The sequence below is a fragment of the Montipora capricornis genome, chromosome 4 (assembly GCF_036669925.1).
Source record: "Montipora capricornis isolate CH-2021 chromosome 4, ASM3666992v2, whole genome shotgun sequence".
In the NCBI taxonomy this organism is placed as follows: Eukaryota; Metazoa; Cnidaria; class Anthozoa; order Scleractinia; family Acroporidae; genus Montipora; species Montipora capricornis.
This window is the reverse complement of record NC_090886.1, coordinates 52,328,987-52,397,962: the sequence shown is the minus strand read 5'-3', so window position 1 is coordinate 52,397,962 and position 68,976 is coordinate 52,328,987. Positions and strand designations below refer to the sequence as shown.

The window sequence follows — 68,976 nt, the reverse complement described above, 5'->3', positions numbered from 1 at the left end:
GGCGTGCTCGGCGTACCTCTCAGAGGAGGGGGGGGGGGGGGGGGGGGGGAGCTAGGGGGTACAATTTGGGAACTTGTATATCCCTGACGAGTTTTTAAGCTTATTGCTGAGTGAATCCATGTTGCTTTATATGTAAACAACTTTTCACTGTTTCAAAAATTGCCAAGCGTCATGCAGTTATTTCGTATTTTGGAATATGTATCAGAGTGGCGGTGAAAATAATTACTTTGGGCCGTCACCGCGAACAAAACGAGATCCGGGGGCATCGTAGGAGTGTTTTCGACCTTTTCCCACGGCTAGCTAACCAGGGGACCTTAATGACTATTATATTCTACCAGTTTGATACGGATAATATGCCGATATGCCCGTTTCTATATAAATCCCGGCAGTCGTTTCAGTTTTTCCAAAACGAGTTACGATTTTGTTTAAGCCCGAGCAAAGTTACTGACCGAATTCCTCTACTCACTTTATGAAATCTGATGTGACGTGAACCCCTAACTATTAAATCTTTGGCTCTGCCCACAGTGAGGCCATGGCAAGTTGAGCGCTACGCAAGGAACAGGATGTTTCTGCCGGAACATGAAAAGCCAGAGGCTATCAGAGAGTTCGTGGAACGAAACAGTAAGTGAAAAAGTTTTGAACTCCTTCATCAAAAGAGAAGAAAAAAGCCAAAACAATTGAATTCGCCGTTAGGTACAAACTCCTTCTGTATACGTTCCGTATATTACTCGGTATATATAAAAGAAAATGGCTCTTTTAGGCAGTTCAACCGTTTGTCAAACACCGTTTATCCTAAACGTCAACCATTTCAAAACAGCTGTAAGCCGTTTTCCCTTTTTAAAGCTTAACTTATGATTAAATAATTACTTACTTATTTATTTGCAGTACAATTGTGTCGCACGGGTGAGCCAGGGTTTCTCGGCAACAGTATCGCATGCATCGCTGCATGTTTACACACTGATTATGGACAATGATATCCTAGCTTCAATTATTGAGAGACGAGTGTCATTCCTTTTCTTTTTTGAAGAACTTTCCTACTCTCTTACAGTAGCTCCGGCTACTCGTATTTGCTTTATTCGAAACTCTTAGCGAGTTTAATTCTATTGTCTTTGTTTCTTTGTGCAGTCCCCGCGACCGAGATTGACCGCAACGTCTGTTTTGGCTCCAAAGATGATCCGGACGGATCCTTTGAAATCAAGCAAGCAGGAAAACTCTTAATTTTGAGGGTGGATTATGTACCAACACTCTCGGATGGGGAGACCAAAGATCTCAAGCTTGCTGACGAAAACGGGCCGGTGACTACCGAGGACACCACTTCAGATAATATTCACTTTGATTTTCGATTCTTTGAGGCTCCTTTGGAAGTGTCTGTTGGTGATAAATTCACCCTCTCGGAAGAGTCGGGGTCTGGTGAGGAATTCTGCGTTTCTGTGTGGGGTTACTACGCCCCTGCTTGAAGGCCAGAGAAAAGTAGATCAGCCAGTCGATCACAAAATTCCTCACGATTAAGTGTGGGTTTTTTGGTTTCAAAAATCTGTCAGCTTTTTTAGCTACAGTAGATTTTAAAGGGCTAGTCCTTTTCGCTGTTTAGTAATTTTTATGAAGATGCATAGATTTCTTTTGACTTGAATCTTAAGGTAGAGAACGCAAAAAGTTTACTTATGTATGGGTCAAGTAAAAAAGTGAATAAAGTCGTTGGTTCATTGACAACTTGAAAGTTTTGTATTTTACTTGTATTTTGGCTCTGATCTCAGGAGGATCACATAACCTTCCTCAGTGCACTCTAAAAAACCGCGCACCGGTGGCTCAGTTGGTTGAGCACCGGGTTGTCACGCGGAAGGTCGTGTTCAACTCCGGCCGGACCAACGCTCAGGGTCTTTAAATAACTGAGGAGAAAGTGCTGCCTTTGTAATTACATCTGAAAATGGTTAGACTCTCTAGTCTTCTCGAATAAGGACGATAAACCGTAGGCCCCGTCTCACAACCCTTCGATGTTCATAATCCTGTGGGACGTAAAAGAACCCACACACTTGTCGCAAAGAGTAGGGCATGTAGTTCCCGGTGTTGTGGTCTGTCTTCTGTGCTATATCATGGTTGGAAGGGTAAAAGGGCGCACCTAATTTGGAGCCTCGCTCTGTTGTGCGACCCCCACCACAGCCTGTTTCTCTGTTGTGGTGAAAGTGATTAAATAAATAAACCTAGATTGCTGGCAATCACGGAAGAACATTAGTCGCAGGGGAGTGGGTTGCTCTCAGCCATGCTAATTGCCGTGTTCGCAAACAGCTTGGCCCTGGAGGCCTGAGGGTTTTGGCCCATTAAGACCCAGATGCACCATTGCCTATGTTTCTCTTGCCTTTGGTTAATGATCTTCTTCACTGTTATCTGCAGGTTAATATTATGAATAATCAAGAGCACTTTCATTGCAATAAAAGAACATCAGTTACTGAGGTAAAACAGTTTGTCATTTTGGTGATCACCGAGGTGGAATAGGGGGTCCTTATTTTCCAATAATGATCATTTGTTCTACTTCAGTGACCTTAATATTCGTGACGCATGCGCCAATTCTGATCTTGTAACGCCCTCATTTTTCCTGATTTTGCAGCTTTACTCGTTTATATCTCTGCTTCCGGACAGTGAATGTTTTTCATTTTTTGCATGTTAGTTTAGATTGATTTAAAACTTTTGTCTTTCAAACTTAAAAAAATATCTGTAGTTGAAAAAAGAAAAAAAATAGAGACATTTCAAAAAAACTGATTTTTCCGAAAAACTGGCCTACAGATTTTGTTGAATTTTAAATATTTTAGAGATTATCTCTAACATTATCTGGTAACGCTGAATGGGAAGATTTCACCGTCCCGTTTCTTCAAAAAAGACAATATATGTTGATTCTAAGGCTCAAAGAAATGCCTAATATATTTGCCATGGTAACGTTATTTTGGAGGAAAATATAATGTGAGAAATCTGCGATGGGTACTTAATACTCTGGCCAAATTTCGTTTTGATTACCCTAACTGTATCTAAGGACAAAATGTGTTTATTAGATTGAAAAATGGAGAAACTATTTCGAGCCTCCTTTAAGTAGTAATTTGTTAAATAATGATTAACGCAGAAAATTTATAGAAATAAACATTACGGAAAAGATCATGATAGTGAAAAGCCTGCTTGTATGCAATGGGTAGCAGATAAGTAAGCAGAATGATTATTACATTTCCTTATTTAAACGTTTCTCTGTTTTGTATTTTTTTTAACGTATCAGTGAAAGAAAGAGATTGCTCACTTCCATATTCCTAGTCCTAGCTTTTTGGAAGACTATCAGCTGAGTATTTGAAGGTGTGTGTTAGTTCGTGCGTCTGACATTTTATGGGGTGTTTGCTCAGTGGTCCCTAATCCTGTTCTGCTGTATCGTGTTTTTTCTTTTTAGATAGGAAGATTTGGTCCATATTATCTAAATCCATCGAGTTGTCGAAACATGCATCGTCAAATTGTCGAAAAAATTTTAAAATGTTAACTGAGTATTTAAGCAGAACATTAGCCTGCTTTTGAACCGAACAGCACGACCGAATGTAGACACTCTTCCTAGCAGGAAGTTCACTTCTCTACCTAAAGTGGAAACGCTTTCTGATTCGTCCAGCTCGTCGATTTCCTCCTCCTCCGCACTGCTACATGTCGCATACCCGTCTTCCTCAGAACGATGAATATCTCCCTGCAACATCTAAAACTTTCTCCAGGCACAATTTCTCTCTGGTAAAAAAAGAAAATGGGCAAAGTTCCTGCTCTAGCCTTTGTCGTTTCCTGTCTAACGGTTCTCTGGCGAACTGCGGCTCGAAAGGTGTGTGTCCATCCCTTCATGAGCGGGGAATCTTAAGGGGTAATCACTGCAGGTGGAAGTTGTGGCGCTAGTGGAATGTCAAAGAGTGACGCCGCACGGTCAGGAACGGGATACCACGACTTCGGGTTGGTAAAATAACAACAACAAACCACTTTAAGACCACTTGGCGCTCGTAGAAAGGTCGAAAGGCTAGAAAAACTAGAAAGGACTGGGACTGAGGACACTGAGGTCAAGAATACAGACGCAAATGTCATTTATGTCAGAGGCCAACTGAACACAAAAGATCACAGTAGGACTCAAAGACCTCGTACGGTCTGTTCCTAACGTGGGGTAAGCGATAATGGATACATTTGACAAGTCCTTACAGGGTACAAGGCCGTTGCTATTCATTATTTGAAACCGCAGAAAAGGTTCATTTCCGCCAGCTTGCGCTTTTTGCGCTGGGCAACTTAGGAGACTTAGGATGAGGTCACGTTGGAATCATGTGAAATCCCGAAACCCGCTCTGTTTTCCTTGCCAATCTCGCATCCCAACCCTATAAAAACACGAAATCCCACTCCCACTCGCAACTGAAATTCCCGCTTCTCGCCCAGGTTTTCAGTTCAAATCCCGAATATCACCGCGAAAAATAGCCAAATCCCGCATCTCGCCAAACCTATTGCGGACCCTCAACATCTACCAAGCTGCAATGAGACTCTGTTGATAGTTAACGAGGTGACAAAAGGGCTAAAAAGATGGTAAATCACAAAACGTTAGCGGCTTATACGTTTCTTTGACAATGAAAGGTTCTGCATGCCCTGGCGGTCATTATTTTTAAGAAAACCTCCGTGGTCGGGTCTAAGCTTCTTTCAAAAAATACCACAATACTCTTTGCGGCAAGATTTCCGCACAGGATCCTACTTTGTTATGCATACGCTCCTTTGTTTCAAGAAGACAATAGCGATAACAATAGCCGTCCTTTCGGAATGTGGCGCTTCGTTCTTTCTTCTCTGGGGTTTTAAAAAAAAAAGGTCGAATTTCTGACGGAAAGACGGAAAAGCGAACACTTTATTCCTGCAGTTTTAGCGCTTTCCCTGCAATTTTAGCCATTTTTCAATTTTAAAATAAGCGAAAGAAGCGGTGGTCTTTTTAATAGGGTTCAGATTCAAATACATAGCAAACACACCAAATAGACTGAAGCCTGTCTGTTATCAAAAATTTAATGGCTACCTGCTCTTTTTTTCTCGAAGTTGTTCTTTCTCTCTGTTTGCGAATACGCTGAAGCACTGCAGAGTGTGTTTTTTTCCCTTCTATATAAGGCACGGCAATTTCAGGATCACGAACGGTGCATTTAGTGGGCCTTTGCGTTTTATCGCACTTTTCAGACACTTTGTAGAGATCGGCAACATGTCCAATGATGTTTCCAAGTGTATCATTGGTAGAGATCCATGGATGTTCCTGTACGAGGCATACTGCGTTTCACCACCTACCATGTCTTTTCAATGACTGGCTGTTGGTCTCGTTTGTCTGGGTCGACGAAATTTAAAGCGATGTCGTTGTTTCAAGAGTAGTAGAACAGGGATCTCTGAACTGTAACTTAAGCCGCGGCTACACGAGCGATTTTTTCAAACTTTGTCGCGTCGCCAACGCGACATGAAAATCGCACGTGTAGCCACCCTTGAACTGACGACGCGACGGGTGAAAAAATCGCAAGAAAAAGTCGCCAGAGTTGAAACTTTCGCGACAAAATCGCAGAGATAGTTGCCCCTGTAGCCACCCTGCAACATTTTGCCCGCGCTTGCGACGCGACTAAAGACTATTTAGCCAATGAAATTAAAGTAGGAATCTCTGTTTATAGTGCCCAGGTCTCTTGAAGTATGTGATTCGCGCGGATGTCAATTTGTCGTCAAAATTTGTCACAAGTGTAGCCACCCTGGCGCGCAGGCGACGCGACAAAATCCGAAAAAAAACGCATCACCGGCGCGAGACAAAAATCGCTCGTGTAGCCGCGGCTTTACGCTTCTAGGGGCTTGGCACGGCACGTGTTTATAATTACTTATCGTTGTTATGTAAATAGTCAACCAGAATTTCAAAATACATTTCATTTGCAAGAGGTAAATTAACAATTTGACGCGTTAGCTCAATGGTCTAGAACAGGAACAAATAATCCAGAGGTTTACAGTGGACCGGAGTTCGGCGCAAGCTGTAAATGACATTTATATAGTACCCCAAGTTATTCTCGCATTTTGATTGGTTTTTGCCTATGATTTATTAGAGGAAAGACGCACGATTGACGTCACCGTCAGCTTTTATGCGAAAAAAGACTAATTCTTTAGAGCGGTTTTCAATTGAGTGTCGAAAGTAATTAGCGAATTGCTTTGGTTTTGCATCTACTTCACTCAGTGATTGGTTCAAAGTTCTCGCGTCGCTTTTTCAACCAATCAGAAGTGAAACTAAAACCAATCGTGGCTCGCGCGTACACATTTTCTCGCCTTTTGTGCCGGCTACGTGTAATTACTTCGAGTTTTGATTGGTTTACTCGATAGTCTCCGTCCTTTTTAATTGACCAAAGCAATTACTTTGGTTTTACGGCACTCATTTGAAAATCGCTCTATTATATAACACAAATAGACTCCATGTTGCCGTGCGTTTGTTCAGTAAAGCCTGGTTTTCATTATCGACGCAAGCATAAGCACAAGAAGCATACGCAACTCGGTAACTTGTTGTTCATTAGAGACTTTTGTTCGAATAATAGACACTAATTAACAACAAGTAAATGCGCCTGCGTGTGCTGCTTGTGCTTGTGTCGCTAGTGAAAACCAGGCCTAATAGATCACAGAAGACGTCAAAATGTTGTAAGAATATCAGTGACACACTCGGCTATAGCCTCGTGTGCCACGTTTGGGAATCAGAGGCCAAGAACCGGTCCCACCGGCACAGAATCTGTCATGAAGGCTTCAAACACTTCAAGAATAGCAGGACAGCGTAACTGGAGGCGAGGCGAAAAGCGCGACATGCCACAGCCCAACATCGGCCGACTCCACCATCATCACAGTCAGACATGCACGTGTACTTTCGCAGTTATCAATAGAGCTTTAGTAGATTTGACCAATGCTGTCGTACGATATAATCCAATAAATGGGAAAAAAGCTCTCGTATATCTCAGTCCCCGCTACAGCCAAACCATTGACTGACGTACTTATTGAGTCACGCCGTCTATCATCATCATATCTTTCTTTACCCTCACGGCGGATTTTAGAATAGCCGCGTGGTGTGGCTAAATATCTCCGAGCATTTACCCTCCCAACCACGACACACCACAGAAGAAAGACCACAACACCGGGAGCTCCATGCCCTACTCTTTGCGAATAGTGTGTGGGTTCTTTTACGTTCCGCAGGATTATGAACATCGAAGGGTTGTCAGACGGAGCCTACGGTTTATCATCCTCATCCGAGAAGACTAGAAACTCTAACCATTTGCCGATGTCATTACAAAGGCAGCATTTTCCCTTCAACGTCTACTAAGCCTTTGCTACCTATTTCGTAAGGGTAAAGGTTAGCGTTACTTTTGGCTTTGGGTAAATGCAGCTCTTTATTCTTAGAGCGGTTTTCAATTGAGTGTCAAAAATAATTAGCAAATTACTTTGGTTTTGCATTACTTCCCTCAGTGATTGGTTAAAAAAATCTCGCGCCACTTTTTCAACCAATCAGAAGTGAAACCAAAACCAATCGTGGCTCGCGAGTGCACATTTTCCCGCGCTTTGTGTCGGCTAAGTGTAATTACTTCGAGTTTTGATTGGTTTACTGGATTGTCTCCGTCCTTTTTGATTGGCCAAAGTAATTAATTTGGTTTTGGCTTTACGAAACTCATTTCAGAACCGCTCTACTTAAGGAACAGCATTTGGAGGGCACTTTGTGACATTGTTTGTGCTGTGGGTCTGGCCGGAGTTTTTGATCTGTCGACCTCCCGCTCAGCAGTTCGATGTTTTACAAACTCTTGAACTGAACCAACTGGTTGGCGGTATTCAGTTACTGATCGGGCGGTAAAATTTCAGCATTATCTCAGGGTTAATCCCCTGGGCAAATACACTCGTTACTCTTTCCGTCTGGGTAAGGAAATACAATTTTTTACACTTGGTGTCTTTTGGATAGTTAGAGTGGTTTTTCTTTTTGATAGATGGTCTTTTTACAAAAGTTATGATTGTGATGTTACATACACTCAGAAAGCCAGTTTTTCAAGTGCTTAATATGAGTCTTTAGATTTTGAAACGGCTGCTGAGGATGAGGGTCACTTTTTGTAACGAAAACAATGTTAGTGTGTGAGAGGAATTTTTGTGTGTTTACATAGCTTCATTTAAACACGAGGGGAGTTGGGAGAATTCGAAACAGCTATGCAAATCCGAGACGCAGGAAAATGCTAGTTTTTTTTAACTTTTTGATTGAAACAGATTTTCTTGATACACGCTCAAATTTCCTACCAGCCAATCAAAACGCGGGTATGACAACACATAACCAATCAAAATTTGTGTGATGTCATAGCCGTGTTATACACAGCTATTGACCAATGAAAGTGTGCACACTATCCTAATTATTTTATAATTGTGCATAACTATGAACATAAAAGCAAGCTGCAAGATGATAATCACTATGGAAATCATAACGTTTTGAAAAAGTTTAGCTCTCTGAGCTTAAGGCAAAACCTCAAACACAAATCTCCAATTATTATTAGAAAACATTTTTTTTACATACAAAGCACATGATAACCTGAAGAAAGAAAAAAAAGCATCACAAACAAAACTGACACAGTAAAATCATGGGGGAAAAAAATTGGTTAAAGATTTAACCACTAGTTCTACTGCAACATGCATTGTGCCAACATTTTCATAATTTCGAGTACAAGGCAAGAGCAAGATGCTCAATTTTGCTATGCACTGTCATAAATTTGGTTCCAATGTCTAATTCATAGAAAGAAGTGGTCATATCCTGAAAGCTTTAAAGGACAAACAATCAAAGAAACCTGCAAAGGATAAAAAAAGGAAAAAATATTACAATATAAATACTAATATAAAATTTATGTTACCGGTATATCTAGGCATGATACCTACTGGACTACGACAAATGACATTTACCTGTAACAGAAAAACCTATCTTAATGGGACAGTTTTTCAGTGAATTGATTAAGGATGGTGACTACTATGGTTATTGCGCATATCTTCTGCGCATCTTGAGATACTCGGGTTCCCTATGGGTGGTGCTTATCAATACAGGGATATTTTCGCACGGTTTAAAACTATGCTCAGAAAGTACAGTGTAGAACTTAGCAAGTGCTCTTGGTACCCAAAAAGAAAATTGGGTGTAACCACACATTTTTAAACAAATATTGTTGATTAATTATCTTTGAAAAATAATGCATGGTTACCCCCCCCTCCCAACCCGATTTTCTTTTTGGATTTCAATAACACTTGTTAAGATCTGCTTTTCCCAAAAACTCAGTAAATGTATACGCAATTGTAGGCACCACATAAATACCTTTGAATTACCAGTAATAGGCACTGTCGTTAAGAAATTCTTCCATTTTCCTTCCACATAATTATTTAGTTTTTTCCATTTGCTGCCTCTTTTCAAAGGCAGTATATAAACCAATGAAAATGATGGTAACATAATATTATTGGTCTTGGCAAGCTGAAGGGGGTTGAGTTAACATTTAAAAAAGGAATTGGACAGCAATGGAGATTTGTGTTGACAAAAGCATCTATATCATCTCTTTTGCTGTCCCAGGCTTAAGCCCTTGACCCCTAGGAGTGAACCTTAACAGATTTTAGTCTGTCTAATGCAAGACAATTTTACTTGTCAAATGGGGGTTAAGGATCAGGCCACAGCAAACATAAAAACCAAAGAGACTGACTGTTTTGAAACACTTATTTTCCTGAACATTGAAGAGCAATTGAAGAAAACACACCATTTCGTTTCGTTCCCAAGATGAAAGGTCGTAAGTTTCCACACAATGAGCAATGAGCCTGGACACTAGAACCTGTGTTATAAATTACAAATACCCTGGGGTTGAAATTTAAAAAAAAAATCAGGTCGCAATTTTGCGACAAGATATTTGAAAATTTAGTTGCAAGTTATAGTCGCAAATTAAATTGTATCATTTGAAGTCATAGGGAAAATAGGAGCCCGCAATACATACGTGTAAAAAACCGCTGAAAATGGTTAAAGATCGAGGGAATGGATCGCGGTCCAACCATATTACAATTTTGCTCCAAATATCCAATTAATTGAAGCACAACTCATGATGAGAAACAAAACAGTTTTTTAGCGCTTTGTTTATTTTAGCAAAAGTTGAGGCAAACTGCCAGCTGCTAACCGTTTTATTTAAATGGTGAAAGCTGGTCGCAAATTGGTGACTCCTCCATATATTTTACTCACAAAGGGAAATAATTCAGTCCCAAATGTGACTATACTGATCGCAATTTCGAGTCCTAATTTTCCATAAGCATGTAAATACATTGGACAGGCCTAATTATTAGCTTTGTAAATCGCTTCCATTTCTGCATAATCCGTTGTAATTTACCGGTACGCATAATCAACGCATGTTTACCCATAATGTAACCACAAATTTCTGCATAATCTTTATTTTTTTTGCTGACCTAATCAGAAGCCAAGTCACTCTCAGGGGTCAATGGGTTAACCCTTTCCCCACTTTTGTCCAGAAATGTGCCTAATTAGGTGAACACCCAATTTTGACATCCAACAGAAGAATTCCTTTAAGTCTAGGCCTTTGCTAGGTATTTCCAACAATAATGTTAGGGTAAAGGTTAGTGTTATTTTTAGCTTAGCCTAAATGCAGCTGTTTACCCTCACTTGAGGAGAAGCATTTGGGGACACTTTGCGTCGTGAATTGTCTGTATTCCGATCCAGACACAAGTGATGTTGAAGTTGGAGAGAAGAGTAAGGAGACACTTTGCGACACTTATGGAAAGCCGCATGCAACTAATTAGGGGGATTTCTGGAGATATCATCTGTGGGGTCTGGTTCAGGGTTAAATTATTGAAACACCCTCTCCACCCCCAAATATTTCATCATATTACCTTTTCAAAGATGCTGGTATACGCTAAATGATTTTCTTTATCTCTTCAATAAGTTCATCATTTACTGGAAACTTCAATTTCCTTGGTGGACCTTTCTTTATTCCAGTCCATACCAACGACTCTACACATATCAAGATTAAAAAAATATTATAATTTTTAAAAATCACTTTGCAATCAAATGATAACTTGGCAGATATGTTATCCAAAGTGATTCACAGATCATGAGGTGTTTTTTGGTTAAAACGTAGCAAAGAGGAAATAGCAAATTTCAGCCTACGAACCTTCTCCGTTTTCTTTGATGACGGTCAATTCAAAACTCTTTGAACGCGGCTTTGTGTCATTGATGAGAACTTTAGCATCAGAGAATGCTTTCATCAGCTCTGTGGAGAGCTGATTAGCATTCCGTTTATACACCTGTCAGGATTTACTGTGGAGACACATAAAACAACTGCGTCAGTGAACAAAAAATTAAATTAATTAATTAATTAATTAAAAAGCCAACTAATTAACTAGAGAGGTATGCGACCCACCGACCCGGCCCTCCGAATAGGACAACCTCGCATTCCCAAATCGTATCCAACACAACCATTGGGCTTACTCATTTGGGACAAAATTACGTAATTTGAAAAATGACAGCTGAAAACGCTTTGATTTGTAGCTTGCGCATGCACTGAGGCACATTACGATCAAAACAGATGATTATACTGATACCAATGCTCAATCTTGAAGGTCAACTTGCTATCGGGATCTTTCCGCTTCTTAGCTGCGCTTTTTTCGACGGTGTCTCCTTCTTTCACCTCTGCCGCTTCGTCTCCTCCTGCCTCAGATGGGATTTCCTCCTTTCGCTTACGTCCACGAGGCATTTTTGCAATCAAACACCTTCTCAAAAGCCCGTGTCACAGACAACTGCACGCTTACATTCCTGACGGCAAATTGGCGCCAAAAATGTTGCAACAATCGTTCTCATTGGCTACTGTTCTCGTGGTCCTCTCATATTTGGCCAATGAAAATACGTCATCTATTTATAAAACAGCTGATGCCGCTGTTCACGCTGTTCGCAGTTATCAGTGTTTCAAAATGGTGGACGAAATCGTTGGAAAGCGAGTTCTCTGCGATGGTTTTAGAGGGGAAATAAAATTTGTGGGACTTGTTTCACCCACGACAGGTTAGAAAGAGCTTAGATGTCTTGATACATTCACGTTGCCGTTTCAAAATAGTAGAAGACTGTGGTTCTTTTTAGGAGAATGGTATGGCATTGAATGGGAAGACAATTCAAGAGGCAAGCATGATGGAACACATGAGGGAATCAAGTACTTTGAGTGCAAGTATGTGACATCAGACGATGTGATTAGGACGATTTCTGATTGTTGGAATGTTTTTGTGGCTCAACTGCTTATCGTTTGCAAGCTTTCACATTGAAATACCTCCTTAATTATTTAAAAAAATGACACTGGTGACACTTAAAAAATACAACCAATTAAAATGGACTTGCATTTGTGGTCTTCTTTACAGGACGTGAACAATCGATGAAACCGATGATCGGAAAATCAATCGATCAATCGATGACAATCGATGCCAATTAATCGATTGATATCGATAATCGATGAACAATCGATGCACAGGTTTTTTGTGATTATCGATTTCATCGATTATCAATTTTTATCGATTATCGATGCCAATCGATCAGTTAATTGAAATCGATTGTAACTGCATACAAACAATCCGGTTAACGAATTCAAATCTCCAACATTTGTGCGTACTGCGAGTGCGTATACGTACATGCTGGAACGTGTGGGATACCGAAATTGTTTTTAATGCCAATCGATGACAATTGATGAGTTGCGATCACTTTTGTGTGAGTATCGATTGGTCATCAATTGGCCGATGCCAATCGATGCCAATTAACTAACAAGGCATCGATTGTCATCGATTGATCGATTGATTTTCCGATCATCGGTTTCATCGATTGTTCACGTCCTGTCTTTATAACGCCATCAACAAAATCTCCATAAAGACAGAAAATAAAGGAAATATTACGTAATTGAACGTCACATACTAAATGATTTCGTCAGAGAATGATAATGATAAAGAAACAACGTGTTGTCAATTGCAAAGAGGCCTGAAATCTAAGCTTAAATGGGTTTTCCCATTAATTTAAACACTCGTAATTTAATTACAAACACAATTCAAGCTCGTATCAGGCCCTTTCACATCTCCTTAAGTTGTTTTCTTAACTTTGATGATAAGTCTTTAAAAAAAAGTCACTGCAAATTATTTTGGAATTTTGGAGAGTTTGTTTGAAGGGAATGAGAGAACCACCAATGCTTTGGTCAGATGGTTGAGAATCTGACTTCTGTGTGGTAGGGTGTGGGTTTGAACCCTGGTCAGACCAACACACAGGGTCTTAAAAACTGAGGAGAAAGTGCTGCCTACGTAATAACATCCACAAAATAGTTTAACTTTCAAGTCCCCTTGGTTAATGACTAAAAACCCCAGGCCCCATTTCACAACCCTTGCTTTTAACACTGTTGGACGTTGAAGAACCAACACATTGTTCGTGAAGAGTTGGGGATATAATTCCTGGTGTTGTAGTCTGCTTGAAGGGCTTCTGAGTGAATGAGACCAAGAGTCTGACTATTTGCCTGGTACTGTAAATAATAATACTTGTAGCAATTTCAGATTAATGCTCATCCACTTTTGTTTTCTTGTAACCATATCGTTTCAAGAGTGAACCATATGACAAGCGACGTTACTCACAAACAAATAACTTTGGATGAGTATCCTAGAATCTAGCCATCCTACTGTATATTTTACTTACATTTTCAAATATTGTGTGCAATCCTGGTGTGACCATAATTTCCATTGAACTATGAGAGAATTGGAAATTTTGTTTCTCCCTAAAAGAGAAAAATCCATTACTCAGACATATGATTTATAAAGCCTTTAATTTAGTTGGTGTGGTTGTAGACACCCAACAAGTGGATCCTTTGTGAGGCCAAAGAAAGTGGATTTTGGAATTGGCATAATTGAAGCTCTTAAGCAGCGTTATGGCCAAGGAAGTGATGGTATCAATCAAGAGAACATGTTTGTTGTAGGTCGAAAAAAACAAAGGACGGTCGTTGAGATGGTTGGGGCAGATTCCGTCCAGGAAAAGCAGAGGTAAAGTGCGACTCTTGAAAAATATTACTTTGTGGGAAGATCAGTTTCTACATTTATGGCTATTTAGTGATAACTTGTTAATTGATTGGATCCCTTTTGGGAACTTATTTATTGAATAAACCCCTTCTGGCGGCTTCTACATCGGCTGATAATATCAGTGGCCAAGAGATTGACAGAAAAATAAATGTGTCATGCAAAAACTGCTTGTAAAAAGCCAGTGTTGACTTGATGGCAAATGCAACCTGCTTTTTAAGGTCACTATTACTGGCCACTACAAAATGAGTTTGTTTTTGTCCTATTTAAAATAGCGGACTCTTGTGATGTCTGTTTTCTGCTGGCAATTGTTTTTTTTTCTATGGAAATATGTGCTGTAATCGGAGGACAAATGTTGACACAGATGGGGGAGTTATTGTGAGATGTTAGTTCTGTGATTTTACACCACATGTTGTAGAGTAACCAGTAACATCACACAAAAATTAATGGGTGGATTATTAACTACTTAATAACCGAGAGTGAGGTCATTACAGACACATTGCCATGAGAGGCTTTTTTATTGCACAAATTATCACAGAGCTTGGTTGCATCCACTGTTTATTAATAAATCATTTACATGTGCCTATAAAGGCACCTGTGTCTTTTATAGTGTGTCTTCCTGTTTAAGAATAATTAGGATATTAATTTTTTGTTAACTTGTGCATGGGGCTTTGCACAGTTTCCTTTGCACAGTTTCCTTTACTATGTAATTGAGTTGTGATTCCATTTTTCTCACAGTAACTACCAAAAACTGCAAGAAGTTAGTTTAAGTGGCATGCCAGTGAATGGACCCGATAGACATCTCAACTTGAGCTTGTTTGCTCCATGTATCCAAATCCAGCAACTTTTGTAAATTCTGTGTATGTTGCAGTTCAAAATTATTACTGCAATCCGTCTTCATTTGGTTTTCTTGACAAACATCTTCAGACATTTCAGAGCTTGAACTTTCCAACACTCTTCTTTCATCTTGGGAAGATGTGGCATCAATCACAAAAGACATGCAACACCTCCACAAACTAAACTTGTCGTAAGTACAACAATATTTTTATGATGGTCTGTGTTTTCTCTAAAATTCTGTGAAAAGATGTTTACAGTGTAAATAGTGTAAACAGTGTAAACGGTGTGTGTATATGTACCTAGAGATTGCTAAGGCTATTAAATAACCACATTGCATGGCCTTTTCTGTAGGGAGAATATGCTGAAGTTGCCGAGTGCTCCAGAGACTCTGCTGCCCTCTTTTTCACAAGTCAAAGTCATATTTTTGAACAGAATGGAACTTCATTGGGAAGAGGTATAGGTGACTTGGTTATTAATGCCATTGAAATGACAGAAATGAATTTGATAACTTATCCTACAGGAATAAAATAGGAAAATAATCAACATAAAGGGGAATTTTAAAGTGCCCCTGTGACCAAAAAATCAATTCATATTTTTCTTTGGATTTCAAAACTATGTTAACAAAACACTAAGTGACCCACGTTTTAAGCCTTGATTTCAAAAAGACACCTCTTTATTTTAACTGTAATTTTCCTATTTAATGGTCCGCCATTACTAACATTATGTTCTTGAGAGAGCTGGATCGAGGAGAAAATGAGATCAAAGGCTCACTAGTTTAAGAATGCAATACGTGTGTACGCCGTAGAACTAATATGCAGCACAGGGGTTTTGGGCTTTCAGACTTTTAACTCACGCTTTGCATATATAGTAAGCTGCGTTTACACGCTGAAATTTTAAGCTAGTGAGCCTCTGACGTCACTTTTTCCTGGATCCAACCGTCTGAGGTCCAATCGGTCAGTTTTGAACGTGAGTAATGGCGGACCGTGAAATCCAAAACTTACACTCAAAGTAAACGGCCTTTGGATAAAAATCAAAGCTCAAAATTTTGCCAGTTGGTTGTTAAGCAAACACACTTTCAAAACCTGAAGGAAAAAAGTAAGTGGTTTTTTTGATCACAGTGGCATTTTAAGCATTTACTCATCTCGGCAGTACCTCGGGCTGACAGGGCTTAACTTTTAAGATGACCGCACACACATGGCTAGTTAGCTTGATATGCAACTAGATGTGGTCGATGTGGTCTACCTGTTGCATTCCAAGTGAAAATAGATAGAAGTGTGCTCCTTAAGTTGATTTGTTTCTTAATCATCTTGAATAGGTGGAGACTATTGTTGGCATGATGCCATCGCTCAAAGAGCTTCATGTCTGCCATAATTGCCTAAGAAATTTGAGGTAACAAAAAGTTGTTTTTTTTTTATAAATTGCACAGCATTGAAAGCTTCATAATGTGTCAACTGTGTTTCAGTATCAATGATGTTATGTGTATGGTGGCAACCCATTTCTTCTTTCAAGTGCTTGATAGCATTGTAGATTTAATTAAATGGTTAAAATGGTATAGTTAACTGCAGGATTTCGATGAACCTGTAGCATTTGCAAAATTTAATGTGGCACTCATGCAACAGAACCAAATTAAGAAAGAAACAAACAAAGAAAGAAAGGAAAGGAACTTTATTTATTTAAATCAAATAAGGTCGGAAATTACTGTATATATATTGTGTAACTTAGGAGCTGTGCAACTTACTGTACAAATAAATTAATATTATCATAAATTTCTGTGCTCTTTAGACTCAAAAAGGGTCAAGTTTCTGAACTGCATCGACTCCAGAATTTAAGGCTTCTCAACCTAGAAGGAAACCAGATTTCAGAGTGGGAGGCTGTTTTGAAATTAGGCCACTTGCCAAGGTGAGATAATTTTGGCCGTTGCTGGGTATGTTACACTATGAAATGGTTCGTGCAACTTGTCCCACCGCAGTGTCGCTAAAACCATTGCGAGACAAGTTTCACGATGTAACAGCGCCTTAAGTTTTGGATTTCACTGTCTCCCATTGCTCACGTTCAACCTCAGAGGATTGGGTCTAGGGAAAATTAATGTCATGTACTCACCAGTTTAAATTTTCAGCGTGCAAATGCAGATTATTATGTAACTATGCAAAGCACGAATTTAAAAGTTTGAAAGCCCGCAACTCCCGTGCTGCGTTTAATTCGGCCATTTTATCCTTAAAGTAGTGAGTCTGACGTAATTTTCCCCTAGATCCAACTCTCTCAAGATTTTTAAGTTACAAGTAGTCATGGCGGACTATTAAATAGAAACATTCTAGTTAAAATCAACAGGTTTCCTTTGAAATGCAGGCTTAAAACTTGGGTCACTTAGTGTTTTTAGTTAACACAGTTTTGAAATCCAAAGAAAAAGAAAAATTTATTTTTGGTCATAGTAGCACTGTAAAAATTGCGTATTTCCGCTGCTTGTGTAATTATAATTATAGTGTTCATCAAGGAATTTACTTGTTCCAGTTCATCGTTTTAGATAAAATGAAAGTTTTGTTGATGTTACAGACTCGATCAACTCATTTTGAATGACAATGGAATAACTAAAATTGAATTAGGAAACAAAGTACAAGGTAAGTTTATTGTCATTTGTCAGGACTTATTTGTTTTGGATAACAGGAAAAGGAAAGGAAAGGAACTTTATTTCAGTGTCTAATCTTCTAGAGTTGGAGCACTAACTGGGGACACTGTAAACTGAAATCAACAAGTTAACGCAAATCACATGAAATGTTGGTTTTTTAATAGAGGGGAAACCTCTCGGTGCAGAGTAGAGAACCAACAAACTCAACCAACATATGACGCCGAGTCTGCAAATCGAACCCGAGCCACATTGGTAGTGCTCTCAACACTGCGCTATCCCTGCACCCAAAGGAAGCAGTGCGCCCCAGTTGTTTAGGGCGCTTGCCTCGAGATCCAGATATCTCGATCTCTATGGAGAAATATTTCAAACTGCAGCACTAGTTAAAAGGAAAGAAAATACCGATCTTTCATTGCTAAATAGAATAGAATACATACTTAATTGACCGCTCCCCATAGGGGCTTTGAAACGCAACGAAACGAGGGAACAGAACAACAGCAGCTGTTAAGAATCCCAAGTGTCCAGAGGCAAACCAGTGGCTATTTACAAGTGCAGCTGGGAAGTTGAACCAGGGACTACCAGGAACAAATTCAAGGAGTGGTCAGAGCGGATCTTGAACCCGGGATCTCCCGATCTCAAGGCAAGCGCCCTAACGACTGGGCCACACTGCCTCTTGAACAATGTCCTTGCAAAGAAATGTTGAGTTTTGACAATGTTAGTCCTAGCCGTATCGCCACGTCAACCTAGTTTAATGGCCTAGCTTCTGCGAGGCATCTTTATCTTAGTGGTAAAACAATCTGCGTCTGAAGGTCGTAGGTCCAACTAATGTCACGATTTCCTTTGAGTATCGTGGAGTTGTTGTGGGAAAACTATATCTGTTCTACTTTTTGGCACGTGTCCCTTCTGGTGGTAGATGATTTAATGCTATTGCAAGGAAAAATCGGGGTCCCAAGTAGGGTTCGAAGCCAAGACCTCATTAATATACCAGATGCAGACTCTTGATTTTTCAATTGTCCTTTCACCACTTGTTAGGCAACTTTTTGTGTTTGTTTATCTCCAGATGAACAAGGTAGCCAGTCTCTCTTTCCGGCTTTACAATCTCTCTACCTTAGCAAAAACAAAATCAATGAGGTGAGAACGTTTTCTTTTCATTGTTGTTTGCGTCCTTAAAATTGATTATCCTCTCATTTGCATATCTTGTCATCTTTGTCCTTTGAATTTTAGGTTCAAAGTGTGAATGAATTAAATCACCTGCCCTTACTTACAGAACTGCGGTTCGTCGGGAACCCTGTTTTCCAAGGTGAGGTTGCACACTCCTCTATCCTTTGTTTTCTTCGCCTTTGTTGCCTTGGAGACATCAAATTCCAACTAACCCGCATCCAGTTCAGTTCAGTTCAGTTGGTCGTAGCCCTGTGAGAGCCCTTGACAGGCCCTTTCGATTGCCCTACCTTTTGCACATACCTCTTCTTCTACGCGGCGTTGCCATAACTAAGCTGTCGCCTCGTCTCTTCTGGTGGTCATATTTTCTGAGCTTTCTCCTTTTCGCTCCATCTAGCATTCCTTGTGCAGAGGTTTCACCTTCTTTCCTCCGAGTCCAAATTATGTTGACAGCCTTTGCAAACGTGTCTCATCAGGACTAGAAAGAAATGTCTCAAAATGGGACAAGCACCTGCAGGGCGTGCAGAACTATTGCTTTTGCCAATTAAACCTATTGTTATGTGGCGTTCTCGTAGCCGTCTTTGTAGTCGAGAACGAGCAAGAAATCGAGCGGGGTCTCTACAAAGACTGGGGCTAAATATAAATGCGAATTAACTTCGAGAAAACTTCTCTTGTTTTGTTTACCAGAGGAAACTTCATTTGCCAGTCGTCAGGAACTGTTGGCTCGACTGCCTTCCTTAACTTCACTCAATGGAAGTTCGGTGAGCGAACGGAATAACATGCACTTTGTGAAATCTCTCGTTTTTGACATTTCTTCTCAAAAGAAACAGACTGACAAAGATAAGATTTGCGTATTTGAATCTTTTCCTAACAGAATGCATACTATACTTTGTCATGCTGTTTTGTCAATTTCCCTTTTGTCTAATAGTGCTTTTCCTTGCTTGACAATGGAGACAGCTACACTTTCCTTGTTTTAAAGGCAATTGAATGTTGTAGGGTGTGGGTTTGTTAGCAAAAAAAGACATCTATTTATGTTGCTCAGTGTTCTAATGCCTGTGTTGTTGCTGAAAATCAACCAGGTATGTTTCAGAAGCAAACTTTGTGTCAGGGGAAGTAAGCAAATTTTTGACGTGATTCAAAAACTTGTCTAAGCGGTTAAAATGCAAAATTTACAAATGCAACAGTGTTCTGTCTTGTTTAGAGAGTCCACAACATGACCGCTACGTCAACTTCAACCAACAGGGAGCTTACGCAAGGAGGACGACCACGCCAACGAAAAAAGTCGTTGGGAATGGAAAGTGTGTACCGACCTCGCAGGAATAAAATTGGCAAGAACGGTGTGGTTGTTTGGGAAGAAAATTTAAAATGTTTCGTCATGTTCTCACGTCCTCTACACAACCACAAATTTGGTCAATTCGCGTCGTTGTCAGGTCGAGAACGGCAAAGAAATGTACCAAAATGTAAAACGCACAAGCAGGGCGTGCAGAGCCTTTGTTTTTTGTCCGTTGATGGCCCACAGACGGATTTTTCGCTCGTTGCTAAGGAAGTGAAATGTTACATCCGGTGACTGACGTCATCATATCGTGAGCTGACACGCAAAAGTAAAAATGCAAGCAAAAATCACTGCACGAACTGTTGTTTGCATCGAAGGTTTTTCCTCGCCCTTCCTCGCGCTTCAGATCAACTGCCCATGCGTAAAGGAAATGACTTCCGGTTTGAGAAAAAGCTGAATTTCCGGCGGTCTTTAAATTGAATTATGTTTTTTTTTTCATATGGCACGTTTCACCCCCAAATACAGAATATAGCTAATCATTGATTTTTTCAAATCATGTTTTTTGAAAATTTTATGGGTATTTCAGTATGGTTTATCTCTTTAACCTTTTCACTCCTGTGGGGTTCCCCATTGACGAGTCAAATCGTCTGGCGTTAGACAGATTAAAATCTAGAAGTCTCAGTGGCCCTTACAGGAGTGAAAGGGTTTAAAAGAACATTTTTCAAAATAGAAAGAAAACCATGCTTGGCTGGATGCGAAAACGAATACAAATTATCAAACCACTGATTAAATACCCAAATTATGTAGCATTTAGACAAATTTAGAGTTTTTTAAATTGGTCACGTGACCATGGGCGTGGCAAGATGACGTCATATTTAGGGTCATTGGTTTACAAAAGTCGGAAACTGACCAAAATAATGCCACATTCTCTCAACGATGAAATGATATATGAAATGGATTATATATGAACTGCGGATATGAAATCAAGTGATACTATGATCCTCGCAGTTATGAACGCAATTTTTGCAATTGCGTAAAGAAGCCTGAAAAACTCATTACATCCTTAGCAACGCACCCCTAAAAACACGTCAGTAGGTCCTCTCGTAGCCGACGTCGTCTTCCTTGCGTAAGGTGCCTATCAAACCAAATTAGAAAAACGCAGACAGAAAAAAGCAAATTTGGTTTCCTATTAAACTTGAAGTGCCTACTTGAGTCTACGTCAGCGGAGTTTTTCCTTGATTCCGTTTGGTATACGGTTTTGCCGAAATTACTGAATACCTTGTCGCCTTTGTAACACCTTATGCTTTTATCGTTTTAGGTAAATTCAAAAGAAAGGGAGACAGCTGAGAGGGCTTATCTGAAGAAATATGCACAGTCTTGGGTTCATGCCGGTGGCAATATTACTGAAGGACAAGTTAGCACACTGAAGCCGGCATTTGTAGAATTACATCCAACATATCAGGAACTTGTGAAAGGTGTTTAATATTGTGTTAACTTTAAATTGGGATCCGGAAAGGCTTGCTTACGCATGCACTTTGAACCGCTGTTAAGGTTTCAATTAAAAATAGTACCAGGAAATGAAAAGAAAAGGAAAGGAACTTTATTGAAGTGTCTAGTTGTTCAAGCGCTAGTGGACTAATTGGGGACACTGTAAACTGAAATTAAGAATTACGCAAATCAAGTCAAATGTTGGTTTTTTGAGCAGAGGGGAAACCGGAGTACCCGGAGAAAACCTCTCGGTGCAGAGTAGAGAACCAACAAACTTAACCCACATGCGACGCCGACTCTGAGAATCGAACCCGGGCCACCTCGGTAAGATAGAGGCGAGTGCTCTCACCACTGCACCACCCCTGCACCCCCAGGAACTATTTCAATGAATCATCGGCGAAAAGTACCCGATATTTCGAACTTGCTCGAAAACTTGATGCAATTTTGCTGTCATTTTTGTAAGTGGCAACCGAATCGCGGTGTTTCGCGTCTACAAGTTGGCACTTATGCAGTAAAAAAAAAATCAAGCTGAAGTCGCAACTGGTCTACTGCAATATTCCTTATTCCAACGTTACTGCGACAAAAGACGCTTGTGCGAACGTGCTTCGAGGGTCGTTGTCAACCAGTGTTTAGAGCCGGGTAGCATTTGCATAAGGATGCGAATCATCGTTATTGCACGATGTACCACGAAATCAGTTGAATTAATCAATATAAAACAACCATGCTAGGGAGTGTTTTTATTACTCTAAGTATTTTACTTCTTTAGTCTTTTTATATGTACTTATGGTTTCAACGTGTTGAATTAATCAATATAGAATTTTATGAACAATCAATTGGATTGGGCTGTTTGTGGCAGGATGATCGCAAATCCCGGTTTAATTGTGATCAAATCCTTGGTTTTAAGTCTAATCCTAAGCGGATTGGAAATCGGTCCCGTTCGAACGGAATGTGTGGGACTTCGTTTCAAGGTGTTGGGAGATCATGCACTTTGATCGGTGGTGTACTGAATTGTTCCTTTCCATTTGACCAAATTGTTATCACGGCCATCTTGAGCTCACGCGATTTTAATTGGCGCGATTTTTTTGCGACCGCGTAGTGGCTTGACTCGGGTTTGTGCAAGCCGGTGGAAAGGACTGTTCCACCGGGAGCTTTTTTGTTGGGTGGAAAGTGTACCCTGCTTAGAACAGCTTGGTTCTGATTTGTCTTCGGTGGTCGCAAGTTGCGTTACGTTTTGAAAAGAACCAACTGGTTAAATCCTTCCAGTTGGATTTTTTCCACTTTCGCATTTGTTTAAATTTCTTTGTTGCACCAGGTTGGAATGCAAAATTAGAGCTCATGAGAACGATGACGTCTTCCAGAATATCTTGATCATATGCCTATGTTTTACCCGACCTGGCATTCCTGAAGTAGGGGCACGACTGGCACAGTTGGGAGAGCACTCGCCTTCCCTTTTCCGTTCCACCCGGGATCGATTCCCGGATTCGACGCCATATGTAGGTTGAGTTTGTTGGTTCTCTACTCTGTTCCGAAAGGGTTTTCCTCGGGTACTCCGGTTTCCATCCTCTCAAAAACCAACAATTCCCTTGATTTGTTCTGATTTTAGTTGATTTTTAGGGTGCTTACCACTTAGCCAAATAATCCGGATGGAATGATCGTTGCATAAAGGTAAGCGATTTTCCGAATTTAATGACCAACCGGATGAGAATGGCGCTCACCATTTACTACACAGCATTCCATCCCGCATTTTACTCGATCTTGTGAGAAGGGCCTGGAAACGGAAGGATTCTCACAAATGGTAAGAGCATTTCGCGAATTCCGTTCCGAACGGAAAAAGAGGACTACCTCTGGAGGTTGTCCACAATTTCCGAAAATATTTTCCGGAAAATTGCCTTTCCATTTGAGCTCAAACCGAAATTTCCGGATTTTTTGGCTAAATAGTAAGCACCCTTACTCTCCGCAATTAGTATAGAGCTCTCCTGCTCGGCTAAACAACCTTGAGACTTAAGTTATTACTATTATTAGTGCCAACATTTAGTTTCATTAAACGAGTGGATTAAGGTTAACTAAACTAACCACCGTAAGAACGATTTGAGAGCTTCCTGAAGCAATGAGCGTTTTGCTGGGGCATGAACAGTCAATTCTGTTTACGGTTAACTACGTTTGCAAATCGTTGTAGTCAGTGCAAAACCTTGCCATTTCGGCTTTGATTCGAATTAAGAGGATTTTGTCATGAAGTCATGCTGTTTAAAACCTGTTCTTTTTTTTTAGTTCACGGAGTTCCCCCTGAAGCTGAAAGCAGTCAAAAAAACCCCAAAACGTTGAAAGATTCGTTAATTGGTATCCTTTAGCACGTGATGGCATAGTAGTACTTTGCTAATGTATTTAGACATCTCTTTATCGCTGTGTAAAAACAGCTGGTGTCACTTTTAACGAAAGAAACGCATCCCTTCAGCTTTTGTTCGTTTGTATTTTTGTTATTGTGTTGCTTTTCTTAACGACGATCTACCTTCAGCTGTGACCATCACGTGTCCAGACGATCCAGACAAGAAAACGGTGACAAAAAAGCTACCAGGTAAAAGAAAGGATTTGACTCGTTTCCATCCCCTCCCCTCCTCCCCCATTGAATCGGCTGTAGGTCTTAGCTGCGTCGTCTTGATTGGTTAATCGATTGTCTGAGTCTGTTGTGATTGGCTGGGGAAAACAGTTTGGTATTGGCTCCTTGACACTTCGGTCTTTCTTTTATTGCTCTTCCGGAATAGCAAACACTGAATATTAGGTTTACCTGTTCTTTTTTTACCACTTCCGTTTTTGGTATACAGCGGTTTTCAGTTGAGTATCGTAAAACAAATGCCAAAGTAATTACTTCGACCAATCACAGCAGGTTCTAACAGCGCAATGAACCAATCAGATTTTCATACCGATTCCATGTAACTTGCTCAAAGCGCGGGAAAAATCGCGCCTGCAAGTCGCGATTGGTTTTGGCTTTCCTTCTCATTGGGTGATAAACTGGCGCGAGATGTTTAAACCAATCACTAAGCGTAGCAATTGCAATCGCGTTATTACTTCCTACAGTCATTTGAAAACTGCCCTAACGGAAATAGCAACCAACAAAATACACTTCACTCGGAATACACAGAATTCGCGATCTTTTGGGAATTCTTTTTGCGCGAAAACCGTACGCGGCCGGCTGCAAAGCCGTATCCAGACTACTCCGAGCATTGCTTCTTTAGTCGCCTTCCCAAACAATCATCCAATTGGATGTGCGCGTTGTTTTTGGAAAATATTATTTCACTTATTCTGTTGACTGTAAACCTCAGTAGTTATAAGCAGGAAAGATCTGAAGATTGTGCCTTTGATCTCACTCAGGAACCATGACAATAGCAAAGTTAAAAGGACTTCTTTACCGGCAGTTCAAGGTTGATAGCTTGAACCAAAAGTTATCGTGCGTGGACAGCAAGGTAACTGCCTTCAATTGTTGTTGCCTTCACATTTAAGGACGTGTCGTCGGTTTAACATTAATATTGCTGCTGAATTTTGCTTTGTGTGATTATTTTTAACTTTTTAGGGAAAACTAGCATATATTGATGCAATCAAACCACCAAGTTCCTTTCTATTGTATGATCAAAGTTGGGTTTACAATGAGTACGTCAAAATTGCATCACAGTCTTAGAGAGCATTCATTTCTAAAATCACCCCGCACCGGTGGCTCACTGAGTTGGTTGAGCACCGGGCTGCCATGTGGGAGTCCGTGAGATCGACTCCGGCGAAACCAACACTCGGGGTCTTTAAAGAACCGAGGAGAAAGTGCTGCCTTTGTAATGTCATCTGCAATTGGTGAGACTCTCTAGTCTTCTCGGATAAGGACGATAAACGCAAGGCCCCGTCTTGAAACCCTTCAACTGATGATGTTTGTAACTCTGTGGGACGCAAAAGAACCCACACACTATTCGCAAAGAGTAGGGCATGGAATTCCCGATGTTGTGGTCTGTCTTCTGCGGTGTATCACGGATGGGAGGGTAGTTGCTCGGAGATACTAGCTACCCCAAGCTGCGCTAAAATCCGAGGGTAAATAAAGATGTGATGATGATAAAATGGCGATTGGTGATCTCAGACGCTGCCCGTTAGAACGAAAAACAAATTCAATGTGAATCTTTTTTTTTTCTTTCAGCTTGGTCGTGAAGTTGAGTTGGACGATGACTTACGACAACTTACATTTTACTCTGTTCGAACGGGTGACACCATTTACCTTCGATGGTGAGTCAAAATTCGAATCGACAGACTTCTTTTCCAAGCTTCCATTGTAGTTTGCCCATCAACCAAACTCTGAAGTGTACGGGAAACAGAACAGGGCGTATTTTTAGTTGCGAGTTAGCAAGCGTGAAAAGGAAATTTGCCACCGGACATTGGGAAAAATGGTTCGTTTCGGAAAGGAGAAGCGGTAATCGTTATCAGAAATGGAAGAGAGACTGGGATACAAATCACGCTTTCGCAAGCGCCTATGCAATTCAAGGAAGAAATAACTTCGTCGAAGAGGGTTCTCACAGAACCAAGGAACTACAAAGCTTTGCCTTCCAGTTTCAAAGTGACTCTTCTTCATTCCCCACGCGATAATAATTGTACATGCCATTTAAGGCGCTGTCACATTGTGAAATGTTTCGTGCAACTTGTCTCGCAATGTTTTGGCGCTAGCCCTCACCCTAAACAGAACCCTAACCCGAACCCTAACTCATATGACCAGCGAGACAACTCCCAGTAACCGCAACCTTTTGAGTTCTTAGATCTACTGAGAGTAATTTCAGAGCTAAAAAATGTCATCGACCGTTTCAAATGGCAACGACCGTTCTGAGAAATGGCAACGACCGTTTACGAAAGGGAAATAAGCGTCTCCGTCTACCACTTTCGATAATATGCAAAGCAAGTAACTGCGGGGCTAGACGTGAGATTTTTGGAATTACTTAGAGATAAAAATGGCCTTTCACTGACCAAGGTTATCTTGCTTGAGCCAAGCACTAATTGCCAGTTTTAATTTTTTAAGAAACTATTTCAGTTTCCAAGAAATTTACATCTTGCTATTTTACGTTGACTTTCGAAATGAATATCTTCGGGTTTGGTGAGTGTTCTTGCGTCGAAATTTTCTCTAAAGGATTAAACGGGACAGTGAGAGTGAGTTTGGTCAGCTTATAATCTTGCCATAAGTGTTGGGTGTCTTGGTTCGACACATTCGCGGTCTTCACATACTAATTTTCCATCGCAGTCACAATCGACATCAGAAGTACAGTGGATCTTGTAATTCCGGAAGCACTGCAAAAGCAACGAAGAATAGTTAGGCGGCAACTCAACTGGTATTACATCAGTGGCAAGAGGAACTTGATGTAAGGAGTAAAGGGAGGATAAAGTCCTCCAGGAACGAAGGACCGAGTGGCAAGATCTGAGCTAATCCAAGTTTCTGTAGGGTGAAAGGACTGATGTTTCCACCAACCCCTGGACGGGATATTAGTGCAACATAAGGTTACCGTTTTCCCAACCACTCATCCCCAATCCACAGTATTTTGCCAGCACTCACTCACTCACTCACACACTCACTCACTCACTCACTCACTCACTCACTCACTCACTCACTCAAGAAAAGACCCTTGTTGAGCTGTTTCCAGTTTAAGATGACAACAGCCGCATACTGCCTGTAAGTTTTATGAATTATTTAATGTATTAAGTAAAATATTGATCGGAATTCTCGGGAAATTGTTTGATTATTGGAAGATACTCCTCCTTGTAAGTCCTCCGAAACCGTTTTTAAGGATAGTTGTTTCCACGAAAGAAAGCGTATTTAATAGGAAACATTTTGTGCAGTGATCTCAATGCACCCTCTTCCCTCCTCCCTCCCCCCTCTTCCTAGATCTGTTCCTGGAAAAGGCCATGAAAGATATATACGTTGTGGAGCTTACCGGTTTTGTCCTCAGAAGGTCGTCCCAAAATGACCGCACTTTACACACTTGCTTGTAATTGCAGATGACCTCTTTGTTCTCGCATAGGCAGTCAATGTCTTCTTCACAACGCGTACCTTCGGAACACTGCAAACAAAACACGAACGTCTGGTATCGCTGAAGTCTTGATTTGTTAGGCATACTAAGACCGCGTTCACGCAAAGCTGAATCACTGACGTCGTTTGGAAGATGTTTGAGAGATGAAAAATGTGCATACCTAATGACTGAGCCTGCAAACTGGATCGAGACAGGCTTACTTACTTTCTTTCGTCTATAACCCGCTTTCTTTCATTCATCAGTCTTTTCACGGGGACACATGATCCCAACAAATTGACCTACTCCTATAAACTGCGTGGCTTCATTGCTCAGTCGGTAGATTATTGCACCGGTATCGCTAAGGGTCATGCGTTCCAATCCCGTTCAAGTCTATAAAGTGTGAATTGGTTAAATTGTCCAGTTATGTGCGAGGCTCAATTCTATCAGTTGTTAATAATCAACATCGAAACTATCTAGCGAGGTAACTCCCACCTTGGTCAGAGTTTTCTCTGTCCTTGTGTGGGCCCTTTTCCATTAAGGCGCTGTTACACTGTGAAATGTTTCGTTCAACTTGTCTCGCAATGCTTTGGCGACACTGTGGTGGGACAAGTTGCACGAAACATTTGACAGTGTAACATACCCTGCAACGGCCAAAATCGTTGCGAGACAAGTTGCACGAAAAGTAGAGTCTAATTCTACTTTCGGCAACGGCTCTTGCAACTTGTCTCGCAACGATTTTGGCCGTTGCAGGGTATGTTACACTGTGAAATGTCACAGTGTCGCCAAAACATTGCGAGACAAGTTGCACGAAACATTTCACAGTATAACAGCGCCTTTAACAGGGCTTACATGGCTCATATGGGATAGAAAACTAGCACTTCACATTACACTCTAATCAGTTAAGTCTGTTCAAATATAAGTGCTACACGGCCAACGTTTGCGAAAACGTAATCCTTCCTTGTACTTGTACATGTTAATTGCCGTGACTTCAACATCTTCAGTCCCCACGGCCTGCTCCCGTCTGACCTTGTAGCTCAGTCGTTAGAACAGCGGTGATCCAACCCGAAGGTCGTGGGTTCAATTCCCACCCTGATAAGACTTTTTCTCTGTCCGTGTGTGGGCCCATTTTCATAAGAAGGGCTAACGCTCACATGGTTCATATGGGGTAGAAAACTAGCTCTTCACATAACACTCTAATCAGTTATCTCGCGAGGTAGTTTCGGTAAACAACTTTAAGATGGCGGACAGAGGCGTTTCCTCGGTGGCTGGGGAAAACTCAAAATTTGGGCTTTGTAGAGACAAAAACAACTCACATCCCCATAACCTTGAAAAGAAAGAAAAACACTTAGGAAGGCAAAGCCATAAAACCTCAAGAAAGGGGCTACAAGCGAAGAGGCGAGCAGTGCAAGACCATAAAAATCGCCTGCTCAAATGTTAACATACACCTCATTTCAAAATGGCCGCCATTTTAGTATTCTTTTGTTTCCAAGCAAATTGGCCCTTATGACCTCGCTTTCAAACGTAAATTTAACCTTGAACGAGGCCATAAGGGCCAATTTGCATGGCAACAAAAGAATACTAAACTGGCGGCCATTTTGGAATTAGGTGTATGACCTCTGGTATGAACAACTTCGGTTGTAAACAAGATAGCGGAAAACTTATTTCTTCAAGAAGTGTTTACATTAGACTTGTGTAAGTGTGAACGCAATCTTCGTTTGGTGGAACAGTTGAAACAAGAGAAAAACAGCGCAATAAACCATGCCATGGGAATTCGAAGCAATTCAGTTGACTGGCTCAAAGCGAATCGCGGTTGGTCTTGCGTTTTGTGTCTAATTAGTTAGAAAAAAACACTGCGGAAGGGAGGTATAGCTTTTTAAATCATTTCCTTGCAAGTACGGCCCGGTGAATTGGCTAACAACGGCACGCGTAATATCTGAGAGATGTAAGCCACGTTGCCTTGTTTGAATATGACATCTTGTCAAATATTTCGCACTTTAACTCGACTTGAAGAAGAGGTACTAGTGAATGACAAATGGCTCGCTCCTTTTTTGCGGGACTTACGCTTTCTAGTTGTGTTCTTCTGTGATCTGAATTCTTGCCAACCGCTGTCGCTACGATAATTGCAAGTATAAGCATTATTTTCATCGTCATGGCGGGATTGTAAGTGTCTGAAAAGTAAGGAAGATACGTTGTGAGGAAGACAAGTACAACATATTTGCGCTCAACATGGCACAAGTTTACCAATTTCGATGCAGCCTCCGGTCTTACGAGAAGTTCAGTAATCGACTTGTCCCTCTGTCCCCTTGACTTGTGGTTGTTTTTTTGCATAACGTGCGTAAAACAGCACTTTCTTTTTGAATGGGAAAAAAAATTCGGTTCCGGTGGGACAGCAAATCGAACAGTCTATCCCACTTTTTTTTCAAAATTATACCTTTAGGCGATGTCTTTTTTGTAGTTTTCACCGAAATAACCGTTTTGTCGCTGAACCACTCGTTTCAAGACACCTTCGCCTGCAGTATGTTATGACCTAGTATAGCCCAAGGATTGGTGGGGATGTCGTTGATATGTGCGTAACAAGCAAAGAATTAAAGATTACAAGATAAATCAACCTGTTAGAGACTGTACATATGTTAGACAGGTGTATAAACCTTTTTCATAAAAGCGGCCAAATAAAATCTTATCCTTTTGTTTTAATGCCGAGCCTTTCTAGCCTCGCTTCGACGAGCATATTTCAAAATAATATTTGTTTCAAAATGAGGGCAGTGGTCGCCATTTATGAAAGTGGTCTATTTCAACTGCGGAACGAAAGATCTTCCCTGATTTTCAACCTCAAAATGTTTCAGTCCGCATTTCAAATGTCTTTTCTTTATATAATCCTCATATGAATCTCCATCCTCTACGGGTTTGTTACGAACTCTTAAAAATGGCCAGCACCCATTTGGCTTCATAGCTCAATCTGTAAAACACTGAACCGGCATCGCAGTGATCAAGGGATCGAATCCCGTTGAAGAATTTCTCAGGCTTTTCTTTCGCTTGTGCCAAATGCGCGTTCTCAACAGCGAAGATCTTCAAGCCAACCTCAAACTGTAAATGAGCTAGTTGCTTGGCAAGTCGCCGTCGCATCACAGTTTTACCCATCAACAGTTACATTACAAAGTGAAAAGCGATAATACGTGCGTTTGGTGATTCCTGCTAAAAGTTTTGGCAGCTCCGTAGAGCAATGCATTCTGGTCGCAGCGCATTGCGTCCTGATCAAATCTCGGTGGATTGTGGCGCAGAGACAGAAAATTTTTGCATACCGTACTTATTCGGCTACAAGCCGAGCTCGGCCGTAAGCCGAGACATCAAACTTCTTACGCAAAAAGTCAACTTGATTGACACGAATTGTAAATACATAATACTCAGCTATAAGCCGAGACCCATTTTAGGTCTTGATGTGTAGTATCGACTATGGAATTTTCGTAATTTACATTGACTGAAAAATTATACTCAAAGCAATCAAATGAACACGAAAGATAAGAAACAAACAAGCGACGTGATCGTGAGGTGACGAATGTTAATAAACAATTACTGACCTCACTGGAAACGTGTCTTTGTACAAGTGAAACGTTTTATAAAAAGTTATTCGACTGGAAACCTTACAACCTCGCTGTTAAACTTGTGATAGTCGCCGAGGCAGAAGCTGTAGAAAATAACTCCGAGATCGCCGGAGAATACGGCATCAGTGAGTTGATGGTTCCGTCGCTGGAGGAAAGATAAGGCAAATCTGTTTAACGGGGAGGTTATCGGGGAGCGTATTCCGAGCTCGATCAACGACCTTTGGCGTGGTTTTCAGAGCAAAGAATTCAAGGTAAGATTTTCCCTTTAATGCGTACGATTTTTTTGCTTGGAAAATGTCGCTACAAGAAGAAATCCACTTGCGTTTTTGTCTCAAGTTTGCTCTGGTGTCATGTCACAAGCTAGTTTACACGATCTGTGTCGACAAATGTTGCAATCTTGTTCCCAGACTCCTCGTTCCTTCGACGGGCAAAACAGGCTTGGGGCGATATTCCTGAGGAGCTGGTGAGGCGTTCGTGCAAGACTTGTGATACCTTTATAACGCACGCGACGGGACAGAAGACGATGCAGTCCTCGACGAGAATATTCCAGAACAAAAAAAAAACAGTGAAGACGAGGAAATGGACGACGAATTCGAGACAGACAACGAGGAAGAAGACGAGCAATAAGATCGATCCCGATCACACAACAACACGAACGGTTCCTTTACGAGCCACCAAGTAATAAAAGTCCATATTACACCAACAACAACTTCTCTTCATTTTACAAGTAATTTAGTTCGGCTTGTAAGTGAATACACGTTCATTTGTTACTGTTTTAATTTGCCGAGAAAATTCTTTTTATCCAAAATACTCGGCTATAAGCCGAGACCCCTTCTACGGCTTCAAATTTGCCCAAATTGAGTGAGGATTTGTGTAAAAATCGCTCGGCTTATAGCTGAATAAGTACGGTATATCATGAAATTCTGATTACGTTGCTGTTCGCTAGCGTAGCTCGCTTTGCAGCAGGAAGGGTCGTGTGAGACAAAGCAGTTTGGCTTACGGTCGTTGAGCATTTTCAGAGGAAAGTAAAAAGGAATTCCTTTTCCTCAGTGTTTTTCAAGATCCCGAGTGTTGATCCGGAGTGGCTTCAAACCTGCGACCTTCCTCACTCCCCTGTAAGCTGTCTGGCTGTTTTGTGCTTCGCTATCAACGACGAGTTACAGAAGTGCGTCATTTAAGTTTCGAAGACCGCATAAGTAATTCATGCCTTTTAAATATTTCTATGCCAGATACATAGTGAAACAAAACACCCGGGGGAAACCGTCTCTAGACTTTTTCGTCATTTTAAAAAGCGATTTTGAAGGTTTATCCATTGTAAATAGTTCTTTTTTGAAGATTTAATGTCACAGGTATAAAGTTGCGGTCGAAGTAGAAAATGATGAATGAATGATGTGATTCATAATTTACTTTAAAGTGCTACTATGATCAAAAAAATCAATTTTTATTTTTATTTGGATTTCAAAACTATGTTAACTAAACAGTAAGTGACCCAAGTTTTTAAGCCTTGATTTAAAAAAGATACCTGTTTATTTTAATGTGAATTTTCCTCTTTAATGGTCCGCCATAACTAACTTTAAGGACGGTGCCTACTAATGAAAGATATTTTTGCACCGGTTTGTAATTATGCAGGAAAAGTAGATCTTAACAAGTGTTATTGAAATCCAAAAAGAAAATTGCGGGTAACCAAGCATTTTTGAAAGATAATTAATGAATATTTGTAAAAAGCAATGTATGACGTTCTTTTCAAATTGAAGCTTCATTATCTCTAAAAAATTCATTGTTATCACCTATTTTCTTTTTGGATACAAAGAGTAATTTATAAGATCTACTTTCTCCGGATAGTTTTAAACCGCGAAAAAATATCCCTGTGTTAGTTAGCATCAACAATAGGAAATCCGATTATCTCGAGATGCGAAGAACGTATGCGCAATAACAATAGTAGGCACCGTCCTTAAAATCTTGAGAGAGCTGGATCGAGGGGAAAGTGACGTTAAAGACTCGGTAGTTTAAGAATGCAATGCGTGTGTACGCGGCTGAATTAAATGCTACACGGGAGTTTCGGGCTTTCAGACTTTTAAACTCGTGTTTGCATATATAGTAAGCTGCGTTTACAAGCTGGAATTTTAAGCTACTGAGTCAATGACGTCACTTTTCCCCAGATCCAACCCTCTAAAATCCTATCGGTCAGTTTTGAACGTGAGTAATGGCGGACCGTGAAATCCAAAACTTACACTCGAAGTACAAAGTTAATAGCCTTTGGATAAAAATCAAAGCTCAAAATTTTGCCAGTCAATTGTTGAGCAATCACACTTTCAAAATCTGAAGGAAAAAAGAAGTGATTTTTTGATCATAGTAGCACTTTTTAAAGCCTTTCGTGAAAACAAGTTGAATTCGCCAGAAAAATTGCTTAAGTTCCAAGAAATACTGAAAGATAAATAATTCGGACTTAAACCACGTGAAAACCAATATCCTTTCTAATGAAATGAAGGCTTAGCGTCATCCAAGTCGTTAAACCCGAACTAATGTTCCAGAAATTTTCATAAATTAAGCGAGTTATCTTCTCTCTAGATTTTTCCACCCTCGCGGTGAAAGCTAAAGAAAAATTATGTGGAAATAAAAATTCCTCATTTCACGGAGTCTTTTTCGTACCTGTGACAAGCTTTTCTTATCAAAGTTATTTATGCCGGAGGACTGCTTCTCGTCAGTGATTTTAGCCTCCTCGGCCTTTAGCTGCGCTGTTTGGAAAGTAACAGCCTAAAGGCTTTGCATTCTATTTAAATTTCTTTGCGTAATTGTTCCTAAGCAAAAATATTTCTAAATTGGAAAAATAAACTTAATAAGAGCTTACAAAAAGAGAAAAAGCTTGTGTTAAAGTTTAATGGGACACAAGAACAGCTGTTGTGAAGGTAGTATTTTAATATCCGAAGTACATAAAGAAAAGCACTTATCCGATGCTCTCAATCTCTTGTATTCGTTCACAAAAAAAAAAAATGTGTGTAAAGGAGACGCTTCCAACCAATTTCTTTTGTTTAGTTCTCGACTCGGTCCATGGCTGTATGGCTTCAGTTTGCCTTGGTGAGAAGCTTTCCAAAATACTCGAAAATAAGTCCAATATGCGTTCCCGGGCTTTTTTGGCCGAAAGAAAATGAACATCAGGATGTCCGCGGCGTGGCTTTCAATCATGACCGCGTGTCCGCTTCGTCGTTGATGAATTTCGATGCAAATCAAATCGTTGAATTTTGTTTTCGGCCTTAAATTATCTTTGCAAGATGGAGAAATACATTACATTCATTACTCAAAAAAAGTAGAAGCTGTCTGAGGGTTCGGGCAAAGGTTTTCAGGCGGACAACTCCTTTAGTTAGTAGTACAGAGCTGAATTTAATGATGATGGTAAATGGGAACCCCTTGGACGTTGGTTGTATATTGTAAACTAAATTGGCAAAACTGTAACGAATAAGTGTTTTGCTCATATTGTTACGGTAAACGGTTAAATTTTACAGCTCAAGTGCACACCCATTTTTCACACAAAAAATGGGGCTGGATTCTCTGAGAAGCATATTAATTTGTTCAAGATTTTCTTGTGCACAGAACATTACGAAAAACTATTACATTTACAAATCTATACTTCGTTTATTGTGTTTTTGTAAGCAGGTAAAACCAAGCTGGATATCGTCAGAGTCCTCGAACGTCTTGTTTCACACAAGACAAGAAGTTATTACATGGCTATGATGAGTGTGTACTCTACTAACAATTCTGGTAGCAGAGTATGGTGTGTTGCGAGGCTTTCATATTTATTCTAAGTAAATAACCGTGAAGTTTGGTATGCTATGAGTAGCTCAGTGATATTGACAGTCAGAGAATCAATCCATATTTCAAAGCTTTTTCAATTGTGTGATTCAATTTGGAACAGCAACTCTATACTTGATACGGTTGTCAGTAGTAAATCTAGGATTTTGTTATTCGAGGAATAAAGTAAATACGGCCGCAAGTTTACGACTCTATCAGTTCTCTCCTAAAACGTACATGGCATTGTTCTTTTAAGGAAAGGAGTTTTAGACCTTCATGGGTAAAATTATTCTCTCCTGGTTAATTATGAACTACTGAACTGAAAACACATGATGCCCATCGTCTTACCCAAGCTTCGCTAAGTCAGCGTCAATGTCTTCAACTTTCCGTTGCTTGTCTTTGAATGAAGATTTTTTTGCAGAGCCAGCCGATTTTAAAGCAAATCAAAAGATGTTTACTCAGAAATTGAGATAAGAGGCAGCCCACTCCGGTGTCCTCTTAACGATATGTTTTTTTTACCACGTTATAATGTAAACAAGTTATTCTGTCGGTTCAATCGCCCCTTAAGAGGAAAGAAATGCATTTGACCCATGGAATAAATCACGTTTTTCAGTCTTATCAGATACAATCTTTTAGTTTGCCCGAGACAAGTCTAATATCACGAATTTACTTTCCTGTTTGATGGTCATTTACCTTTGATAATTTTACAACGCCTGTGTGCTTCCAAATTCCACGTGGATTTTCATACGAGCACAATTAATAAAGACAGCAATTAATATCAAAGTCCAAGTCTCTTTACCTACTTGTCAACTTTTTAAAAAAATCAAGAAATTTACTCAAATTTAACTGAGGTGTTAAACATTTTGAACTTTTAAAAATACATAATCTACAAATTAAATCCAATCGCGTTCTATTACAAAATACTTAAATCAACTGAGAACTTTCGTACTTCAATAACATCTTTCTTCTGATTTCCCTTAGGGTAAAAGTCGTTACTGAACGACTGAAATCTCTCGGTTTCTTTGCGTAGTTAAAAAAAAAAACTATCCACTGACATTTTTTCAGTGTTATTAAAAAATAGTTTCAGTTATGAATTAATTTTCAAGGGCGGAATCAATTTAAACCGGTACATACTTCATAGTTTTGGCCTTTTACAGCGAATATACCCTTTGGATAAAAAAATCACTTCTAAAAACAGCTTTGCTGCACGTAATTTGGGAAATTCAAATGTAAAAACATCCTCATCTGATTCAATATTTTTCGCTTCAAGGCAAGATATTTTCGATACCTAAAACCGACAGATTTTTTAATATCAAAGGAAAGGACTACTGTGTCCACTAACATTTTGGGTGTTAGAAAAGGCAATTGCCCACTAGTGATGAAACTTAACTCTCTGAGTTAGTTTTTTTTTGTCTTGTGAAACGAGGAGAAGATATTTATTCTTTTAAATAAGTGTTTGTAACTTGATGCGGATTTAGGAAATATTTTCTCAAACAAATATGACACAGGTTGTTGTACGCATGACGAGTTTAGAAAGATTAACGTCATAAAAATATATTCATGGGTTACATTTCAAATGTATTACACCTGAAAAAGACATAAACTGTTTTATTAATGTTGAATCATTTTGTTTTATTTTCATATTTATGTTATGAAAGCGCATTTTTTTTTTCAAACAAAGTACACGATTTCCGTTGAGCAATGAACAGATAAATAATTATTTTCATTCTCGATTTGCGCTTTTTTAAGCTTTTTTTAAAAAAAGAAGACGGCATTCTGTGTCTTCGCTGTTTCCTTAGTTATTTTTTTGTCATTGTCATTTTCTGGATTCAAAGGCATTCTTTTTAACCTGTTTGCTTTTTCGGAAGAAAGATTGCGAAATTTTATCATTCTGTATATTCCTTGTCTTGGAACAACCCTAGCACAATGCTTTGAAAGCCATACTCTATTTCATGTCAACATATTATGGCTTCCTAAAATGCCCAGTTGCAGTGGGTATTATCTTTTGTCAGAGCTATATTAAATCCAGCTTTGTAAATTTATGCAAGAGGTAACACACAACTTGAGTTATCTATCAAAAACACATCAAGACCAAAATTCAACGGAAGAATTTTGCGCGAGTTTTTGCCAAATCGATAAGGGTTTCACTTTTCAAAACAAACTTTACAGCGTTGAACACAACAGGAGAAGAGAAAGACCATGAAATAATCCTACGAATTTCCCAGTCACATTTCACACCAGAAGCCAGTAAGAAAATTTGATCCCTGGCCGCACTGGAGTTGTGGGACCCAAATTCAACCAGACTGAGTGAAGAGTATTACTGAGTCTAAGTGTTCGTTTGTCAGATTAAGATTTGAATTCCTTTCCTTTACTTTATAGAAAAACAGGAAAAATTTAATAAGTAAAGAATTTCCCATGAAAGAAAAGACTGAAAGCTTCTTCGTTTCTTTAATTCCCTTCATTTTGTATTACAAAAACGCCTAAATTTTATCGTAAGTGTTGACCAGGCCGGGATTCTTGCGAGACTCAGACACGTCAAGGAAGCTTGAATTCGCTTATACCAAAGGGCACGACAAAATGGGAAAAGAGACCTCTTAAGAGGTTTTCGCGGCGTTAAAAGTGGCAACGAATATCGAAACCGGAAAAACAAACGTCCTATATAATGTTGCTTGTAAAGGATTTCTTATCGAACAATGTTTCCACAAACCTTTGTATGAGTTGATTAGATTTGTTGGCAAATCAGTCACCGTATCACGGGTCTTCGCGCTCGAAAGTCTTCGCAGCTCCGTTTGATGAAAATCTTGAGATTTCCAAATGTCTTTCTATCTCGACTTTTAATCCAATTCAGCTTTAAAGCCTATTGTTTCCTTTCAGCATTTCCTGTTTTCAGTTTTCTCGAGAGGTCTCGCTTGTATAATTCAACGCATTATTTTTGGAGTTAGGCTGTTCATAGATATTTAAAATAACATGCCATATTTTTAGCCCCTCGGTAATAGCGTCGTAAACAGAAAAAGCGAGCAATCAATTTGATAAACGATAGGGCGAGCGGAAATGGAAGAGTTTCAGACTCGCATCACAACTGATCTCCAAGTCATGGAACAGTTGTCTTAAAGACAGGATTACTTCCTTAAGAAAAAGGCGTTGGTCTATTCATTTGATGAGCTCATATTTGCCTAAGGGAAAAATGTCTTCTGATAAGGAGATGCCAAAGACAATCTTCACTTCACTGTTCGTCAAATGCTTGACACTTTGCAGAGTTTCTTTTAATGCTGAGGCCACTGTTATAGCTACAAGTTGCAACAGTTTAAAAAAACCTTTTAGCAAACAACGAAGACAAAAAAATTACCTATGCAAAATTTCAACTTTGTATATTTCGGATTTTTCAATACTCGTGTTTTCCTGCTACATCTGCATCTTATTGAAGCATTTCTGGGACAATATCTACTTATCTCTTCCTTGTTAAAAAAGTGTTGAGTACACTGATCCGAAGTCACGTCAGCTGACCAAAGACGTTAAGCTAGCATTGGGTGAGGAAGTTTAGGACTTTTTTTAAGGAACAACTGGACGTGTGAACAAAAAGCTATTGCCATGCAGTCAATTTTTGTAGTTATTTAGTAACATGCAAGACATTGTCAAGGAATATGTATGCCAGTGTGGAAGCTTTTTTGAAATTCAATACTTTAATTTTGGCCACCAAATTTGCCACAGACATCTCATTGTTCAAGAAAGGCTCAATTTGATTAATCTGTTTGTAGAGAGATTTTCTCTTCTAGTAAATAACAGCTTTGTAAAGCTAGTGTTAGTCGCTGAAGACAAGACTGAAGAAAACTCTCATATCAAATATTATCAGCGCTAATTGCCGCACACGGAGTCTTTACTTAATTAATTTTGAACTCCGAATATGCCTTTTTAGCATTGAAGTGTCATCACTAGAGCCACTTTGAATAGACATTCGAACAGAACCCATCAAATAAAACGAATTCCCGTATTTGGCTTAAATTTATCGCTTGACTGAACGACATCAAATTGTCAGGAAAGTGGCAACTATTGTCAAGTCGTGCCGTTCATCCCGTCATAATGGAATACTTCCATATCTCCCGTTGATCTTGTATTTGTGTTATAAATTACGTGAACCGCTGGATAATTTTCCTGCCATGCAAAAACAACGCATGCGCAACAGGAATAAGAACTGTGACGTGTATACCATCATTGCACTTAAAAAATGACATTAACCGTGGAGGAGTGGTTTCACGGGAAAAACTCAATAAACAAAGTAACGGTTGAAAAATAAAGTCCAGTTAGAAAGGTATTTTTCTAAAAGACCTGCTGATATTTTTTCCTTTACTAAGAGATTATTTTCAACTTACCACAGCTTGTTGTAAGTCTACAGTCGCTAAAATACGCCCGGAACATCAATAAGTCTCTCAAAGAAGTGAAGCTAATTAATCGTGAACTGAGTTTTATAGCGTTTCACTTCGTAAATTATTTATACTTAATGTTTGACACAATTGCCATTAAGTTTCTGTGAACTATAAACGAAGCTGTTTGAGAGATGAACTGTCTAGAAACAGTTCTGATTCATCACGAAATTGTCAGAAGTTAAAAAACAGCATATCGGGTTTATTGCATGAAACAATTTATAAGCATTGGGCAAAAGATAAATCTGAAGCTGTAAGAAACAACCTAAATTTTCAAGAACCTCACCACTTAAATTTAAAACCATCGAAATATTTCTGTTCGTCAGGAATCACATTCAGTAACAGGCAGAGCTGGGAATTCTGATCTATTGTCACGGCGTTAATTAAGCAACCTAAAACAAAGAAAAGTTCGATTTCATTTCATGACGCAGTGGGATCGAAATCGTGATGATATTCCTCATTGAAAGGCGGGGAAATAAAAACAAATTCTGGCGATATCTTTCGACGAAGTCTTTTATTTAATTGAGAATGGACTGTACTCGTCGTACTTTCGAGTACAACGCTATTTTCAGCCGACTGACAATGTGGGGTGTCAATGGGCCTGAAACCAAACAAGGGATGTAGTGTGAGTGGTTTATGCAAATCCCTGGTTAAATGACAGCATTAATGCTACAAAATCCACAAAAGCAATCTACAATCTTCTCGGCTTTATATGAATTGACTTGGGATGATAACAGATCTCTTAATTTTGCCCCGGAGGTTTGTTGTAATGTATTATACACGATTCGTATACAAAGAAAACAACCACCTTGCCTCCCGGTTACAGTGGAAGCTTATAAACAGGTCTACAAAATGACGTCTTACAAGATCATTTTCTTTGATGACTTCATGGAAAATACCAGACGTGTTGCGGACCACACGACCGGTCGTCATACGGTTTTGTGAGAGTGGGAATTTGTTATAATATTTGATCTTTTACCTTTTACCTCTTTCCATTTGTTGCTTCTATGGTTTCCTTGTTTGTTTGGGTTTCTTAGTTTCCGACTAGAAAGAACGACACCTTTAATGTAATTTTTACTGGGACTTTCTATGGGAAACTGGGTGGTTGAAGTTTTTTTTCAGTGTCGCTGAGGGCTGAAAACTAGTGACATCTATACCACAGTTTTCAATTCGTTCTTTAATTTGATTTTGTGTTGCTTTCTTGTTAAAACGGTCTTTTATTACGCCGACAGGTCATTTTTCGATTTTAGACGGATGCCTGATCCATCCACCTTGCGAAATAATGCAGATTTCTTATGTTAAGTTTGTTTTATGAGCACATGATTTTCCGGGAGTGTGTAGAATCAAGAAAGTCCATCCATATGTTCATTCCATCCCGAGTTATGTAATGTTTAAAAAACGAGCAGCAGTGTTTTATCGTTTAAAACACGAGGCGTAGCCGAGTGTTTTTAGACCCGATAAAACACGTGCTGCGAGTTTTTTGAACGGCTTAAAAAACATTCCACAAAGAGCGTGTCCCTCTGGACTCAAAACAATGGTTCAAATTGCGCGAGGTGAATATTAGCATACAAGAAAACAAGCTATGCCTTATTAGTATTCTTTATATAAAGAATACTGACGGTGAGTGTTTTATCAGGATATAAAGCTCATACACGTGAAGTTTTATCGGTGGTTTGATAGGCTGTTAGGCTCATGAATTATTAATGATTTTAATGTTGTTATAATGTTGTTATATCTCCGCCAAAATTTAACCTCCAATTTTCAAATTTGAGTCTTGATTTTCATATTGGACATCGAAAAGCCTTTGACCTTACAGATCACAGTCTTCTCGTCAGCAAACTCTGCAATTGAGAGATCCCCAAAATGTGATCAATTGGATCATTAACTTTGTTAGCAACCGCTTGCAAAGAACAAAGCTGTCCGAAAACAGCTACTCTGAGTGGGGCTCTGTTCCATCGGGAGTTCCCCAAGGAACAAAATTAGGGCCATGGTTATTTGTGATGATGATCATGCAATGATCTTATCCTCGGCGGTGACAGTGTATGGATGTTTGTGGGCGAAACAACAATATCAGAAGTCATCTTAAAAGTCGAAACAAGTAGTGCTCAATTTATCGCGGATCAAGTAGAAGATTGGTCTCACTCAAATAGATTTCAACTTAACTCCGACAAATGTAAAGAGCTACGAAGATCTTTTGCTAAACAGGAACCAGTTTTGGATCCAATTAAAGTTGGAGGCAAAGACCTAGAAGTTGTCAACAGTGCAAAGTTATTAGGCGTTACTATTTCAAGTGATCTATCCTGGAACCACCACATTGAAGAGGTCATTAAAAACGTTTCTAAGAGACTGTACTTTTTAATCCAGCAAAGAAGAGCCAAAGTACCTTGTAACGAACTGAGCCTCTTTTATACCACTTTTATACGATCTGTGCTTGATTATACACCGTTCCTGTATTTCGTGACTCTTTACCCAAGTACCTCACAATTGAATTGAAACGTATTCAGAAAAAGGCGCTTTCAATAATCTGTCCAAGCCTTACATGAGTAGCTTAACTTGGGTCAGGAATGTGGGTCCCCGCTGTTAAGGTAGAAAAACTTACCAAAATCTCAGTAGGAGTTGTAACAAGACTCACACTAAAAAGGCAGAGCAAGAGACAAAGGGAGAGAGAGGTGTTAATCTCGACACATTTGTTGGGCTAGCCTGCGAACGGAGAGGTATTTCCGGCGGTCGTTTCTCTCCCCCGAAGAGTAACCGGGAGAGCGTCTGCGTTCGCAGGCTTTAACGACGACAAATATCTTAAATTACTTTAAATTAATTTTGAGTGACGTGTCAAAATAGTCCAGAGGCACAATAAATCAACCTGAAATATTTTCTAAAACACGGTTTACAACGGCCAGCATCATGCAATTAAAAAATGGAAAATTATTTCTTTATTCTCTTTATTTCAAATTAATTTAAACACAGGCAAATTATATCTTAACTTTCAGGATACCGAGATGCAACTTGTTTTGCCCGGCATACACTTTTCTCAACAGCAACGGTGAATTGGTTATTTTCTGATTTTAAAGCAATCCATTTTTAAGTTTTATACTTATGGAACTCGATAACTGAGGAATAAAACTCAACAGCTATTACACCTTCGAACATCTGCTTCCCTAATTCTCCAGTTAAACATGAAACGTTAGTGATCGATGTATTGGTGTATTTGTTAATTTAAACACAGGCAAATTATTTTGTCAGTTATCTTTCAGGCTACCGAGATATAACTTGTTTTGCCTGGCATACACTTTTCTCAACAGCAACGTTGAATTGGTTCTTTTCTGATTTTAAAGTAATCCATTTTTAAGTTTATACTTACGGAACTCGACAATTGAGGAATAAAACCGTCAACAGCTATTACACCTTCGAACATCTGCTTCCCTAATTCTCCAGTTAAACATGAAACATTAGTGATGTATTGGTGTATTTGTTAATTTAAACACAGGCAAATTATTTCTTAACTTTCAGGCTACCGATATGCAACTTGTTTTGCCTGGCATACACTTTTCTCAACAGAAACGGTGAATTGGTTCTTTTCTGATTTTAAAGCAAACCATTTTTAAGTTTTACACTTATGGAACTCGAGAACTGAGGAATCAAACTCAACAGCTATTACACCTTCGAACCTCTGCTTTCCTACTTCTCCGGTTAAACATGAAACGTTAGTGATGTATTGGTGTATTTGTTAATTTAAACACAGGCAAATTATTTTGTCAGTTAACTTTCAGGCTACCGAGATGCAACTTGTTTTGCCTGGCATACACTTTTCTCAACAGCAACGGTGAATTGGTTCTTTTCTGATTTTAAAGCAATCCATTTTTAAGTTTTACACTTATGGAACTCGATAACTGAGGAATAAAACTCAACAGCTATTACACCTTCGAACATCTGCTTCCCTAATTCTCCGGTTAAACATGAAACGTTAGTGATGTATTGGTGTATTTGTTAATTTAAAAACAGGCAAATTATTTCTTAGTTGTCAGGCTACCAAGATGGAACTTGTTTTGCCTGGCATACACTTTTCTCAACAGCAACGGTGAATTGGTTCTTTTCTGATTTTAAAGTAATCCATTTTTAAGTTTTATACTTATGGAACTCGATAACTGAGGAATAAAACTCAACAGCTATTACACCTTCGAACATCTGCTTCCCTAATTCTCCAGTTAAACATGAAACATTAGTGATGTATTGGTGTATTTGTTAATTTAAACACAGGCAAATTATTTCTTAACTTTCAGGCTACCGATATGCAACTTGTTTTACCTGGCATACACTTTTCTCGACAGCAACGGTGAATTGGTTCTTTTCTGATTTTAAAGTAATCCATTTTTAAGTTTTATACTTATGGAACTCGATAACTGAGGAATAAAACTCAACAGCTATTACACCTTCAAACATCTGCTTCCCTAATTCTCCAGTTAAACATGAAACGTTAGTGATGTATTGGTGTATTTGTTAATTTAAACACAGGCAAATTATTTCTTAACTTTCAGGCTACCGAGATATAACTTGTTTTGCCTGGCATACACTTTTCTCAACAGCAACGGTGAATTGGTTCTTTTCTGATTTTAAAGCAAACCATTTTTAAGTTTTATACTTATGGAACTCGATAACTGAGGAATAAAACTCAACAGCTATTACACCTTCGAACATCTGCTTCCCTAATTCTCCGGTTAAACATGAAACGTTAGTGATGTATTGGTGTATTTGTTAATTTAAAAACAGGCAAATTATTTCTTAGTTGTCAGGCTACCAAGATGGAACTTGTTTTGCCTGGCATACACTTTTCTCAACAGCAACGGTGAATTGGTTCTTATCTGATTTTAAAGGAAACAATTTTTAAGTTTTACACTTATGGAACTCGATAACTGAGGAATAAAACTCAACAGTTATTACACCTTCGAACATCTGCTTCCCTAATTCTCCAGTTAAACATGAAACATTGGTGATGTATTGGTGTATTTGTTAATTTAAACACAGGCAAATTATTTCTTAACTTTCAGGCTACCGATATGCAACTTGTTTTGCCTGGCATACACTTTTCTCAACAGCAACGGTGAATTGGTTCTTATCTGATTTTAAAGTAATCCATTTTTAAGTTTTACACTTATGGAACTCGATAACTGAGGAATAAAACTCAACAGCATACACTTTTAAGTTTTATACTTATGGAACTCGATAACTGAGGAACTGGGAAATTTAGAATGCCCAATTGTAGCTGTGTAAAATTTCATTCCGGGCTAATTGATTTCTCAGCTTGTCACAGGCAGGCACATACAATATTAATCACAGACTTATCAATTTCCTGCTATCATGATATCCTGATATCATGAAATTGAACCTAACAGCAATTATTTTACGTCAACGTTTGAGCGTGAGCCCGTATACCGGGAAGGCTTCCAGCACCGAATTCCCCGACGTCAACATTGTTTACTGCCTCCATAACTCGTTTGGAAACATCTGAATACAGAAATCCATGACATTCAGACGACGACTGCTCAATTAATCCCCCCACAGAGGCCAACCAAAGTTATTCCGTAAGCTTCGTCCACGTCTTTACCAGAATTTCGGACGGCGAGTCTAATCTGCAGGTCACAGGTTGCAGGTCATTGTTTCACCAATACAGAAAGTATCCTAAACATTCTTAACAGCTAACCCCTAAGGTTAGCTTTTAAGAATGTTTAGGTTACTTTCTGTAGGGGTGAAAAAATGACCTGCAACCTGTGATCTGCGACCTGCAGATTAGACTCGCCGAATTTCGGAACGTGATCATCATTTTCCCGCAAAAAATTACCGACTTGAAGGCGACAAATCTCTCTTCGAAAGAGCTGAAAAAACTTTCCTTCGACAAATTGGCTAACATTTTACCCTGGATGCCAGAAGTCTTCTCGCTCACCAGCGGCGAGGAGCGTCGAAGTAGTGCTGGTCGGCGAGAGACGACGGCGACCTGTACCATTTTTCCCTGGGTGAGAGAGTTAATCCATAAATCCTATAGAACGAAAAATGGTTCCGTGTCCCAGCACTAACCGTTGGAACACAAACGAACTGAAATAGATTTGTGTTCCCCACAAAATTCATCTCGCCCCTAAATATGGTCATTCAATAAAAAATTAACTACTTTTTTCTTTGTATTGTAAGTAATGTTAGTAGTGGCGTAAGTATTGTAAGTAATGTAAGTATTGTAAATGATGATATGAAAAAAAAAAAAAGAAAACTACTTTTTTCTGCTTAACGTAAGTTCACAGTACAATCTGATCGATCCTGAATGCTTAAACACTTTTTTGAATACGAAACACCTTTTGTGTTATGTTTTTAGCCTTTGTTGTTTGATATCTACACCGTCAAGAGACGTCCAGCCGAGAATTCCTGAGTCGGCTTAAGCTCCCCATGATAATGAAGCACTTTCTTACACGAAACCAAGAGAAAATGAGGGGACAGAGAGGGAGGCTCAAGGCGTTGGCTGGGATATGTTATGTCCACGAAAGTTATTTTTAGACGAGCGGAAGTCTTTGTTCTAGGGGAAGTCTGCCTTCCGAGACGTCCGCATGCAGTCTTGCTTCGCTCTCAGGTTCTTAGTGAAAAGAGAAAATGATGGCGCACGTGGAAGGCTGATGAATATACATTTTCTTTCAAACATCGGACCGATGTTGGCCTGCATGCGGACGTCTCGGAAGACTTCCGCTCGTCTAAATATAACTTTCGTGGACATGACATATCCCAAGGGCTGGACCGGGAGCCTCCTTCTCTGTCCCCTCATTTTCTCTTGACGAAACTAAACTCTCTCCAAGAACACCATCGCAAATTATGTGTTTCACTTTTTAAATGCATGACATTGTAAAGGACAAAGACCACAAGCTACACACCCTACATCCACGTAAGAATAACAATAGCCGATTTTTTATGAGGAGGCCAAGGACTTTTTCGATACCGAACTATCAGTCAACTACATCAGTGGTTACCTTTACCAAACATTCGAAATTGAAGGTCAAGTCATTCATGCGTGAAGTTCAATTCAAAAGTTGCGAGTTGAATTTGAAACTTAAAAGTCGACTGTGAAATACAGAATTTTTCACTTCGATATTCAGAACTTCGATGTCAAATTAAAAACTTCAATGTTGGATATGAAACTTCGATGTCGAATATTCAAGACTCAACTTTCAAACTTGGATGTCAAGGTCCGATGGTTGAATTTTGGCGGAGATATAGCTCCATAGAGTTAAACCCCAAAACCAATTTCTTAATTTAGATCATTGCAGTGGGAGTTACGAAGTTGGAACATTCGGGAGTGCTTTTGAGAGGATAAATTGCCATTCAAAGGAATTAATCTTTTTCTCAGTTTTCAAAGAGAATATTGAAGTTGAAAACGTATTCACAAATTCACTATCTTTTGTCTGTTTTTATGTTCGTAACTGTTCATGTATTTTGGTCGATATACGGTTCACTTTGAGTTTAAAACTATACAACGAACACGAAAACTGGACAATTTCGCTGGGATCAAAAGGGTCCCCGTTTGTTAACCCCGGCTTTAAGGTTCCCATAGTGTGACTTATACATTTTACTCTGTCTAACGCCAGACGATTTTACTCGTCAACGGGGTCCCCCTTGGGGCTTACCGTCCACCCAGGTCACGCGTGAACATTGATTCGAAAAATTCAATTAACATAACGAATTCTTTTTTTTCCATATTTGGGCATTTCCTGTTGTTTTCGAAGATTTGGAGCGAGAGTTGGAGCGACATTTCGAAAATCGAAGAGCGATTTGGAGTTTGCCCGCGCTTTTTCAAAATGTTCAGACCAGCGGCCGTCAATTCCTTTGGTCGCGAATACAAGCCAGGCAGACCTGTCAATAAGGAAACAAGAAGACGTATAATCGACCTTTATTTGGTTTGAGAGGGACCATCTGCGATCTCTAGATCAGTTCGTGTCACTAAAGGAGCGGTTTGGAAAATCATTCGACATTATGAGACGTTGGTACATATGATGCCTTTAGTCAAGGGGGTCGAACATATTCTTCTAAACTTTCATGCGACGTCCTTGAATCTATTGAGCTGTTCAAGCTAACGAAACCTAGCATGTATTGAAGGGAAATTCGTGAAAGGTTGCTTAATGATGGAATATGCGATAGGCGAAGCATACCGGGTTTGTCAACAATCCAGGAAGCAATTTCAAGAAAGATTGGCATGTCCTACAAGAAACTTTCCGTCTTACCAAGTGAGAGCCAAACTAATGCCCAGGTCGAGAGGTGTAACGAGTTTCTTGAACTCACCTCAAGAATGGATCCATCCAAACTTAATTTTTTGATGAAAGCTCTGTAATAAGGATAAATACGCCTCACAAAACAATGAACAGTCATCAAAGAACTAAGCAAAATATGCTCTCAGGCTCTCGTGGATGGGAACAAGCAGCCCAGAGACTCAATTTCTTGCAATTTCTTACCTCTAGAAAAATTCTATCCATATTTCAAGGAGATCTCCGAAAAATCAAGTCCATTTTTGAAAAATTTCAATCCGATCTGTGATTTTCCGATGTGATTTTCGTTACGTCAGTGAAAGTGGCGCATTGATTGGAAGACTTCGATCACATGTTCAAGATACTGTTCACGCGTGACCTGGGCTGACTATGAAGAGTTAATACTTTCGCGAAGCCGGCTAAGAATAATAGCTAGATTGCGATACGAGAACATAAATGAGAGCACGTTGTCTGATACTACAATGTTGGGTTTCATTGGCCTTAGTTGTCCAAAGGCTTGATAACTTTATCCAGTGGGTAAGTCACTGTTAAGTAGACGCCTTTACTTAGATGTCCTCGAAGTGCATAATCACGGTCACGTGAGCAAATACTGAAAACTTTGCACAGATTGAAACTGTGGAATAGTGACTTACTGATCCACAGGATAAATTTATCTTGTGTCAAGTGAGTTTTGCTTTGTTTTCACTGCTTTCTCTTTCTCTGTCTCTCGGCTCTTAAATCATTTGAAAGAAAATGACCCTGTATGTATTAGGAGAAACAATGACACAATGAATGGCGATTCCGCGGTGTCGATGTGTTTGCGTTCGGGATCCGGCAAACTCCACGCAATATTTGTTGTTCTATTAAATGAAAGTAAAGCCTATCAGTGCTTACACTGTCGTAAATGCTCCTTTTCTTTGGCCATCTCAGTTTTATCAGAAATAACACACAAACAGCGGTGACAAATATCAGATATAAACGCATACTCCAATTTGTATTAACCGTCACTTCTGAAGATGTATGCAGAAGACGAAACGTCAAGTAAAAGATAATTTCAAGTATGCGTTTATATCTGATGTTTGTCACCTGTGTTTACACTATATGGGCAATTTTTCATGCAAATTGTCTCGCAGTTTTGTTGCGACAATGTTGCACGAAATATTGCCCAGTGTAACGTACCCGGCCACAGATATTCCACGCAACATTTTTGTTGCTGCCACGGCGAGAGGTAGAAATCAGTTCTACTTTGGGCAACGCGTCTCGCGGCTGCAACAAATTTTTCAATCATTGCGTAGAGTGTTGTGTTGCAAAGGTTTCAATTGGGGCACCAGCCAATGAAAAGGTTCCTTTAACTTCATCGAACACGAGGCAAGTTGCAAGAAACGTTGCACCCATCAAACATCTTGTTTTGCAACAAAATTGCGACACACGTTGCATGAAAAATTGCCCTGTGTAACAGGCTTAATTAAAAGGCCTATGTCCGAAAACTGTCATCTTCAAAAGATTTAATTCCCTGTGTGCCGCGAATTTAGGGGTTTTCACAAGGAAAGCTGTAGTGTCATGGTTTTGCTATCAAACAAACTGTTGCAAGCTTCAACTGTGAATGATCGAATAAACAAAGATTAAGAAATAGTGAACGTGCAGCACGCAACCATCGAATTACGGATGCACGCAGGAGGTTGAGAGTTGCACGAGAAGTAGAAGAGTTCGACTCAAGCTTCTTGAAGGTGCTTGAATGCTCCGCAGCAAACCCCCTGCGTGCATCCATAATTCGATGGTTTCACGAAACAAGTTTACCGTTCTCTTATACCGAAGAGAGTCTTGACATCTTTCCAATCAAACAGAGATCTTTATGAAATCTCTTGCTGCTTACAGACCTCACATACGGGTCAGGAACACAATCAACCGTGCGAAAATTACTATAGCTTTCGACGCCAGAAATGCTTTGCATTGAAAGCTGGTGCGGAATTTTACTCTCGCCAAATCTCTAAATAGTGCATCTATGCGTGACTTACCTCCAAAAGTTAATACAGACCTGTGTGGGGTTGGTCTTTTTTCGTCTTGCCTGGGCGTTTTTGTTCAGCCAGCAAATTTTATCTCGAGCTCGCTTCAATTCGCACTCTTGATGGAGCTCTTAACCTGAAGCCCGTCTAAAAGCTTGAGCTCGAAATTTGCTAGTTTGCTGGAATTATGTTCCTCATATCCGAAGGAATTCGAACTATTGAATATATTTTACCAGGAAAAATAGGAATTGTGTTTCAAAAATTGGTAGCATCGTTATGACGAAAGTTGCTAAAAAAAATTACAAAACAAGCTGACGACAGCATGCAACTCACGGGCAAATAAATCGAGCGTATTAGCCAATCGGAACGTGCGCTTCTGCCAAGCTATATTATAGAGAAAATCCATGCATCTCCATTTATGTCGCAAAACTGTCAAGGGTTGTCAAAGTTGCCTGCCTCACTGAATTATTCCCTTTCGGTAATTTTTTTTTGCCCGTCACGTACGTAAGGGAAAAGGATGCGAAAATCTGATCAGACAAGACCTTTTAAATCATTTTGAGAAATCGATAGCAAATAAAGTGTTTGCGAAACCTGTGAAAATGCGTAGATCTAACTCGAACTGATTGCGTTCAAATTTGGGCCAAGTGCAAGAAATCTTCGAGCAACTTTTACATCATGTGACAGTAAAACTAAGAATAGGAGACTCGTAAAATAACATTAAAAAACAATAGGAAATGAGTATCTTGACTGTTTTGTGCATTTCTTTCAGTTTTTGCATTTAATTGTATATCCGGCATGACAAAATAAGGCAATATAATAATAATAATAATAATAATAATTATTATTATTATATTATCACTATTAATAATAATAATAATAATAATAATAATATTATTATTATTGTTATTATTATAATCTGGTGTCAATGGTCTAATATGATAATAAGGGTTGACAAATGTTTTACTTTTGGAATACGGAAACTGTGCACCAAATCTGTCCAATACTTACCTAAACTGTTGATAAATGGAGTTCTTGTCCCGTGTGTGGAAATGGGTGAATCATTTCGTTACTTAGGACACTACTTTGACTTCAACGAGTCTAACAACCAACACATGTCAGAATTGTCCTCTCTTTTGTACAAAACTTGATGTGTGACATTGATGAGAAACCACTGCATCCCAAAAACAAACTTCTGCTGTACAGCCGCTATGTCCTATCTAAACTGTCTTGGCATTTTACTGTATCTGACATATCAAAAACCTGGATAATAGCAAATCTTGATTCTATAGTGAACGGCTATATTCGAAAATGGCTTGAAATCCCGATATCTGGTACACTGAGTAATGTTTTTCTAGAACGCAATAAATTTGGCCTTAATATTTGTCCTCCTTCAGTTAAATTCACTCAGTGCAAAACAGTTCTCCGCATTACCTTAAAAGAATCACGGAATGATTCCCTAAAAGATCTCTGGAAGTTGTCCAGCAGTCACACCAATATTCAATACGGTGTGTTCAAATCATGTCCACCAAGGAAGTTCTTAAAGACTTCCGTTCGAATCAAGAAGACAAACTGCAACACCACTTAACATCTCAAGGTTTCTTTTTTACAAATGTTATCAAGCACTCATTGTCATCTGTTAACTTTATTTGGTCGTCTGCCCAGTCTCATCTACCCAAGAACATCTACAATTTTACCATTCGCTACATCAACAACTCCCTTCCTACACGTACGAATATGACAAGATGGGGATTATCACAAAGTCCTGATTGCTCCTTTTGCCTTAACCCTGAGTCACTCCTCCATATTGTCGCTGGTTGTCAACATTACCTTGATCGCTTCACCTGGAGACACAACTCAATTCTCAACTTCATTGCCAACTCACTTCAACCTGTAATTAATGATCGCTCTTCACTCTATGCTGATGTCAATGGCTTTCCGAGTCCTTCAATTATAACTGGTGAAAATTATCGTCCAGATCTTCTTTTCCTAATACAGTCCAAGTGCCTATATATTCTAGAACTAACGGTTGGTTTTGAATCTAACCTTAAAAACAATGCAGTACGCAAAAAAGAAAAATACATGAACGTGGTCAAAGACATGAGAAGTAACTACAGATGTGTCAAATTTGTAAACCTTTTCATGAGCTCCCTTGGTGTTCTCTCCAACGAATGCTCTACGTTCTTAGAAATGATGAATGACATTGGCATTGACAAAACGCAACAACACTATATAATCAAAAAAATGATAAGTCTCGCCATTAGAGCAACATATTTTATATTCTGTCGTAGAAATAAGACTTGGGATAGCCCAGACTTAATAAAACTGTAATATATATATATATATATATATATATATTTTTTATTCATTTGTAAATACACTATACAAGTATATCACCCAATTTCAAGTAGCCAGTTGTTAATTGCCTATACGTAGAGAGATTTACAACTGTATTCGAAGACAAATAAAATTTCCATTACTGAGCAACCTATAACTGCTAACAAAAAATAAGATTAATCGTCCGGGTTATAAATTTTCTCAGTATTTTCGCTGAAAACAGGCAGTCAAATCTTGTACTCGTTAATGTTCTCGTCGTGGTACTAGAATCGTACTACCAAAAATGATTCCATTTCGTATCCGTTTGAGGCCCCCCTGTAGAAAAAGAGTTTTAAGGTCCCAAATGAAGCCGATTCGACAACGATATTAATTGTTTGAGACAGTTACTAGTTATCCAATTTGTTAGCATTAAGCCGGATATTCCTGCGACCTGCTGGGGAAAAACGACGAGTTTTTGAGGAGGAGATTCTCTGGACGGATAACTAGACTACTCTAAATTGCTACTCAACAAATGTTTGTGTACGATACTTAAGTTGGAAATTTCGCGAATGAGAACCAATCTTTTGTTGGAGGTCTTCTAGCTACAGCAGGGCATCAGCTCATTGGACACCCGTAGAAAGGTTGGAAAAATGCTGTCTCAGGTGTAAGACCTTTCTCGGATCGGAGATTTGCAGACTGACACCATTTCATCTAAAACCCGGGTTGAGTTTGTTCAGCGAATAGGAGGTCGACGGGGTTATTGTCTGCGAATCTTGTTGTTTTGCCAGAAGGCCGACAATGGAAAGATTAGTCGGCAAAACACTGATGAATTAAGCATCGTAAACTTGGTGGGATTAGCTTTGCCGGCAGTTCTTTAAGAATTAACAATGGTTTCCACCAGACCACGTGTGCGGCAATTACGGTATTTTGTGAGTATTTGTTGTCCCTTGAGCCTGTATTAGATTACATGAGAGCCGCGTACCGGGAAGCAATCAGAGGGGATATCCCACTGCGAATGTTTTCTCCATTATTGATTTTCCGAGGCATGTTTATAAAGAGGCCAACGCAAAGTGCAGTTTATCGATATGTTTAGCAGTTGAAGAAAAAACAAATATATGTGATTGACATTCTTTTGCGTGGGTTACGTAATTGAGAACGTGAATGAACGGCGAGTTCTTTTTGTTCAACTAATAGTCAAACAAAATTAGATTTCTTTAAATAACCGTTGCGCTGTGAATTATATTTTACCTCGTGGTTGAATTTTTGTGAATTCTTTTCTCAGTTAACAAAAGGTATTAACTCGACACGAAATGTGTTGTACGTGGTCCGTCTTCACTTAAAAAATATTTAGAGTTTTCGTAGGGTTTCATGCTGCTAAGGTTGTATAAGACGACGCCCTCCAATTTAACATTTTGCCAAATTAAACCGTAGGAAGAGGCTGCAGGGATAAACTTTTAGAAGCCTTAGGAAAGACAGTACAGTCATATTACAAAATAGTCAGAACTATCAGCCTTACTCCAAACTGGATTCCTACATCCGATTTGTGAACACGTATAAACGCTACTCTCAATACATGCAGCACTAAAGCGACAAATTCGCTCAACTTCACATATTTTGAAATAACCTTATCAGTTTCTCAGTGCGGAAAAATTCAGTTCTTCCCCGGAAAAAGTAAGGTGCAACAAAGAAGAGATCTAACGTTTTGGTTGGATCTTCCCTTGACTTAAAGCCAAAACCAACTTTTGTTTGAAATACAACTAGTTTGCCAATCACCTCAGCATGAGCTACGGTTGTTCATGTTGAAAAAAAAAAATAGCCATTAGACTGACTGTGTTCAGTAATGATAAACCGATCAGGAAAAAGTATCGCGATGGTTTAATTTTAAAAAAGATGTGTTTCTTACCCTTCTTCAGGTGAACTCTGTGATTTTCTACAAAGAAGGAGTACTTCTTAAGATTTGCTGTCCTTCCAAGTTAAGGCGTTTCAGTGACAATGAAATCAAGCTGTATTAATGACACTTTATACCCTTTCATTCTAATGGCCTTCGTTTTATTTATAAACATGTCAATTTTTGGCTTTTGACCAACATTCATAAAGCAGCGCAGCTGCCGACTCGATTAGAAAAATGGCACATGGTTTTAAAAAGCACTTAGACCCTTCTTTGAGGTCACGAAAGATATCTTTAGGAATATACATCGAAAAATAGAGATATTCAGTTAATTGTTCCTTTGATCACAAAATTGTGAATTGCTTTTGAAAATCAGTGGGCGAGAATTTCATACGTCAGAGTACGGGCAAATCAAATGGATGAATCGTTAGAGACTTTTTCTTTGGCTAGCATACTTTAAAAGTAATTTCCGCAGAGTTTTTTCCCGATGATTAAATAATAGGTGGTCAATCACCAGGACTATAAACTACAATTAATCATTTTAACTAATAACTGCGGACCAATCATATCGCTGTACGCTTTTTATCGGTGAACTCATTGAAGCTGAATGATGAGCAATAAAAAAGTATTCAAACTACAACTACCTTTCACGGGTTTATTGGCTCACCTTAACTCGCCAGCAAACAAAGACTTAAGGCGAGAAACAGGAAGTATGATAGGACAGGCATCTCTTTTAAATTAATTTTGAATTTTAAAGGAGGGTGAGGTAGTAACTTATATTTCGTTAATACTAGATCTTTATATCGTAAAACCACGTCATTATATTAATGGAGGCACGTTTTGTCCTATTCATAATATGATCAGTCAGGTGTGGGCTATTTTAACGTTTCGCAGAGTTATTACTAGTTGATCTACGTCGGCGTTATGATCGAGCCGTGCACTGCGATTCGTTCTTATTCGAGAATGTTAGATCAGCTTATCATTTGTGTGCGTCAGGGGAATAACAACCTTTTAGTTATTTTAAGATCCTGAGAAATGGTTGAACCCACGATCTCCGGTTTAGCAGATTTGAAGACTTGTCGCATCGCTATCCCACTTAGCTAACCAAGTGACCAGTCACTCAATTTCACTACCGATCCGATGTTGTAAGAGCATATCAAAACTGAAAGGTCATACATCTTTACGTGTTGGATTAATGTTTGGTATATATTTTTCTCCGACAAATTTTGGCGATAGTGTAAGCTCACATGTTTACAGGACGTTACAGGGCAGCAAAGTGAAAATGAACTAACTTCCTCCTTCTCTTTCAGTATTGCGTGCGATGGGCCAGTTTCTGAAGGAATCCTATATAAGCATAAAATTATATTTTCAAAATATGCGCTGCTGATTTTTTTCAGATCCGACAGTGTAAAACCTAAAACAAGCAGGAGGGTTTACAACCTATTAGAAAGCTATGTCCCGATTTTTATCTGTTATGGAATCGGCTAAATTTAATAAGTTAAATAAGTTTTGCTTGTTTTTAAGCTCAGACACTCTCATGAGTGAAGTTTGGTGCTCATTCAAAGAGTCTATCAGGATTTTGGGATTTAACAGTCAACAAAAATCCCAGCGCACAACAAAACTTGCATGAGTATCGTGTGAGATAAGCCCTTAACAATATTATCTTTTTGGTCTGGAGTTATCCAGTTCAGTGTTGGCCTATATTCTTTCCTCAATCCGATTCGCCGACAACGAACTCTCTCCGTAAGATGAAGACTATATTGCGAAGTGTAGAATAGCGTTTTTTAGATACAACCCTAGCGATCCATCGTGCAAAGATAGAAGGAATTTAGCCCTAACAACAAAGCAGTGAGGTCTCTAACTGTAAGGCGTCAGAGTAACATGTTGGAAGTAAATCAACGCGTAACATCATCTATAGGTGATAATGTGTGTGGTCTTGGTCAAAGAGAATCGTCAAGAAATCTTCTCGGAAAACCTCCAGTAAGGGGTCAAATTTCCTTTTAACTTTAAGGACGGTGCCTACTAATTAAAGATATTTTTTCCCCGGTGTGTCATTATGTAGGAAATGTAGATCTTAACAAGTGTTATTGAAATCCAAAAAGAAAATTGGGGGTAGCCACGCATTTTTCAAAGATAATTGATGAATAATATTTGTAAAAAGCTTTAAAATACAAAGCAATGTATGGCATTCTTTCTCAAATTGAAGCTTAATTATCTCTCAAAAATGCATGGTTACCCCCAGTTTTCTTTTTGGATACCAAGGACACTTACTAAGATCTACTTTTTCCGGATAGTTTTAAACCGCGCAAAAATATCCCTGTATTAGTAAGCATCACCGATAGGAAATCCGAGTATCTCGAGATGCGTAGAACGTATGCGCAATAACAATAGTAGGCACCGTCCTTAACACACCCCGAAAAAGCTTAGAGATCTCAGCGCCTCGGGCATCTTCTGTTACTACTACATCATCTACTGCATCTTATTCTACGATTTATGAAGAACACAGGAGAATCGGTCAAATATCCGGCCTAGTAATCGGTAATGTCACTGGATTTTTGTTTCAGTTTGCCAGTTCCAGCACTAGACGCCTTCACTAAATTCTCTGTTCGCGTTCGAGGCTCTTTCATGATTTTCTCGTATGGATATGCTTAGAGGTTTGTTTAACTAATCGCCGGACAAAGTCTTTTTTTGAGAAAAGCTTTACAGCAGAATAAGGAAGAGAAAGCGGGAAAAAAAAGGAAAAAGTATTTGTACCCAAAAGGAGCACAAACGAGACTAAAGGACCCATGCAAGATGTACCGCCCTTGGACGGATGGTGTAACTTGATTTTAGTGTTTTTAAGTCAAAACTGGGTTAAACTCAGAAAAACGTATTTGTAGACAATTTTTTATGCAAGGACCAGCTGAGCAAAGTGGAAGCGCCGGATGTTGGGAGATCTAACTAGCAAATAATTTGTAGATTTAAAACAAAATAATACTGCAAGGCTAGTTGTACGGCTATGACGAGATATCTTTTTTTTATTTACCAATATTTCGTCAGGCACAGCCTGACTTCTTCAGGGAGTTATATGATTTGCCGTTACAAGTTTTTGAAATTCAAATATAAGCCATACGAAAGCTAGGTATAGGATTACAGATAAATGTATATTTAGAGATATATGGATAGGGTTGCAGATAAATATTATTTACAGTTCTTCTCTTTTGTTTATACCTTTGGGTTCAAGTGTTTAGCCCCTGTCGATTAGAAACGCTTATCGGGCTTTGCATATGGAGTCACGAGATGTGCGGATAAGTTACATGTCGTGAGGGTGTGTGGTTAGTGCTGGTGAAATGTTCAGCCGACAGTTGTTTGTCTTGAAGAAGAAGTGGCTCTGTCAACGAGACGTCGGTGTTCGTTGAAACGGTCTTTAAATGTCTGTTTTGTCTCTCCTATGTATTGTTTGTTGCATCGTCTACAGTGTATCATGTAAATAAGATTTTCTGAGTTACAGTCAGAATGTAGTGTGGAATTTGTTATGTCTCTTTAGTAGCTGAAAATGTGTAGTCAGTTCGTCCGTCGGTTCGTATCTAATCCCCCCCGGCCTGGGGGGGGGGGGAGGGGGGGGGGAGGCGGACTCGATATATAGGTGCGGTTTGGCCCCTCATACCCTGACCCTGATTAAGACAAATATCGCTGATTTTCCAACTCTGTTTAAGACAGAATGACGATTTTTGATACCCTGTTTAAGACATTTAACTCAGTTTAAGACAAAAATTGATAAATCGATACACTAATTAAAACAAAAAAATGATAAATTCGATATCCTGTTTAAGACAAAAATCCCGAAAAACATACCCTGGCTGGCCGCACGTCCCCATTAAGCCCTCCCCCCCGGGGATGTAATCACTTGTGTAATTGCATGTGAGACAGTTAGTTCCGCATTTAATTTGTGTCGCCGAGGTTGTTAGAACGTCTGAAAGCAATAAGGGGTGGTAATGAATATTTCGGTACATTGTTTGGAAGAAGGGAGAACGTGAACGTGCTTTTTACTGGGTTGCCATATGGCAATTCAGTCAGAAAATGGGTCGATTTCTGCGATTTATTTTCATGCGCGTACCTTTGGTAGGTTCAAGGGGGTAGGGGAAATGCATAGATTTTATCAGGTGGGCACAGTACAAGCAATGGCGACGAAGCCGATGTAACGCGAATGGTGTTTTGTTAAATCTTTAAACAAAATGTACCCTTTTGGAGCTCAATAATGGAACGTCAACACAAGCTGTGAAAAATAAACATCTGGAATCTTAAAAGCGACGAATAATTAGCTTCAACAACAACTGCATCTTTGGCCGTCGGATGTCAATATTTTGCGAATGTAGTGTGATGAACAACACTGAAAACAAATGGCAAATAAATTATCTGGTAACTTTTTCCATTCTGGCTGGATATGGGTTTAACAAACTCAGAGAAGGAATCGAACACCTTGAATGCATCTGTGTTTATCGTTCTCTGGCTATTTATATTTATTTTGTGCTCAACTCTGCACAGTCTTCAGGTAAAAAAAATATTGGAAATGTGACAGTCAAGAATTATTTGAAAGAAAGCTTGTTGTCTATTTTGTGCTTTATTATTCAAGGAAAGGTTCTTCAGAAAAGCGTTTGATCCTGAAATTTATTTTGTTGCTTATGGTAATTAATTTTGAGACGATTGGGTTTCTTCTTTTTACGCACGCAATGAAATAGAAAGGGTTTGTGCCTCTAATAGCAAATATGTTGTTTGTTTCAATACATTTTTGCTGGAAAAGGTTTTTGTGAGATTTTCCTTAGTGAATTAGGTTGTGTAACATTCGGGCTTAACAAATTTGCATACGTGGGTTGAAATGTGATACGCGAGGATTTTTTATAAAGATGACAGGAATGTTTTCTTTCTGTCAAATGATTGATAGGTACCCAAATTTTTAACCTCAGAAGAAGAACTGCTTTGTCATTATAGTGTAAAATGAAGTTTATTTGGGAGTTCTTGGTTAATCCAATTTATTGCTACGACTTCCTAGTGCGAAGATTGTTTACATTACTCATGCTTTTTGGGAATTTTGAGTGTCAAGAAATTCCATCATTTTGCGTGACATAGCCCCTTTACCGTTAACATTTTTCAACAATATGTCGCTCTGATCTAACCCAAAAACATTCAGATAGTAAAACAACTTACTATTGTAATGTTGGAAAGCACCCCTACACCCGGGGGTATGTCTCTTTAGGAGGAACACGTGCATTGATAGCGACTTGAATTAAAGCCTTTCTAGTATTGATTTATCGGAAGGAACGAACTCTCAACGGTACATTACACTATTTATTAACCATTTCCTTCGCTTTTGTATTTGTCAGCATTGTGATTTGCGATAAATTTGTTTTTGTATCTCTTAGATGTTTAGATTTTCAATTAAGGGCGGGGTCGCAATAGAGCCAATTTTGTTTATTAAAGAGATAATCTGCCAATACGTACTGCAAAATAACAGAGTAAAATACTAAGTCTGGCCGGTCTCGGCCGGTTTGGACTTCAAAGGGTTAATTAACCCTTTGATTACTTGCCAAATTTTCGCGGATTGCCAAAATTTCGCCAATCTTCAGAGACGCCGAAGTGCTGCCTCGCAGGGACTTTCGAGAAACGGGCCACTGGTCTGAACTTAGATTGAGGGCAAAGAGTTCATTCAAAAGTTATCTTGAGTGGTTTTCACTATCGGCATAAGCTCATATTAAGAAATTCTTAGATCATCGCAACCACGAACAGTAACGACAGGAAACACTGAGAAACTCAGCGCTTGAACGTGATTTTGAACCTCTGCGATACCATGTGCCTAAGTATGTCGTTTGTATTTTTACTGGCATCGCATGTAAAAAAAACTGACGGCCAATCTAAGGTGGCTGGAACAAGTTTCACCACTTCTAAGAGACCTTCCTATTGGAAAGGTTATGCTACTATACTAGATCGCGTAACGGCAATGTTATGGTACGATATGAAACACCAATTATTGTTTAACGAAATGCGCCATTATTGTGACGCAATAGGTTACCATAGCAGCATGAGAGCTATCCAAAAGCACCTTCTATTTCGTCTTTGCTTGCTTATCTCAAAAATGAACTCGGTGACCCACATTTTTTATGTAAAAAATCAAAAACGAGTGAGAGTGTTTGGCCGGGGTTTGCAGACAACGAGAAACATATACCGAGTGCATATATTGTTTCGAGGTGTCTGGAAACCCCGGCTTCTAAAACTATTCACACTTCTTTTAGTAATTAGGGGGTATTGTTTCAGTGCTCTAATTTCCCATGAGGTTATCTGTTTTAAAAATAATCAGAATATGGGAAATTAGTTGATGTTCGTTGTAAGTCATGGGGGAGTGAAGATGACGGAGTCTTTCGCAGTGAATACCGAAAGCCATTTTCGTTCTCCAAAAAGTTGGGAAGAAGAATCAAAGTTATTGCAAGGGAGTATTCCTAGACTTACAAAATTAAATGGGAGATGAAGGGTAAGACAGGAGACAGTATTTATAAGCTACTGTACGGGTTCAATGCAAGATACTATTTTTGTGGAAGACTACATTCATTAGAATATAGATCGATCTTTTTAAATCTTCCTGTATTTTATTGAAGATGTAAAAAATTTTTGTCAACGAAAAAAAAATGAATTGGCAGTGAAGCTGATTAATTATGAAAATTAATTTAACTGAAGTATTGTTTTTGTGTTCAATTTGTTTTGTTTTGATCCATAAATCTTGATGTCCAATTAGAAGACAGATGAAAACCACGCGTGGTTTTGATATGTGATCCAAAACAAATGTGGTTTTCATCTGTGTTTTCATCAGGTATCAAAACTCATGCACGTGACGAATTTAGCCATTTTTATTGGCTATCAAACTCGTGAATTATTAATAATTTTAAAATTTAGCTATGGAGGACGTTTTCCTTGTTTCCATAGCCTCATCTAAACACGAGGGGGAGTTGGGAGAATTCGAAACAGTTAGACAAACCCAAGACGCAGTCGAGGGTTTGCATGACTGTCGAGTCAAGTCAGAGCTACCTTAAATTTTTCGGAGAGCTTCGACGTTGCCACGGTAACCTGTTGCGTTACAATAGTGGGCTCGTTTTGTTCAGCAATAATTGGCGTTTAATATGGTACCTTATTATATGGCTCTGTCTCACGAGGGCTGGGAACTACAAAATTCACGAATTTGATTGGCTGAAATCGATATTGACAGCGGTCTAGATTTTCCCATCTAGACCGGCATCTAGACCGGCAATGTTTTGCGGTGAAAAGATGCAAACTAAAATTGAAAAATATTGAGTAGTTTCTTCTACCAATATTTATTTATGGAAGTGCCAAAAAGCATGATGACAAAAGAGAGGATGACGAGCAAACTTTGACAGAATTGAGTTCAGCTCATCGCCACTCATCACCGTTCACAAGCAAAATGTCAGTTAGTACAAACCAGTTAAATTAAACGCATTAAATTGTTCTTGATTGCCATATAATAAAGATCTTATTAACCGAGCTTAGTCAGTCTGTATGGGAGAATCTTGACCTCGGGATGCAGGGATGGCACAGTGGTAAGAGCACTCGCCTCCCACCAATGTGGCCCAGGTTCAATTCCCAGACTCGGAGTCATATGTGGGTTGAGTTTGTTGGTTCTCCAGATTTCCACTCTCCTCAAAAACCAACATTTGACTTGATTTACTTTCATTGTTAATTTCAGTTTACAGTGTCCCCAATAAGCGCGCCAGCGCTAGAACGACTAGACACTTAAATAAAGTTCCTTTCCTAAAATAAAGTTCGGTCGTGTGTACTGCGTTCGGTCTGTACTCACGACCTCGGTCAAGATTCTCCCTAGAAACCTCCTGCTCGGTTAATAAGAGCTAAATAACATTGCTGTTAGGTGATACAGTGTTGTAGTGACAACCCTTCTAATAAGTAGGTCTCTTAAAATAGTGAAACTGGTTCCTGATACCGACCGGCTTAATTCAAGATTTTCTCTTTGGACTACACAAAGGCAGTCGGTACCAGGCGTAAAACAGGATCATAGAGGACACTCTATGGGACACTTCAATGACCTTCATATGTAGCACTTATGACGAATTATTAGACTACATTAACCAGTCTTGTTTACAAGACCACAGGATACATGATATGTTGACTCTCACTTATCGAGCACTTAATTGTAACTCCCCTGTATATATTAAGAATCTACTCAACGTCAAAGATACTACTTATAACCTACCAGGCCAACATCTTCTCAATGTCCCCAGGCTAACAGCTAACACCACAACCTATGGCCTACATTCTTTCCGTTATTTTGCTTCTAAACTCTGGAACTCGTTACCTAACTCACTTAGAACCGCTCCTACGACCAATGCATTTAAACTAGCTGTTAATTAAATTGAATTTGATCGTGATTGTTGTCCTTTCTGTAATTTAGCTTAATTTTATATCTTATTTATTGTACATTATTACATAAAAGCTTATTATGTACATTAATTCTTAGTCTATTTAGTTTATTTTGTATATTTCTTCGAAGATATTAGCATAATTGGTTGCTATCTGTAATTCGAAGTCAAATAAAGGTTCTTACTTACTTACTTATTTACTCAGGGGACCTTAGCAAGGACGACAACGGTGTCGACGGCTGATAGAACGCCACGAAACAACCCGTTTGATTTTGTTGAACGATGTTGACTGCTGAGGTGGGCAAAACTTAACGAGAAGCCTTGTATTCAGTCCCAGGCTGCAGCCGCGGCTGTTACCATGGATACGGACATGGTCACGTCATTTGGAGACCGATTAGTGCGCAAGCGCATACCCAACAATGTTGAAAAACGGGGACAAACGGTTCAACTTTATTCAACGTTCGCGACCACAAAAGAAAGGTCGAATGGTTGTTGAAGCAAAGTTTATACCCTTTTAAACTCATTCAACTTCGATTCAACATGTTTCAACACGGTTGAAAGAGGGAGGCGTTTGCCCCAAAAAACCTTAAATAACAATGACCACCACCAGGTTTTCTGAGCCCGCGGGACCGAGCACCCCCAGCAAACCATTGTTTTAACAAGAACCGCTGGTCAGCAACCTGGTTCTGGTCATTGCTGTCTAAGGTCTTCTAAGGTCTTCCGTTTGCCCCTTTGCTCGGGCCTTAACACGAAGCCTTCACTGGTCTTTCAATAATTTGTCCCAGGCTGCAAAGCAGACCTTGGAGAACTATAGCTGTCAAGGAGTAGGAACGCAAAGTTTAAATTAATTATTTATAATTGTCGTAATTTCGTTTTCAAAATCGTTCATCTACACTTTACTTGATAGACACAACTAAAAATCGCTTATTCGACTGTTAAGTAGTATTACTTACTGATCTAGTTACAGATCTGAGATGTTCATGCAAAATTCATGCAAAATTCCTACCAAACTTTGCTTCTTCTCTAAGCTTATAAGAAGTCGTTATTCTTGCTGCAATGTGGGAGACTGGATCATTACAACAAACAAGCGTATTTCTAGAAAGATCATACAGCTTTCCTATACAAGCTTCCCCTAAAAAAGATTCATGTAAAATGGCTAACATTTAATAACAAATAAATGCTGAACCTGTGATATGCTTCGAAATACAACAAAGACTTCCTGTCAAGTCAAACGTTCAGCTCAGCACAGAATATTTATATTTGCTGAATACATCGTTATCAGGACGAAAAAAGTCGATGGCAAGGAATGCAATGAATGTTAGAACAAAATGCGAAGGAGGGATGACAGCTACTGCCCAAATCCACCACATTCCAACAGCGGAACCCGCGAACGTGATCGGCTGTAACAACAGCAGAACAAGGAAGATTGTGGCCCAGTCGCGATCGCTTTTCTTCTTTTGCCCGGTTGGTGTGTCCCAGAAATCCAGGATTACTGGAGAAAGAAGAGTTGCCCAAATCGAGATTACAGCGCCAAGACCATAAATTACAGAGAGGGTGACGAGCCAATCTTCGCCAAGCACTATATCTTTTCCCATACTGCCGACTACGGATGAAAACACGATAGAATATTTGTTTTAGGTTTAAGCCAGGATATTAATATTTTTGTTGCGTTTAAATGTATCGTTGCATACCTCGTTGAATTTTCTTGAAAGCTGAGTTTATTTCCTTTCGCCTTTGAAGTATCTTCCTAGCGTTTACGCGATGAAAGCTGGAGCTATGTTGTTTCTTGACGAAACAGTGAAATATTTTATGCGAAGATTAGCTAGCTTTTTCATTAAATATTCATACCTCTTTGAAGAAACCAAGACAACCAAAGAGAAAATTTGAATATTAAAACACATAAACACCTGACATTTGACTGAATTTTACGTTTTGTCTCTCGAAGTGAATTCATCCAGCTTCAGTTTTATTTTCGCAATCAGTGTCTTGAAGATTTTGTGGAGGACTTTTGTATTTCGAGCTGAATGTTGATTTCCGAACTAAATGGATACCTGGGAAAATCACAATTTTTGTCAATGAAGTTCATTATCGAGCTGACTGCAGAGAGCGGATTCAAGGCGCCTTGTTTAAGCCCCAGCCAAACGAAAGGTCCGCACAGTTCCTGAAGGAACAATTTCTGATCAAGATAGAAAGGAGTTTTGTATTGTTATTTTATGGCTCCTTATTGTATCTCCTATAGGAAAGATATATGTTTACAACACCTCTTCTTGTTATTGAAATGCGTCAAAGCTGGAACGCTTTTGCCTCACAGTCGCAAGGGCCCAGGTCGTCACATGACATGACGTCAATGATACATGTATCTGTACGGTGAGTCGGAAAAATGGTTATCATACTATACTCGTACAAGCCACCGTATATCTATTCTAAACCGACGACTCTCCGGTGAAATTTAACCGCCATAAATGTGATAATGAGAAAGATTATTGATTGGTACCAAAAGTTCCGACAACAAACACCATTTCGTTTGGAGAACGTGCTTTCGCGGCTAAACTGTGTAATTCTGTTCAATATGTTCTTATTTTTAACCTCCTCTAGACCCTGACATTGCACTTTTTTATTGTTGTCATTTTCTGATTACAGTTTTAACGACTGTAATAACTTTTCGATTCTAGTGATCTTTATTTTTTACAATTTGATATTCTTGTTAAGCACTTTAAAGCTTTGTATAGTGCGCTATATAAACGATGAATTAGTGTTAGTATTAAAGGAAACCTCCACGAAAACAACAAAATCACTTTAAACCACAGAACATAATGTTAACAATTAAAATTGTTTGCGTTTCTAGCTTTCTGTTTGGCTCACTCAATCTCTGTTATTAGCTCAGAATTATACTGTATAACCTAATATGGAAAGTGAATGCGTCAAGTGTTGACAAGCTGGAAACTGATTCCAAGTGTTCAAGCGCTCAGAATTTAACGAAAATTTAATAAAATAATTATTCCATTCAAATACAAAGCGCGCGGATCAGTAATCTGGAGTTTGTTTACGCGGGGTAAGAACATCCAAACGCCTGGACGAACTTAGAAGGAAGATCGTTCCCGCGCCATATACTTCAGTTTCCGTATTCTGTCTAGCGATATAGTCTTTCTTACTGAGAGAGCTTCGCTTTTTGGAGATCCCTGCAACATGTCAAGTTAAATACCCTCTTTCGCGTTCCTTAGGTCTCTCATCTTCCCGTCCCGTTGCGTTCGGGAAGTTAGAGGGGGAAAAGGCAGTCTGAATATGAGAGTGAGACAATCCTAGTACAGAAGGGGCTAAGGTATGGCAGGGCAGCGGGCCGGCGTTCAGATGCTTTTTCAATTTTTTTCTGTGAAGCAACGACAATTGTTTCTTTGTCATGCTTGAATATTCCTTCCACCAGGTATGTAAAAATCCCCTAAGTCGCTTCAAAGATGTGAGCCTTCGGTTTTTCTGTGGAGCCAGTTTTTTTTAGCAGTTTTCCTTCGATTTCCAACAGCATTCGTCTCTCTTGAAAACCCCAATGACCATCAGAAGAGCTACAGAATAAAAAAAACCAAATTAACATTTTTGTTGCCTTTCCCAATTGAAACAAGTGACATTAAAATTCAAAACTGGTTGAAAAAAAAAAAAGAAAACAACTTCGTGTTATTACCGATCCACGATCCCAGGAATCTTGGTCTTCGATGTCCCCCTAACAATTAATAAGTACACCTTAAACCGCCGTCATTTGAAAGCGCTTTCAGTTGAACAGTCATGCAGATGGGTTTTTTTTAATTACCTCCTCTAAACTAATTCCTTCTCCGTCTGGCTCTTCGGTTTCATTCGCACTGTCGTGTTCGGCTTCTCCGCCGCTAGCTCTTTCAACATTTTGTATCCCTTCCATTGCTTTGCTATCTCCAGGGTTCATACTGAAAAACCAAAAACCAAATGAGTTGAAAGCGTTTACACTGAATCCAATAACATTCAAGAGATTATTAACCCAATCATTGGGAGAAGTAAATCAAATAAGTGCCAGGATGGCGCAGTGGTGTGAGCACTCGCCTCCCACCAATGTGACCCGGGTTCGATTCCCAGATCCGGCGTCATATGTGGGTTGAGTTTGTTGGTTCTCTTCTCTGCACCGAGAGGTTTTTCTCCGGGTACTCTGGTTTTCCCCTCTCCTCAAAAACCAACATTTGACTTGATTTGCGTTAATTTTTAATTTCAGTTTACAGTGTCCGCAATTAGTGCATCAGCGCTAGAACGACCAGACGCATTATTTAAAGATCTTTCCTTTCCTTTTCTATATAATTGCTGTTAAAAGGCCAATCACAGCGGAGACGGACGATCAAACGTGAAGCCAAAAACCTGCAACAGGCGGAAACCCGCGTGAAGCGCGCGAAAACGCGCACATCACAATTCAGCTTCATTTTGGCACAAGATTCATTCAGCCAATCGGAAAATTACTAAGAAAACCATTTTGACTATTGATATCCGAACGGAAGAAAACCCTCTTTTTTTCTCTCTAAATTAAAAGCATCTCACCTCAGCGCTTGTGTGTAATGATCCAGTGCTTCTTGATAATCACTTGTCAGCGCTAAATAATCACCAAGCAACTGATGCAAGCGAGGAGTGCGGTCATATATCATGTGCTTCCTCAACCTGAAAAAAACAAATCGAATCAAATGAATCAGGGATGCTAATCATCTGACCTTAGGGGATTCACACAAATCACGCAAATCATGAAATTTGTGAATTAATTAGGAATATAAAAACTGCATCATTTTTCACAAACAGTTAGGCAAATTAGACCTCGGATTGGCTTACAGATTTGTGACATTGTCATTTGTCTTGATTCTGCAGAACCAAGGCAATCTGGCATGAAAAATAACTTCAACACTTTAGAATGGAAGAAGGAGAAAGAACAAAAATACAACTGATGTGTTTTTCTCTATATTGGTTTCTTGCGTTGTACTTACACTGCAATAGCTTTATCGTATTGCTGTTTCTTTCCCAAAATCTCCGCGAGCAAACAAGCCGCATCAGTGTATGTCTCATCTTGGGCCAAACTCTTCTCCAACATACTCGTGGCCTGACAAAAGAAACAGTGCAGAACAAAGGAAAGAAAAGGAAAGGAACTTCATTTTAGTGTCTACTCTTCTAGCGCTGGAGCACTAATTGGGAACACTGTAAACTGAAATCAACAAATATTGATTAGTGCAAATGAAATCAAATGTTGGTTTTTGAGGCATTAGAGGGGGGGGGGGCACCGGAGTACCCGGAGAAAACCAAACAAACTGATAAAGCCGCTTTCTTTTGGTTTAGGCAAAGGGAGACGTCCAAGCCAACATTGAAGATGAAGGTGTGAATAGGGAGTTTTGGTTAAAAGAAGAGAAATACTCGCGCGGTACTAATTACAGCCCATATCTTTGCGGTACTCGGTACAACGACGTGAAATAACCAACACAGAGGTTTTGATCTTCCTTCTTTATTTTTATTCTGAAACCGCTAGTACCCAATTTATTTTTTGGATACTTCGCCGACATTGTACGACGTGAACGAAGTGGAAAAACGCGAAAGAGTTACGGTAAAGCAAAGTGCTATTTTGAGGTGACCTTTTCGTCGCCGCCGCCGTCGTAGATCTTAAGGGAAGAGTTTCACGTCTCTGCGCATGGGCAAACTATCATGTCAACCCATTTAATTTCATTGTCATTGAAACAATCAAAAGCACTGATGCAGGAAACGGAAACAATGCCATAGAGGTGGAATTACTCATTGGAATTCCTTTTGCAATCATTTCCTTTGTGTTATGAACCTCCTGCACGCTAATAGATAACTCGTGCGTTCTGACAACTCGTACATAGACTAAAATGTTCGACCAGTGCAATAAATTCGGTGGTCAAAACTAAATTTGATGTTTTCTTTGTAAACCCGCAGTATCTTCCACCAAACTTGGGCCTCAGTCATTCAGTGTATTCTCTTCAATACTCTAATAGGCCATTTCCGAGTTCATGTCTGCCTTCTCTTTAAAGCGAGTCTAAGTGCGAAGTTTTTCTTATAATTAGTTTTCTTTCATATGTAAAGTAGAACCAATTATCATCACAAAAACTTCGCACTTAGACTCGCTTTGAAGAGCAGACAGACATGAATTTGGAAATGGCCTATTAATGAACATCATCTGGTTCAGTAAGAAACGTAAAATTTACAACCGCTGGCGCCAAAGCTTAGACATGCGCAAAACCGTGACACTGTCCTTTTAAAGTCTCTATAGCACATGTCATTAACAGAGCCAATGTACTCACTTTGTCATAAGAAGCTGGTTCGTGAGCCATAACCGAAGCACAAAGCTAAATAAAGAAATATAGAACATAAATAAGAAAATTTTCTGACTTTCTGCATAAAACTTTACCTTTAACACTGTTTTGCCTGGAAAGAACGGTCAACACGTGCAGGGATCTGAGTAAGATGGTGCTAACATTACCAGACGGGTGCTAAAGATCTGATGAATGATAGTTTATTTCCAAGGGGTGGGTGTTTTGTAGATGTTGGAATTCGCCATTTTCGAGTTCATACCTGCCTCCTCTTCAAAGCGAGTCTAAGTACGAAATCTTTGCGATGGTAAATAGTTCTACTTTACATATGAATGAAAAATAATTTTCATAACAAAAACTTCGCACTTAGACTCCCTTTGAAGAGGAGGTAGACATGAACTCAGAAATGGCCCACTGATGCACACTTTTTTAAAAATTACTAATGGACATTTGATTTTTACAAAATCGTGGATCGTGTATGGAAAACAATACC

General features: G+C 39.3%; 4 protein-coding genes, 1 long non-coding RNA gene and 1 pseudogene across 9 annotated transcripts in view; 2 read left to right on the top strand and 4 right to left on the bottom strand.

The window, feature by feature from the left end:
- Positions 1-1,710, top strand: part of LOC138047353 (uncharacterized) — a 9,666-nt gene extending 7,956 nt beyond the window's left edge. The window contains exons 3-4 of the mRNA XM_068894171.1: positions 526-621; positions 1,126-1,710. Of these exons, the coding sequence (XP_068750272.1) occupies positions 526-621; positions 1,126-1,457 (428 nt within the window). The 3' untranslated portion in view covers positions 1,458-1,710. The remainder of the gene's footprint in view (positions 1-525; positions 622-1,125) is intronic.
- Positions 1,711-8,520: 6,810 nt separating this feature from the next.
- Positions 8,521-11,841, bottom strand: LOC138047352 (selenoprotein H-like; annotated as a pseudogene).
- Positions 11,842-11,952: 111 nt separating this feature from the next.
- On the top strand, positions 11,953-26,769 carry LOC138047370 (tubulin-specific chaperone E-like). 4 transcript variants are annotated; one of them, XM_068894203.1, is made up of 17 exons: positions 11,953-12,064; positions 12,140-12,224; positions 13,995-14,058; positions 14,830-14,918; positions 15,019-15,118; positions 15,280-15,382; positions 16,244-16,317; positions 16,711-16,827; positions 17,479-17,543; positions 18,609-18,679; positions 18,773-18,848; positions 19,394-19,467; positions 21,298-21,454; positions 23,736-23,804; positions 23,980-24,039; positions 24,834-24,925; positions 25,636-26,769. In XM_068894203.1, the coding sequence occupies exons 2-17, from the start codon at positions 12,149-12,151 to the stop codon at positions 25,723-25,725; spliced, it is 1,377 nt and encodes a 458-aa protein (XP_068750304.1). In that variant the 5' UTR covers positions 11,953-12,064; positions 12,140-12,148; the 3' UTR covers positions 25,726-26,769. The 4 variants fall into 4 exon arrangements, with proteins under 4 accessions (XP_068750304.1, XP_068750302.1, XP_068750303.1 ...); XM_068894201.1 differs by having other exon boundaries at positions 11,964-12,064; positions 13,867-14,058; XM_068894202.1 differs by lacking the exons at positions 18,609-18,679; positions 18,773-18,848 and having other exon boundaries at positions 11,977-12,064; positions 13,867-14,058; positions 25,636-25,872.
- Positions 26,461-39,306, bottom strand: LOC138047373 (uncharacterized). The gene is made up of 4 exons (XM_068894207.1): positions 39,237-39,306; positions 29,546-29,652; positions 27,410-27,535; positions 26,461-26,768 (listed from the first exon to the last, which is right to left on the bottom strand). Exons 1-4 carry the CDS (start codon positions 39,280-39,282, stop codon positions 26,646-26,648), a joined length of 402 nt encoding a protein of 133 aa, XP_068750308.1. The 5' UTR covers positions 39,283-39,306; the 3' UTR covers positions 26,461-26,645.
- Positions 39,307-63,010: 23,704 nt separating this feature from the next.
- Positions 63,011-64,013, bottom strand: LOC138047374 (uncharacterized). The gene is made up of 2 exons (XR_011131833.1): positions 63,864-64,013; positions 63,011-63,775 (listed from the first exon to the last, which is right to left on the bottom strand). It is a non-coding gene; the product is annotated as an uncharacterized lncRNA (long non-coding RNA).
- A 756-nt stretch (positions 64,014-64,769) lies between these two features.
- The window catches only part of LOC138047369 (anaphase-promoting complex subunit 7-like), an 18,644-nt gene continuing 14,437 nt past the window's right edge, over positions 64,770-68,976 (bottom strand). The window contains exons 16-21 of one of the 2 annotated variants that reach the window (XM_068894199.1): positions 68,475-68,519; positions 67,152-67,264; positions 66,718-66,834; positions 65,972-66,101; positions 65,846-65,884; positions 64,770-65,729 (exon numbers count right to left, since the gene is read on the bottom strand). In XM_068894199.1, coding sequence (XP_068750300.1) covers positions 65,721-65,729; positions 65,846-65,884; positions 65,972-66,101; positions 66,718-66,834; positions 67,152-67,264; positions 68,475-68,519 — 453 coding nt within the window. In that variant the 3' untranslated portion in view covers positions 64,770-65,720. The remainder of the gene's footprint in view (positions 65,730-65,845; positions 65,885-65,971; positions 66,102-66,717; positions 66,835-67,151; positions 67,265-68,474; positions 68,520-68,976) is intronic. The other variant, XM_068894200.1, reaches the window with a different exon arrangement.

What these genes read in the sequence shown, in the direction of transcription:
- LOC138047370 (XM_068894201.1), top strand. Translation starts at nt 11,977, where the DNA reads ATGGTGGACGAAATCGTTGGAAAGCGAGTTCTCTGCGATGGTTTTAGA. An exon ending in ATATCAGGAACTTGTGAAAG is followed by an intron (nt 21,455 to 23,735) that starts GTGTTTAATATT and finishes CTTTTTTTTTAG; the next exon opens with TTCACGGAGTTCCCCCTGAA. An exon ending in TATCGTGCGTGGACAGCAAG is followed by an intron (nt 24,926 to 25,635) that starts GTAACTGCCTTC and finishes TTTTTCTTTCAG; the next exon opens with CTTGGTCGTGAAGTTGAGTT.
- LOC138047373 (XM_068894207.1), bottom strand. Translation starts at nt 39,282, where the DNA reads ATGTTCCGGGCGTATTTTAGCGACTGTAGACTTACAACAAGCTGTG. An exon ending in TAGACTTACAACAAGCTGTG is followed by an intron (nt 29,653 to 39,236) that starts GTAAGTTGAAAA and finishes CTTACTTTTCAG; the next exon opens with ACACTTACAATCCCGCCATG. An exon ending in GAAGAACACAACTAGAAAGC is followed by an intron (nt 27,536 to 29,545) that starts GTAAGTCCCGCA and finishes TTTTGTTTGCAG; the next exon opens with TGTTCCGAAGGTACGCGTTG.